Raw genomic sequence first — 72089 nt, forward strand, 5'->3', positions numbered from 1 at the left:
GGACCCCACTGTATAATCTTAAATATGCTTTAAAGCATCTCCACCAACTAGAACCCCAACAAACTTGATATAAAAAATGTAAAAAAATTAACTCATTTATAACCCCCAAAACCGAACCCCCAAAACACCGACAAAAAATTTGAAATGGGTTCTAGCAAACTTACCGTACGCTGGTGGTGGGTCGTTAGGTCCCCTACGTTTCTCCATAATGATCGTCGTCAACGTCTGCAACTCAGTTCGTCTTCCTCCTTCGTCCGAATGCTTGAAATCGTTTCTTCACTTGAAATCGTTTCCTTCTTCCTCATTCAGAAGAATGATTTTCGTCTTCAACTTAGTTTTTCCAATTTTTAGTTTTTTTTCATTCAGATGGTTAAGTTTTTTTTTTTTTTTTTTTAATTAAAGATGGTTAAGTTTTTAGTTTTATTTATTAGTTTTAATTTATTATATCAAAAACTTTTTTAAAAAAAAAAGATTTAGGTGACCTGTAATATTTAAAATTACGTGGACTAATTACAAATCGCCAGATTTACCTCTTCATGGCACTTGTCGGTCAGGTACCAACGGATGCCAAGGATTGTTTACGGAAGGTATTTTTACCGCCAAAAACAAGAGTTAGGTATTTAAGTGTTATAAAACCAACAACTTAGGTATTTTCGCCGCAAATATCCCTCAAAACAATTGTCTTTGGTACACAATTCTATCATTCCATCATAAATATACCATTTCCCCCACAAAGTAGTTTCCCTTGGATAAAGTTAGCTTGCCGGACTCAAACACCGCTTTGATGTCTGGTTCGCTCACAAGTGTCCACTCACAAGAATCCTACTCATATTTGGAATATACAACACATTGGTCAATAGAACCTTGTTTCCAGATGTAACGTAAAAATCAACATTCCCCTTGCCCAACACCTTGGATCTATGCTCATTACCCTTTTGGATCTCATGTCCATCTCTTGATTCTTCAAAGGTTTTGAAGACCTCTCTATCATAAGTTACATGAATGGTGGCACAAGTATCATACCACCATCCTTGCACTTTTTCTTGGATGGAATTCACCTCACTCAAGGTAGTACTCCTCTTTGGTTATGTTGACCTTGGATCCATGGATGTGGGACTTTCAATACTTGCACTCCCTAGCCATGTGGGCACTCTTGCCACAAACAAAGCAAGGGTCTCTCACACCCTTGAATTTCTCTTCATTCTTCTTAGGGGCTAGGTAAGTATCATTCTTCGATTGGGGTTTCTTGTGGTCTTCCCTTTGGATTGTGATGGTTTCTCTATGGTGTTAGCTTTGGATGTCCCAACATTGGACTCTTCCATATACATGTCTCTAGAACGAGACTCCTCTTCAATCCTTAGGTGCTTCAAGATCTCTTTCAAAGACATCTCTTCATTCTTATGGAGGATCTTCTTTCTATAGCTTCTCCAAGATGGAGGTAACTTAGCTATAATCCCTCTCACAATGAAGAGTTCCAACAATTTTGTCTTAAAAGTAGATAACCTATTCACAATCAGTTGAAGCTCATGTATTTGGGGGAGTAAGGGTTTAACATCAAAGAATTTAAATTCCATGTATTGAGTTATGAGGAATTTATTGGTACCTTCTTCTTCTTAAGAGCTTTCCAAATCTTCTCTGTCGATGTAGTGTTTGTGTAGAGATCATAGAGACGATCTGATAGAGCATTAAGAATGTGCTCTACATATGAGCTCATCCTCTTCCCTTTTCTTAATTTCCTTGATGACTTTTTGAGTATCATCATCCTTTGGAGACTCCAAAGCCTTTAAATATTTGTCAAGGATGTAGTGCACCTTCAAAGTTGTGAGGAGGAACTTGATCGTGTATTGCCATCTTACAAAATTTGAGCCATCGATTCTATCTAGTCTCACTAGATCTTGAGACATGAACTTGAGGACTGAGATTGAGGAGCTTTCTTCCATTGATTTGGTTAGTAGATAAACGTAAGAGATAGAAAAACTTGATACAAAACTTAGGTTTAGAGATAGAGATTTTTTATTGTTTGGGGTTAGAGGGAACAACCTTTGTTTTGTATATCACAACTCAAAACAATAAACAAGATTAATCTAAATTCAATGGAAGAAGATAACAATGTACATAAATTTTAATTCACAAAGTATAGAGTAGACCTTTGTTGATGAAGAACTTTGATACATAAGCATATGATTTTATGTGAAGCACAAAATGTAACAAGGCTTGACACAAAGGAATATTTGTTGTCCAAAAATCTCTATTCCTAGCCTCCTATTTGAGATTGTTTAAAGCTACAACAATGGAATGAGATTAGGATTCACAAGTCTTGATCCTTCATACAAGTCAAGCTTTCTTGATGAAGATCTTAGAGAATTAAACTAGTAATCTTGAAAGCTAAAGTATTGAAAAGTAGGCTCTTTTTAGAGAGAGTGAGAAAGAGAAAGAGAGAGAGAGGTGAATGATCAATTCACCAATTAACTCAAATGAACTCATTAAATTATATAGGAACCTCATTAGACTCAACTAGTGAGATTAGATCATTTTAATGTTAATTTTGGAGCCAAAAACACGTCATTGTACAACCCTGTATGGATGGCCTAAGCGACACGTCACCTAATTGCTATTTTCAAAGGCGAGCGACGTGTCGCTTCCATTGATGAATCTGACTTGGCACTCCAAATTTGTCTCAAAACATCCCCAAATATTTCCAAACGTTTTGAGTACTCTCATATACTCCAAAGAAACACTTTGGATCCAAAAAGATGATTTATAAATGTATATACTGAAAGTCACTCTCACATGTTGACTTTATTGAAATTGTTATTGTTTTTACACCTCTTCATGCCTAACCAATCTCACCATGTATTTAAAAAATCACAACAATCCAAACCCCTGCTCAAAAACTCACAACAGTAGTTTGCTTCTAAAAGATATTGTGAATGAGAAATTGATGCTCAAAGTTGAATCAGCAATACCATACACAAGGAAACTGAAATAGGGGAATAATCATACAAAAAGGCCAAAAATTCAAGTCCTCGAAGGATAGGATGAACACCACCATTATTGAAAATTAAAATCTAAGCTAGACCACTAAACAGTTAAAAACTAAAACGTAAAAAAAAAAAAAAAGCAATGCAAATATCCAAAGTCCACATCGAGTTACAACATGAAGGGGATATCGTTCACCACAAGCACTATGATCATAGCCACCAGCCCATTGGAGCATCTCTGCCCACACTGCCTACACTAGAGCAAAGGCCACAAAGCTGCATAGACTAGCGACCCCACTATAAAAGACAAGTCAGATGTCGAAAGACCAAAGTTGGCCACCAACCAAAACCAAAGGACCACCAAAGCCTACCGCCAAATCAAGAGGCCCAGGGAAAATCTGATGCCATAGACTAAGAAGAAGGTGCAACCATAAAGAACACACAAGACTTTGGTGCACAACACACCCGTTTCATTGTTGTACGATTGAAGTAAGATAATAGTAGTAAATAGTATGAGAGAGAATTGTAGGCAGAGTTATAAGCATGAGTAAGATTCATTAATAGAATGAATGAAATACCTCTTAGGGTAGGGGTGCTCATCTGATCCAATCCAACCTTTTTTCCCTAACTAATCCAATGTAATTAAAGGTTGGATGTTGGAAATCTGCATCCAATCCAATCCAATTTGGCCTTAAAATCAAAACCATTTTGTGATTGGATTTGTAATTGGATTGGATCGATTATTTTATCTTTGAACTTAAATTTTAATATTAATAAAATTAACAAGTAAAAAAAAAGCATAAAAAAACTATGCACTATGTAGTAATAATGCTAAATTCAGTCTTTACGACCTTGAAATATTAAATTAATAACATTAAGTCCATTAAATTTTTATTACTAGTGTCTCAAAATTGATAACTAAAGTTCTATAATAACATAACATGAAAACAACAACAATAACATCTTCAAAGTACTAAAAACTAAGAAAAAATATAAGAAAATTAAATATATTTATAATTAATATGATATATATAAAAAGAATATATATTTTTATTTGTAATTTGATTGGATCGATTGCTAATTATATTTTCATAGTCTCATCAGTCATCCAATCCATTCTAATTTATATCTAAATTTACAAATCTAATCCAATCCAACTATAATTGGATTGGTTCAGGGTAATTGGATATCAGTTTGGATCATGAACACCCCTACCTTAGGGACACCTTCCCATTTCTTTACATAGAGGGTAAAGAGAGCTTAACCCCTTCATATAAAGACAAGGCAAAGGGCACGTTGCATGCAATGTCCTTCAACATTGAGAGACGATCAAAGGCATGAAGACTATGTCTTTTCTTGAATAGGTAATCTCAATCGAATGAGCGTGAACTACCTTATAACTTTATCGTTAGAGTAAGTTCGACAAGAAATGTCAGATTTTGATACAATTTGGGTGAAGATCTAAGATCCATTATGGGCCTATGATCATATAGTCTGTTTGTATTAAGTCTACTTTATGGATTCTTTATTAGTCTTGTAGTGAACATGATTGAATCATATTTGGATTTGTTAAATAAGTGTAATTTTTGCAACTATAATTGTATAATTGTATTATATATTTATTCAAACTATTAGATGAATATAATATATATATATATATAAAGATGTAAATGTGGGTTGTGAATTTTAATAAAACACAAAACAAAAATTATGGATTCAGGTTAGGCTTGACATGACATGACAATCTCAAAGGCATGACACGTAAGCATGAAGATATTAGCACAGAAGCCCAATAGGGTAAAAACTCTAAATTAAGCCCAAATTTTTTTTTTTAATACTAATAAATGTTTATTTGTGAATTATATTTATTTGAAAATGATGATAAAAGTCTAATATAACTTTAACTCAACTGCCTGTCATTTTTCCTATTCCTCACACATTATTGCCTACCCCAGTGTAAGACATGACATAGTCAGCCATATCAGCAAGGAAGTCCACCTAATGATTGAGTCATCATCACAATCAGCTCATTCCAGAATATTCCTACTGTGGTCCTAGTTTTCACACAATCATTGTGTGAGCAATTTGTTAGGAATTCTGTTATATAAATTGTATACGTGTTGTGAGCTAATTAGCTTAAAGTGTATAACAGATTCTTTGTAATTATATATATTGTTGGGGTTTTATACCCTAATTAAAACTCAAATTCTTTGTAATCTCATTTTATTATCAATAAAAGAATAGAAATCATTTTTTAACTTGGTTAATCACTTTGCTCACATGTTTTATTTTCATGATTATTTGTTTAATATAAACTTCTATTAAATCCCGAGCATATAGCTAATCTTATTTATAGTGACGTAATCACAGTGGAATATAAATATGATTATATGTTCAAAATAAGTTAGTCATAAGATTAGCCAGTGCACAGGATTTACACTGACTTGCCAATCTACGATATGATCTACTTACACATTACAGTGTTATGTTCTTTCTAGAACATTAGCAAAGTAGATAAGATCGAATGTATTTGTTACATTGGACTAGACCGATATTGACAGTTGATAAGATAAGTAAACATACTGTTATTATCTATTCTAGTCATATCATATAGTTGACCATAGGTCAATTCAATCTCAATTCTGAGTGGTTAGTGTTCCAACTGATTATATTATTTGAGTTATTTGACTTGTTCGTTACCAGCTTACCCTACGGACTAGCCCATACTTACATCTTGGGAACTCGGTAGTATAATTGAGTGGGAGTGTTAATCATAGATATGAACATCTATAGCTTCTGATGAAGAAGTAAAACGATGGTTTCCTTTTAGTTTGATTCAAGGTGTTAAATGATAGAGATCTCATTTCAGTAATTAAATTAGTTTACTGAAATATCATTTACAAGGAACTAAGTGTTTTAAGGATAAAATACAATGAGAGGTAAAACGATATTTTAGTCCTATCTCATTGTAGACCGTCTATAGAGGATTGAGTGAAAATTATGGTTGTAACAATGGATAATTAATAGCGTATCTATATTTTTTATAGAGCGTTCTATGAATTCAAGAGTGCAATTTCAAGTTTATAGTGGAGTCACAAGGAATTAATAAGTTAGTAAATTTATTTGTTAGATTTATGATAACTTATTGGAGCTTGATTTCATAGGCCCATGGTCCCCATTTTACCTTGGATAAAATCATCTAGATAGTCTCAATTAATTGATTTAATTATCAATTAGAATTATCAAAGTTGACCAGGTTAATTTTGGATAGTTTCACAGAGTTGTGTAATTTTGAGAAGAAAAGAGAAATTATGGCAGATTTATTAATTAAGATAAATTGGTATCTAAATTAATAAATAAGTTTAAATCAAGGTTCAAATTATAAATAATTAATTTGATAAAGGATTTAAATAATTATTTAATTAATTAAATCAATAGAAAATAATACAGGGCTTGATTTCATGTCCAATGGGCTTATAATCAAATGGGAAATTTCACGGGCCTAAAGCCCATGATAATTTCAACCTAGGGCTTTAAAATGGCTATTATTTTATTGATTTTTTAATTAAATTAAATGGCCTAATTGAGTCTATAAAAAGAGTGCTTAGAGAGTAGTCAAAACATAAGTCACAAGTCAGATTTTCTGATAGTTTTAGATTCTCTCTAAACACAAGTCCTTTTCTAAGCCTCTTTGTTATTTTCTCTTCTTCTCTCTATATCTATCTCATGTGTTGAGAATTGCCCACACTAGTCTAGGTGGTTCTAAGGATACATTGGAAGATTGTGAAGAAAATAGAAGATCGGTTCAGTTTCTTGATAATACTCTGCAACAGAGAGGATACAAGAGTTAGAGAAACTGAAGGAATGACTGTTTCATTCCACTACGTATACTGTAAGTATTCTATTCTTGGTTTCTCTTTGAATTCAATTTTAGAAACATGTTTTAGGCTATCTCGTATTAATTTGTTTAATATTAGATATACATGAAAATAAATAAAGATCATGTATAGCTAATCCAACATATATACAATACAATTCCTTAGTAATCAATTGAGCTTAGTTTTTCAATTGTTCTCACTCCAACTATTGTTTTTCTATCTTGGTATCAGTAGCCATTTCAAGCCCTTGTCAATATGTTGACTGATCGTAGTTAGACCCAAACCCCTCCCGCCGCTCCCGCTGCTGGTGACTCTTCATCTATGCCTCCACCACCGTTGGTTCCGATGGGCTCGTCTTTCTTTGGAAACTCATCTTCCTCTGTGTTTTCTGTTTCCCCCTTTTGGAGCACTCTCAGCCAGCCCTTCGTTCTGAAGTTGGATCGTCACAACTCCACTCTATGGAAAACAATGGTTTCCACCATCATTCGAGGGCATTGTCTTGATGGGTACCTCACTGGTTATGTTGTGTGTCTGCTTGAAGTCCTCTCTTCTGCTAATTCTACTATCGACTTTGTTTCTTCCTCTAATCCAGCTTATGAGCAGTGGATTATCAATGACCAACTCCTCATGGGTTGGCTGTATGGGTCTATGACCGAGGCTATTGCCACTGATGTTATGGGTTGTACCTTTATTGTCGATCTCTGGCGTGCTCTTAAAACCCTCTACGGAGCTCACTCCATGTCCATAATGGATGAGACTCGCACCCTTCTCTAGACGACCCAGAAAGGCAGCATTCCTATGTCGGAATACCTCTGTCAAATGCGTACTTGGGTCGATGTCCTTGCCCTTGCAGGTAGTCCCTATCCTAAGTCCCAATTGATTACTAATGTTCTCAATGGCTTGGATTCAGAATATTTGTCCATTGTGGTTCAAATCGAGACATGTTCCGACATGTCATGGAAAGCTCTCCTAGACATTCTTCTCAATTTTGACAGTCGTTTGGATCACCTTAATGCTCTCTCTCCCTCCTCTAAGTTGTTGAATGAGCTCAGCCCCTCTGCTAATGTGGCCATTTCATCTCCTCCCTCTCTGTCTCGCTCTCCTTCTAGTGTTCGTGGTTCCCCTGGTGGTTGCTCTGATCATGGCAGTGGTTCTCGCTCTCGTGGTAGGGATGGTAGAGGAAATGGTTCCCAACCAACTTGCTAAGTGTGTGGCAGATATGGGAATTCTGCTATGGTATGCTATAATCAACTCGATGAGTCCTATATGGGGTCGGATCCAAACCAATCTCAGTATTCATGGAATTCAAACCCAGTTTCCTTTGTTGCATCTCTGAAAACAGTCGATCACAATGCTTGGTATGCTGATAGTGGGGCTAGCAATCACCTCACCGCTGAACTTGCCAAGCTAACCACACAGAATGAGTATGGTGGTAAAGGCATACCCATGGATAGTAATGGTAATTCCATTCCTATTTCTCATTTTGGCTCTGGTTATTTGCCTACCAACTCAAATAGTCCCCTTACTCTACAAAACATTTTACATGTTTCTAAAATCACCAAGAACCTTATCAGTGTTTCACAACTTATAGCTGATAACAATGTTCTAATGGAATTCCATTCTGATTGTTGCTTTGTGAAGGAAAAAACTACAGGGACGGTGCTGCTCCAAGGGACAACTTATACCAACTCCACACCAAAACATCCAACTATTCATCATCTGACTCTAACAACCTGACCTTACCAACTTACTTTATAGGTGTTTCTATTTTATCTTCACCTCGTGTAATCGATTCGTGACCGATGAGCCATTACTTTCCAAAATTGATGTATGGCATAGATGTCTAAGTCATCCATCTTCTAGAGTCTTAAACAAAATTTTGGCTTCCTCCAATGTAATAATTTCAAATAATGAAAAGAGTTTGTTTTGTGATGCATGTCAATATGGAAAATCCCATGCTCTTCCTTTTACTGTTTCAACACATAAGGCTAAATATGTTTTAGATCTTATTCACAATGATCTATGGGGTCCTGCCCCTGTCACCTATAACACAAACTATCATTTCTATGTCCATTTTTTAGATGATTATAGTCGCTACACCTGGATATATCCCCTTAAAGCCAAATTTGAAGCATTAGAGGTGTTTACTCATTTCATAGCCTTAGCTGAAACTCAATTTGATAGGAAGATCAAGGTTCTTAGATCTGATTGGGGAGGTGAATATGTTGCCTTTGCTAAGATTTTGCAAGAACATGGCATTGTGTTTCAACACTCTTGCCCTCACACCTTAGCTCAAAACGGTCGAGTTGAACGCAAACACCAACATATTGTCGAAATGGGATTGACTCAATTAGCCCAAGCTTCCATGCCACTTAAGTATTGGGTAGATGCTTTCCAAAATGATGTATTTCTTATTAATCGTCTTCCGACCCCCATTTTTCATCATAAGTCTCCTTTTGAAGTCTTGTTTAAAAAGAAACCTGGTTATAAGTCATTGAGAGCTTTTGGTGCAGCTTGTTTCCCATGCATACGACCCTACTAAGATCACAAGTTTGGTTTCAATTCCTTGAAATGTATCAATCTCAGCTATAGTGACTCCTTTAAGGGGTTCAAATGTTCAAATGTCTCAACTCAACTAGTCATCTATATATGTCTAGGAATGTCACTTTCAATGAGTCCAAGTTTCCATTTCAGCTTGGTTTCATAAGCACTTATGAAACCTGAACAATGTGTATCCTCTCCACCCACTGCCTGGTTTCCTTTTTGTCACCCTGCTGCAGCTTCTTTGCCCTGTCTCCTTCTGCATCTGAGCCTTCTTCTCCCACACAAGTGGTCCATGTTGCAGCATCGGCCTCTCCCTCGTTGTCTTCACAGAGCAGCCATGAGGTACGTTCTTCTGGTTCTCCTACTTTAGCTCCTGACTATAATGATCATGTTGTGATTTCCATCCCCTCTAGTGACTCCTCACGACCTCCTTTTAGTGCTCCTCGTCACCACTAGTTCCAGCTCCCATTCGGCCCTCTCATCCCATGGTCACCCGTGCCAAAGATGGAATTTATAAGCCTAAAGTGTATTTGGGACTGTCTAAATGGGATTTGTACAGTGAAGAGCCCACTACCGTTGATGTTGTACTTGCCATTGAGGGGTGGAGATCTGCAATGGAATATGAAAGCCAGGCTCTTCAAAACAACAAAACTTGGTCTTTTTCCAAAGGTTCAAAGCCCGACTAGTAGCCAAGGGCTTTAATCAGCGACCCGACATCGATTTTGGTGAGACTTTTACTCCCGTAGTCAAGGCCTCTACTGTTTGAATCATTCTTAGCATAGTTGTATCCAAAAACTGGCCTATAAGACAGCTGAACATAAACAATGCCTTCTTAAATGGAGACTTGGAAGAAGAAGTGTTTATGGCTCAACCTTCGGGGTTTGAAGACAAGGAAAAACCTGAATATGTGTGCAAGCTTCACAAGTCCTTGTTTGGTCTAAAACAAGCACCATGAGCGTGGTTCGACAAACTGAAACACACACTACTACAGTGGGGTTTTGCCAACTCCAAAGCTGATAATTCTTTGTTCTTCTACAACAAAAACAAGGTGGTGATTCTAATACTCATCTATGTAGAAGATATTATTGTTACAAGAAACAACTCTGTGAAACTAACTCAGTTCGTTGTTGCTTTGAACAAGAGTTTTACTTTGAAGGATCTTGGTTCACTGCATTTTTTCCTTGACATTGAAGTTTTTCATAATGAAATAGGACTTTATCTAACATAATCAAGTATGTCGAAGAGCTTTTAGTGAAGTACAAAATTGTAAACTTGAAGCCATGTCCCACTCCCATGGTTATGGGGAGACCAATGTCATTAACAGATGGAGATAAGCTAGATAATCCAACCATGTACAGGAGCATAATCGGTGCATTATAGTACTTGTGTCATACCATATTGGATATAGCCTTTGCCGTGAATAAGTTGAGTCAATTCCTTCAAGCACCTACCACGGTTCATTGGAGTGGACACAAACGAGTTTTGCAGTATCTTAAAGGGACAATCAGCCATGGCCTTCACATTGGTATTAGTGACAGATTGAGCATAATCGGGAACTCGAATGTAGACTGGGCTTGTTTTCTGAATGATAGAAAGTCAATAGCAGGAAATTGTATTTATTTCGGCGATACTCTTGTTGCTTGGTCATCAAAGAAGCAATCTGTAACGACCCAAATTTGCTAATAAGGCTTAAGGGCCTTGATTAATGTGCTTGGAGGGCATAATGGGAATTATGTGTGATTTTAATGAGTAAGATGCATGATTATGATTTAAAGCATGTTATATGACTACTTGAATATTTGAGATGCATGACTATGTGTATTAATATGCATGTAGGCCCTGATCGGGTTAGAAGGGCATAATTGTAATTCTGGCCATTATGGGCATAACTGTATTGATATATGTGATAATTGTTGAGACCACATTATTATGTGGATATATCTGTGATCTTTGACTCGAGACGATCCTAGTGAGCAAAGTAGCGAGAAAGTCATGGCGGAGATTTATACTTGGCTTGGGGTGAGCCTAGGGGTATAAATGGGAAACTAGTGAGTATATTGGGGTCTATCTTGACATCAAGGAATATAATTGGTGATTAGTTAGGTATCGGGAATTAAGCGGTAAATATTAGAGGCACTCGAGGAATTAGCGGGAATTGGGTAAAATGACTAAAATGCCCTTAAGTGGATTAAAGGGTTAGAAATAAAGGGGAGGGCATTAAGGTCATTTGGCTTGAAAGGGATAGATATGTTGAGGCTTTATGTTAGTGGGAATTGTAGAAAGTAATAGAAGTCTGAAAGAAAGGAAGGAAAAATGAAGAAAAAGAAAGGGAGAAAACAGAGAGAGAGTTTTCTAAGGTCGGTTTATGCTTCCTTCATCAGTTTCTTGAGGATTTTTGGAGCAGAGTTCAGAGGAGAGCTGGGTTAGGCTGAGGATCAAGGATCCTAAGCTAGGTTTGAGGAATTGGCAGAGGTTTAGCAAGAACTCACCAGCACTTGAGGTAAAATTCTGTAAGTTCCTTCAGTTCTGGTTTTGGTGTTTAGCAAAGATATCTAAGCTGTGTTGATGGGGAATTCTAGGGAAGTTGGAGCCAAGGGTTGAGGAAAAGCAAGCCAAGGAGGTCTAGAGATAACTTGAGGTCGAAGTTCCATCAAAGGATGAATTCTAAGCCTCTAACTCTGATGTTTTGACTGGTTTTGCTGAGTTTCTGAGATTAGGGACAGCTATGGTGAATTTTGGGATTAGAGATGCATGTGATTGGGTTTTGAGTTTTTGGGGTGCTTGGGATGAGTGGAGTATGTTTATAAGGTTGTTTTTTAGGTTGGCAAAGGTTTGGAGAAGTTTTGGTTGAGTTTGGTTCGAGGAAATCACAGGAAGAGAAATTTGAAGTTGGCCTGTCTGTGACTAGCGCTACAGCGCTAGCCTTTGGGCGCTGTAGCGCTAGGCCATGCATGCTGAGGGGATTTTTCTTCTGTTTGCAACGCTGTAGCACCCTCCTAAGAGCGTTGTAGCGCTACCCTGTTTTCAGAGAGGGATTTTAGGGTTGTTTACAAGGGTTTTTGACCAAGGGTTTGGGGTTTGATTCCACCACCTTGTTGGGTGGAACTAGGACTTCCCGGGGGCTCGGGATTGACCCCGAGGCTAGGTTTTGGACTTGAGGATTGATGATGACTTTGACCTATGATTGTGTTTAGGTGAGTGCTAGGGCTCGAGGGGGATCGTGCTCAAGGAGTCAAGTGGTCAAAGCTAGCAAATCGAAAGGTAAGAAAACTGCACCCGGTTATATGTTTGTGATGGGACTAAGTGCTCTCGATATTTGTATCATGTCAATGATGGTATCATGCCATGGGACATGCGAAGGTGGCCTAAGAGTGTCGTTCATAATATTTGCGCACAGGGCGCGGCTTGGCCACTGGTAGCCGAGAACAGCTTAATATTCACTAAGCTCGGTTTAAGCGGGCCGGAGTCAGTGGGATAACGGAGGGAGCGGCCTGAGGGCGCTAGCCCTAGTTATCACTTGTGAACTAATATATGATATGAGATGACATGTTAATGTGTTGAATACTTGATTATACTGAATGATTATATGGTTGAGAACTTGTGATACAATATGAGATTTTGATTTGTCTGTTGATTGCTTATGCTCTGTTGTTGTGTTTTCTTGCTGGGCCTTGGCTCACGGGTGCTACGTGGTGCAGGTAAAGGCAAAGGCAAGCTAGACCAACCCTGAGATGGGGGCCGCGGGGTGGAATGTACATAGCCAGCTGTTCGATCACCATGGTCGAGGAGTAGATCAGGACAAGGATTGCCTAACTGTCTGTTTTGCCTTAATATGGCTTGTTATTGTATCTAAACCTTATGACTTTTGTAAACGGTCTATAAACTTATCATTTTTGGGATCCTATGTAAACAGGAAATGTTTCTTAATGAAAATGTGGCTTTGAGACCAAAACATTTTAACCCTAGTTCCTCTATAGTTTCAGTAGCACGCTTTAACTAAATGACTTGATTAGCAAGTCTAGCACTTTATAAACACACAGTGTAGCGGTCTTGACTATCCAGGGCATTACACAATTAGTGGTGCCTAGATCACGTACGAAATCTGAATATAGAGCCCTTGCTCATGTAGCAGCTGAAATCACATGGATGGAGTCTTTACTCAAGGAATTGCAATTTCCTTTGCAAGCCAAGTCTATCACGTGGTGTGACAACATAAGTGCAAGTGTTCTGGCATCGAATCCTGTTTATCATGCAAGGACAAAACACATTGAGATAGATGTTCATTTTGTCAGGGACAAAGTCTTGAAGAAGGAGCTTGAAGTAAACTACATACCATCAGCTGATCAAGTGGTTGATTGCCTTACAAAGGGACTGACTTATGCAAGGCTTCAATCTATGGTTTCCAAACTTGGTGTGCAGCCATCACCCCTTTGTTTGAGGGGTGGTGTAAAGACATGACATAGTCAACCATATCAACAAGGAATTCCACCTAATGATTGAGTTGTCAGCACAATCAAATCATTCCAGAATATTCCTATTGTGGTCCTATTTTTCACACAATTAGTGTGTGAGCAATTTGTTAGGAATTCTGTTATAGAAATTGTATATGTGTTGTGAGCTAATTAACTCAAAGTGTATAGGAGATTCTTTGTAATTATATATATACAATACCTCAGTACCCAATTAAGCTGAGTTTTCCAATTATTTATTTTCACTCCAAATATTGTTTTCTATCTCCCAGTGCTTTGTCACAAAGATGAAAACAAAGAGAGAATAAGTGAATTTTTTTTTTCTTTGAGCAAAGAATAAGTGGGAGACTAAGACAAAGAAGGTGATTGAAAGAGTGAAAATGGGGCAGCTAGGGTTTGTGTCAAACATTGGGGGTTTTCTTGGGTTTTTTTCAAAAAATAAAATTATTTGACCTTATAGTGTTGGTTATTAGCTAATATTGTACGGTGAATTTATAACATCAGTCAGCTAAGAATACATGAGTTTTAAGTGTCGAAAATTCCGCATTTCTACAACTTTGGTCAACGCTTTTAATTGATGCAAATGAACAATGTGAAAATGAGGTTTTGTAATAGTGAAATTAATTACAACTGATGAATAAAGATTTGATGGTTACAGTCTCTGTATTCATTCATGGATAAATATTAACGTAAATATACTTATATATAATAATGCAAAACATATATGTGTACCTTAAAATTTGTATGTTATATATGTGTATAATGAGTCTATTTGTTGTGAATTTGAAAACTCTTGTAGAACAAAAGTTATTTTTAGAATATTTGGATAAATTCTCAGAAGTGATGATACATGTTAAAAATTTCTTTTAGAGAAAATGTCTCCAAAAAATTTCAAGAGGTACAATGAAAGTTGTTTTGAGTTTTAACAAATTTTTTATAAAATCTATTTTATCTAGTGTGCAGTAATAGACTTCATATTTTATCCTTATTTTAATTATTAAATTAAAATCATAGAGATTAAAAAAATTGTTATTTAAAAAACTTTTTTAAGTATACTATCTAAACGATAATTGAAAAAAAAAATAGAATTTATTTAGTATTAATACTAAAAGCAATATTTTGTTTTTAAGACCAAAATAATATTATTTGAAAATGGGAAAATCAATTTTTGCCCCTCTATTTTTTCCAAATACGTGATCGGCCCATATATTTTAGTAAATGACAATTCGAACTCTGTGTTTTACAAAATTGATTAAAACAGTACCCTAGACTAGACCCAATTTCAGTCAAAATATCTTCAATTATAAGATCAATTCCTGGGTCGTTAGTGATGCGATGAGTTTAGAGAAGTAGAGAAAGTAGTCGAGAATCTAAGAATGAAATAATATATTTGAAATTTGTTTGACTAAAATTGGGTATAATGTATTATTTTGATCAATTTTGTAAAACACAAGGGTCTGAATTGTCATTTAATAAAATACAAAGGCCAATCACATATTTAAAAAAAATACAGAGGTCAAAACTGATATTTTCTCTTTGAAAATAAGTAGGACTGTGTAGTATTATTTTCAAAAAAAAAAATGTTTAAAAGTAGAGTTAAAGAAAATTACAATTTTAAGTACAATAAAAAGTTATTTCTAATGTTACTAAATTTTTTTATTACATCACTTTTTTTTCAAGGACATTTCTTTATAATCATAGAACTTTCTCTCTTCTCTTCTTTCTCATACTATTTTATCTCATTTCAAAAAAAAAATTCATTACTTTCTCCTTCTTCACTTTCTCTATCTTTATTATTTCTTGATAATTATGTAAATTCCTCTCTCATTATCTTTTAAATCTTCAATTTTTCTCTTATCAATGTCTTTATTAATTTATCTCTTAACAATCTTCATCTCTTCTCTTTCCTTTTCTTTCTTATCCTTATCACTCTCTCACATCAATTTTTTTCGTGGCTCTACTCTCACTAATCTTACTTTCTATCTTCTTTTTTTTTTTTTTTTTTTTTGCATTATTTAATTTCTTCACCACCATCACTTTTTTTTCTCTCTTTCTCACATATCACTTTATTTTATAGACTGCACACATATGTGATTTAAATTATGTTTCTAACTGTATGGTTTTAATTAATGATTTCAAATTGTACTGCATCGCAATATGCAATCTTGGAGGTTTGTCTCTTTTTTTTTTACTTTACAATTTATACAAAATTTAAACGTTAAATTAATAATCTTTTCATAGTAAATATTCAACAACATTCGTAATTCTTTTAGAGGATTGCTGCAACATGAGTTTAGATAGCTTTATAGCCTTTTTCATTGGTTTAGCACAACTGTTTTTAGACAATGTGTAAGTTAAATTCTGCCAATAATTTACAGTAAAATACCACCTCAATGGGATGGGAAACATTTTTTTATAATTTTAATCATACATAAACAGCACAACCAAACTTACAACTTAAAATATAATTAAAAGTCACCACATAGTTAAAATTTATAATTTATAATACCACATGTTATATTTGCTTAGGCGAGGCATAATGTTGTTTGAACAGTACTTAAAAATTTTCAAACCACACAATGCATCATATGGTTTGGGATAAGCACAAACCACACAGTACACATCACAAAAAAAAAATTAAATCACTTCGGTGGAGACAATTTTGGTGGAATGGTGGTTTTATTTAGGGTAAATACTATTTTGTACCCTGTATTTTACAAAAGTTACTGATCAAACTCTCTGTTTTGTTAAATAGCAATTTGAACCCTACATTTTGTAAAATAGAACAAAATAATACACTGAGTTCAATTTTAGTCAAATATTTTTTAAATATGACCAAAATACCCTCATATTTTATTAAAAATTAAAATAAAATTTAAAAAATATAACATTTTAATGTGAAATTTTTTTTAAATAAACAAAACAGAATTAAAATCTTAAATAAAACTAAAATAAATCTTAACGAAAACTTAACTACAACTAAAATGAATTAAAAAAAACTAAAACGTATACTGAAAATTTTCAAAACCCTCTGATTCTTCTTCTTCTGTTCAAACTTGGTTGCCTAGGTGCTGGACGGACATGAGACGGAGACTGGGGTGACCATAGGCGTCGAATCTAAAGGGGCCGGGAGGAAGGTCAAACGACTGGGGGCGCTAGATTTAATGGGACTGGGACGAAGGATGGAGCGTCAATCTGAGTGACAGGGAAAAGGGGGACGCCGAGGACTACAAATGTTCGACAACACTTAGATCTGAAGAAAAAAAAAAGGCAATGGAGGGAGGCGAGCTTCTTCTCCAATCTGGACGTGCGATCTTCTTCTCCGATCTGTGCGGACGTACTTCTTCTCAGATCTAGGCAGACGGACTTCTCTCTGGGCTGTGATCTCAGGCATAGGCTCGATCTGGGCATTGGCATTGTCTCCAAGCAGTGGATGTGTGTCTCTGGTCTGGGTTGTTTTCTTCTTTTTTTTTTTTTGTTTGCAGATCTGGTTATGGAGCAAAGAGGAAGAAAAATATGTTTTAATAATTATTTTTAAATAAAAAGTATTTACCTAGACCAATCAGAGGTTGCCACATAGGCATCTACCTGAGACTTAATGGTCAGGTACTTACGACTCCCAATAAATGTTGATGGAAGATAGTTTAGCTCTATAAAAAATGAATTAGATATTTGAGTACTACAAAGTGTAAAACTTGGGTATTTTTCGCTGGAAATACACATTATTATTAACATTTACATGAATTTTCTCTTTCTAATAAGGATTTATATATTTTTGGACTCTATCTTTTGTACCATTACTTATTTGGACCTTATGTTTTGATAAATTCCTTTTTCGACCATGTGTTTTGTAAATTGGTTAAAATAGACCCATAAACGCAATTTTGGTGAAGAAAAAATTGAATATAAAAACCTAGTTGTTAGGCAAAATAACTTTGTTTTTGTTTTGAATTTTTAGTTTAGTGAATTATTTATAATTTTAATTAAAAAAAATTACCAAAATTGAGTTTAGAGTTCTATTTGAACTATTTTACAAAACACAGAGTTCAAAAAATCATTTGTCAAAACACATGGTCAAAACATGTATAAACTCGATCTTTTAATAAATCTATTTTTTATTCAAAGGTTTTTTAAAAATATAATTTGTTTTAGAAATTCTTTAAAAAAAATTATTTTACAAGAATTGTTTTCTATTTATATTTTTTAAAACTCAAATTAAAAAAAATACAATGTGAAGCACTCTCTCTCATAAGACTTTTACTCATTTTCTTTTATCATATGGAAAAACAAATAGCCATGCAAAAATTTATACTTTTCATCATTTAGATATTGTTCATTCGTTTTCTCGTTCATCACGTGGAACAAAATGTATGTTCATATGTGTATAGTATAGTAGGCATTGTTAACTTGTAGAGAGATGGATAGAGGAGAGTAGGTATGAATAGCGTTGACGAGATTTAATAGATGGCAGAAGATGGTGTTAAATAGTAGTCCCCGTCCCCCCCAATGAAAAGCTAAGATGCCCACTAACGCGGTAACGCCGCGGCATATTTAATGCCCTTTTTGCGACGGTCTCTCTGACCAATTCTTTAAACCCATTCATACTCCTTAAGTACAATTACCCTTATCATTAACTAATCCCTTAATGCTCTCACTAATAACTCCCAAACCTCCACAGTATTAATATTAAATATATTATGTATCTATAAAATAATATGTACAAACTCGTTGAAGTCAAGTCACAAATATATATTTGTATTTATATATATTATGATCACAAAAGAACATATTATAAGTTAATTCTTCTATTATTAGTTAATTAGTTCACATAAAAAGTTCCCAGTTCATTGTCATGTCCTTCAAATACAATGAAGCACCAACATCTTCCTCTCAATCGTTAGCGGTCTATTTCCATGGTATGTCGTTTTTTGATTTATGATTGATGACGATGATAATGATGACGAGCAAAGCGAAGCAAACCAACCAAGCTGAGTCTCTGAGTAACCCTTTCCACTCATTTATTGTTGTTACTATTTGTCATTGAAGATTATGCAACCGTACCAGTTTGGTGAACGACACTTGAAATAAAAGGACTCGACACCCTCTTGGAGTTATTACGAACAACTACTCTCAGAGGCGGATGTAGTTGCATGCCTCACCCACATGTTACAATAATTAAAGATGTTTACATGAAATTCAGATATTATTCATTTTCAAGGTATGTATGGGCACATTCATATTTAATTACAGTAAAGCGTGTCAAATAAATAAAGCTGTATACACATCAATGACGCCACGCCAAGAAGGATACACAAACACAAGTAAGGAACTCGGAAATCCTTACTATTTTGTTTAGGCCACAAGTCTTTTTGACGTACTCTATGAGAAAGAGTAAATCGGACAACACTAATTAGTTGAGTGTAATATTACTCAATTTGTGTGTTACGTTTTGGGAACTAGAATTATTTTGTAATAGAGATTGATTCTTATGGAGACAGAATTGTGGGAAGGGTATTTTTCACAAGCCCAGTAGATAGGTCTAGGATGTCAAATACGGGCTAGGCCGATTCTAAACTCGTTATGGAATGAAGAAATTACACTAAATATGATATTTGTTTTTATATTTTGAAAAATATGTCAGTATTTTTTTAAGTTTCTTGTGGCCTATTTTTTTTTTTATATTTTTATGGGAGTTTTTTCTCATATATTTGTAATATTTTATTTTTAATATCATATTTTATTTTTTATAAAGTTTTAGTAGCTAGTTTTCATATGTTTTGAGATTATTTTTATAATTTTAAATTATTTGTATTATTTTTTATCATTCATATTTTATAAAACGTTTTTTTTTACATTATTTTAAAAATAAATTAAGACCTTCATCGCCATGCTTTTAATTTCTATTTCTTCTTCTTTTCTTCAATTTTGTATCTTCTTCAATTAACATTTTCTCCACAGTAATCAGTTAACACTATCAAAACAATTTTGATTTTTTTTTTGTGGTAGTAATTGTATGTCACTGTTATATTTTTTTTAGTGATGTGAGGTAACTAGTTATAACTATAAAAAAATCAGTTTTATTTTTTAAGTGGTGTTGTAATAACTGGTTACAACTATAAAAATAATTTTGATTTTTTTTAGTAATGCACCATTATCAAAATATCAACTGAATTGTAATTGGTTACTTAGTGAAATTTGGAAAAAATAAATAAATTAAATTGATCGTGAAGATAACTGGTTACAACTAGGTCTGAAAAAAAATAGATATGAAAAAAAAAAAGAACAAGTTGTGATGGTAACCGGTTACTTAGTCAGACCTGGAAACAAATAGGTTCCAAACAAAAAAAAATCTAAACTGATCATAATCATATCTGATTACAACTAAGTATGAAAAATAAAATTCAAATCTAAAAAAAAAAAAAGAACCAATCGCCATGGTACCAGATTACGTAGTTAGGTGTGAAAATAAAATCAGATCTAAAAAAATATAAATTAATTGTTATCGTAATTGGTTACAGCTAGGTCTAAAAAAATCAGATATGAATAAAAAAATCAGGCATCATTGTACTTGGTTACTTAAACAGATCTGGGAAAAAAAAACAGAAATCAGAATAGATTATGATAGTAATTTGTTACAGTTAGATTTGGAAGAAAAAATATCAAATATGAAGTGCAAAATCATATTTGAAATGGAAAAATCATATGAGAAAAAGAAGAACAACAACAACAAAAAATAGGAATAAAACCATATTTGAAGAAGAAGAAGAAGAAGAAGAAGAAAAGGGGCAGAGGTGCATCATCGTCGAGGGCAGGGCGGAGGTGGCATCGCTGTCAGTGAGATGAGGGAAACAAATGGAAGAGGAAAGAGGAAGAAATGAGAAAAGAGATATCTTGATGGAGAGAGGAGAGAGTGATGGAGATTTTCGGTATTTATGATTATAGTAATCTATTTTTTATATTTTATGGAATTACCATAGTTTAAACTCTTTTTTTCAAAACTTACTATATTTTGTATAATTACTTTTTTTCCCATAAATATAGAAACTATATTTATTTTTTCCATATATATGTAAACTTCTCTTAAGGTTTCCATGATCTTGGGTCAAGTTTGGACCCATCTTTGTGGCCACCCTCTGAGTTGGGCTATTTCTCCCTTTAAGATGGCCCACAGCCCTTAAGTTTGCACCCTTAGACTGTTTGAGGCCCTTAGGGTTATTTCTCAGCCTCATGCCAATTATTTCTTCCCTGTAGGCACCAAGTGTCACTCCTCAAGTCATCAACCGAGTCTTGGAACTAGGTGTAACAACCCAATAAAAACAACTAACATAATTGCAGAAAACATACATCATTTGCGGAAAACATCTTACTTTTCAGTTAAATAAAAGGCCCAAAAATCCATATGAAAAAAAAACTTTAAATACTTACTTATTTTAGAAGCATGTGCATGCTTAAAATAAGATTACAGTATTTGAAACTCAAAAACATCTTAAACATAAACGACTTTTTACACAAAATAAAACTTGACAAAAGCGTAGCGACTTCCCCAGTCGGGCCACATGTACATTACGCATGACAAACTCCAGCGCTCACTGATTCGTCTTGCATTTTTGCTTACCTACAGCATAAAACAACTAGGTAAGGGAAATGCTTAGTAAGAACAACTTAACATACATAGCATAAAGAAGACAAACAGGAAGCCCTAACAGTGATCATACAGAAATTCAACCATAAATAGGGTTTCGGTAGATCGAACCCTAACATACAATTCAAGAGCATGTAAATGTCCTAGAAAACTTTTGGTCATGCCCAATAACTAGATTTCGTAACTAAGTAAACCTGCACGCAGAAAATCCCAGAGCAAGTGTAAATATATACATATGTTCTTAACTCATAACTTACTTGTCATACTTAACATGCATATCATACTTATCATCTTAACATGCATATCATACACATCGTACTTATCATACTTAACATGCGTATCATACATATCGTACTTATCATCTTATCATACTTAACTTACTTATCATACATATCGTATTTATCGTCTTATCATACTTAACTTACTCAACACAAACACGAGTGTATACTTAAAATACACTGGTTACTAAGACTACTAGGAGAATTCAACATACTCTCATAATCTTAATGGCTTGATTCCGGAATCATCTTACATATGTGTCACGGAGTTTAACCGGACTCTTGTGTTGTGGGTGTTAAACCGGACTCTTATGTTGCGGGTGTTAAACCGGACGCTTACTTACATGTCATAGAGTTTAACCAGACTCTTATGTCGCGGGTGTTAAACCATACGTCTTACTTACATGTCACGGATTTTAACCAGACTCTTATGTCAGGGGTGTTAAATTGGACGTCTTACTTATAACGGTGACCAACTGAGCTTACTTACAAAGTCGCTTGAGGCGTCCGATGCTTGCTTACTTACTTATCGGGAGCTACCCAGTTCTTACTTACTTGATACCATTAGCTAGCCGGATTTCATAATCATAACTGCTTACCTTACTTATGAATATGTGAACCTCCTTTGGACAACGGTCTTAAGTAACCTTCTAGAACTAGTTTTCAACTGTGTACTTGAGTCTTAAATTAAAAATAGTCATGTCATGTTGTAGCCAAACATTCATAAGTTGTCTTACCAAATGTCCTTAGTGGATAAGCGGGATTCCTGATCCTAAAAATGACATTTCCTGTGCAAATAACACTGTAATGGAATTCATACAGTGACTTGGATTAATTACGGCGTTTGATTAATTAAGTTTATGTCTTTAAGTTGAGCGATTAGGGAGGAACTTAACTTAACTAATTTTCCATACTTTAAAAGCATTTGTTCTTAAATCTTAAAGCTTAGACTAAACGCTTGAATTTATAGTCTTATCACATTATTCATAAACACATGCCTACAAATAATGGTGCCGGAAATTTGGAAATAAATTCTCAATTGCATAAAGAGACCACATTCTTAAGCCTAAAGAAAACTTCAATTACCACTTTCTTATTTTCCTTATAAAATAAAAGTAGTAAACATTATCTTCCAATTTATTAAAATTGTAAAGGAAAACGTACTGAAATTAGAATTACCAAGTTTTAAAAATAGATTTTTATTTTACTAATTTTTTAATTTAAAAAGCTCAATTTTCAGTAAATTAAGAAACTCATAAGTTTAATTATCCAAAAATATTTTATTTTCTCAAATAATTAAATAAACAAACTTTAGTCCTAAGTGATAATTATTTTTGTGAAAAAAAAATAAAGTCCTAACTCACACAAGAGTATTATCTTAAATTTTTTTAATAAAATATAAAACCTCATTGATTAGTGGTACAAAATGCACATTTGTTTATTTTTATTGTCAAAATAAATTAAGTTTTAATTAATATTTTCATATAATTAATGTGATATATTCTTACATTGGAAATATTTAATTTTAATTTAATTTATTTATATTTTGTATAAAATAAAGTGTATTTTGGCACTTGGAAACAAAGAAAAAAAGAAAGCAAGAAAGGAAGAATTAGAACTAAAAATATAGTAGAATTGTGGCATTTTTGAAGAAAATAGGCCCAAGAATTCGGCCCAAAAGCTCAAGCCCAGCCTCCTTTTCCCCCTCTCCCAGCATGCCATGTGGCGAGCCCCTGAAGCGCCATCTGTCCATGAGCATCCTAGCCTTCCCTCCTTCAACGTAGCTTCAGCCTCTCACGCCCAAGGATCCCAGCAGGCCCAAATCCTCCTTCAGCCCAATCCGAAGCCTAGCACTTCAGCATCTGAAGCTCCCCCAGCAGCCCAACACAAGCCCAACGCCAACCAGCCATTTTCCTTCAGCAGCCTGCCTACGTGTCCTCCTCCCATTGGTTGCGCCTCGTTAATGGCCCAACTACCACCAGCCACATTTGGCCCAACCTTTTATGCACCTTGGGCCATGCAAAATTTTCATTTTGAGCTTTAAAGCTCATCTGTTTTTGGTGTTTTTGAAAAAATGTATTTTGACCATACACCAAAATAACTAGGTTAATATTTATAATAAGATTTAATTTTTCAAAATCATATTTTATTATTAATATTTCAGATTTATTTTGTAAACCCCAAATTGTTGTTTAATTTCTTTTTAGTCCATTTCTCCCTCTATAAATAAGGACTCTTCTTTCACATTTACCATGTAATTTTTAGGTAGCAAAACTCTACCAAATTTTAGTCTCATTTCTCATATTTTCTCTCTAGAATTTCATGAGAATGTCTAGCATAATAGACTAACATTCTTAGGAAGGTTAGGATGATCATATATGCACTATGACTTTGTTTGGTATTTTTGATTTACCATGTGCTTAAAGTTTATATATTTGAGTGATTTATTTTCTTTCATCTCTATTTCTTCATCTTATTATCTTTATTTATGTTTACTAATAGTATATAGATTTTGTCAAGCACTTTCTATGTATTATCAAATTAGTAAAAATAATATAGATAATATATTTATCATTTTCTCCATCTCATTCATATATATTTACTTTTGCTAAATCTATATAGAATTAGTCATGCTCTTTCTATGTATTTTATAAATGGTAAAAGTAATATTTGTGTTAGATTTTATGCCCAATCTTTTATTGCATTATTGTCAATGGTATAATGTCATTTTTAGATTTCTCATAATATTTATCTCATCATTCCATGGTAAAGAATAATAATCGCTTGAATACATTTTTGTAAAATATATTTGTGCATCAATGTTAAATCTTCCAAATGAATAGTTGGGATATGAACTATCCATTTGTGTAATTTTTGTGAATCAAAGATCCAAATAAATAAGTATGCATATTGGTGACTCTTGATCATTCCCACTTGTTACCTATTGTTACATCACACTTTAATCTATCTTTATTTCTAATCTTTAAATCTCAAAAAATAACAAAAATATCACTTGTTCTATTTTCCTCATATTATTTATCTCTTAAACTTTATTTATTGATTAACTTTATTTCTTTGTCTCCTTGTGGAATCGACCGCTCATCTATACTACAACTACCGCTAAGTGGAAGTCACGTTTGGGCGTTAAAACACTCATTATATTTTAAGTCACTTAAATCTTAACATTTAATTCATAGAAAGTTATCTTATATTTACTTTAAGAGAAGAAAAAAAAAACATGATTTGACTAGTGAATTATGACTTAAAGTTTAAAAACCAAATCTCTCCAAAACATAACTTGATTTGACAACCTTTTTAGAAAAATCAAAACTCACAATCCATGGGGTATTTCTTAGTCAACTCTTGTAGGGCTTTCATTAATATAAAAAAGTATAAATAAATAAAACCAACTGTAAATGTTGATTTTAAACTTGCCAAAATGTTGTTCAAACATGAACTCTTCAAATTGTCATTTTTCACTCCAGCTTGCACATCAATCACAAAAAGCTTATAACTTGACCTAAACATAATGCTTTTGAGTGTTTCAAAATGCTAAAATCAAGTACTCTTCCTAAATAATGAAATTCTAAAAGTCTCATTCGAAAATTTTACCAATAACCTAAGGTTTAGCCTGGAAGTCACTATAATAAAACCATCTTGACAGCAAACAGTTTTGAGCATCTAAGTTAGAAAATTCATAACTCCCAAACTATAGTCAATTTTTACAACTGTTTCATAGATTTAATATTAAATATACCAAGAATATCCAGTTAAAATTTCAGCTACAAATAATTAGTTTAGCCTATTCAAATCGTTGCTCAAAGTCTCAGTATTAAAACTGTCGGTCAATATTTCAGATTGCACATGAAATTCCAAAATGCTCATTACTTGAGTTATACAAAACTTTTTTCAGTGGTTCAAAAGCCTAAACTTATGTAATCTTCCCATATTTAATAGTGGTGAAAACCTTTTTATGAGAACAGATTGTAAAATTAGGGTTTGACTTGTTGGAAGTCACAACAAAATCTAGCAGCAAGAAATTTTTATAAACTTCCTATGGAAACTTTGGATTTCCACTACAAATCAACATAGCACACATGCATGCATCATGTAATGCTACCAGACACCTTATTACAACATAACCAAGAGCTCAAAACCTTCCATGCATCTCAAAAACTCAGATTGGAAGATTAAACATAAAATATTACCAAAATACAAGAATTTTACCTATGAAGTTCTAGTTTTTGTTTCTCTTGGGTCCTTGAGCTTTTTTACCCACTCATCTATCCTCTTAGAACGTTAACACTCATCACAAACTCCCCATGATCATATTTAAACCAATCTTAGAAAAAAGAAGGAGATGGAGAGATTTTGAAACCCTAAAGCTTACCTTGAAATATTAGAATAAGGCTTGCAAGCATAATCTTTTAGCTCCTCTTCCTACTTGAAATGTATTCCTACTCTTTCAACATACATGATCTGAATTTGATAGAACTCCAACTAAAAAAACAAAATGAGAAAGCACCCAAGGGTGCTCAACCAAGAGAAGGGAGGAAGAGCAAGAATGTTCATGAGAAACTTACCTCTTTGATTAGCTCAAGCTTGGAGGTGCTCTAATGGAGTTCTTGTGAGGATAAAGGGAGATATCTTGTTCACATTTTCTAGTGAGATGGGAGAGCTTTCTTGCTGAAATGTTGAAGAGACAGAAGAAAAAAAATGAAAGATGAGAGAGAGAGAGAGAGAGAGAGAGAGAGAGAGAGAGAGAGAGAGAGAGAGACTAGGCGTGTAGAGAGGAAAGGAAATAGGAAGGGTGAGTGGTTAGTTTTGCTCTTAGATACTTTAGTGTAAGACTTGAAGCGACCATAGGAATATGATGACTTTCTTACCACTCACGTGCCAGCCAACCCCTTTAAATGACACTTATGCCCTCCTATTTTCTTTTATGTTTAAATAAAGCTACTTATTCCCCAAGGCTAGAATGATATTTTTTATAAAAAATGTAATTTCCTATAGTTTTCAACTAGAGGAACTTAGGATTTTTAATTTAATTGAATGTCATACCAAAATTTTTGAAGATATTAGTCTTACAAAAATAAATATCACATAATTTTACTTATGTAATTTCCTTTGGTCTTAATTCTACCTTAAGTAGGATTAAGTATTTTCTCATAGCTTGCACATATTGAATTTTCCCAGAAAATTCATTAAAATTATTTGTTTTCCATTATTCATAATTATTTTATGTAAAACTTAATTTTCCTTTCGCCATAATCATTGGAGAAAATTTTAGATTTGAGATTTCCTCCAGATTAGAGATTTTGACTCGGTCCGCGACCGCAGTCTTAGTTTGATTGCATAACCAAACTTATTATATAATAACCAATATTTAAACACATAACGTACATACAAGGCATACATTATTTCTTACAAGTATCAAAATACTTGGAAATAAAATTTTCGAGAATAAAATTTCCCGTAAACCCAAATTTTACCCGATGCTCAAAACGCGGGGCATTACACTAGGGGCATGCCACAGACTAATCAAAGGGATGTCTGTCATGCACGATATTTGGGAAAGCATGTCGCACACAATCCTGGTCTTGTCACTTCCCTAAAAGGCAGTATCTCCTCTCCGTCACATTGGTAAGGTGCAACAACTACCTTTTGTAATTGTGCTCCTATGCACAATAACATCTTAAGATGGATATTGATATAAAAGAAGTATACTATCATTAATAATGATTCTATTAAATAAGTTAAAAAAAAAATTAATAACAAAAATTGGGGTTAAGCCCAATACTCAAGCCCAACTATAGCTAGTCCTATCATCAATTGATAAAAAAAAGGTAAAATACCTATTTTGCCTCTATGTTTTACTGAATACTCGATCGGCCCTTTTGTTTTGTTAAATGAAAAAACATACTCTATGTTTTACAAAATGGAACAAAATGATACATTGAACCCGATTTTTATCAAACAATTTTTCAATAAGACTAAAATACCATTATATTTTTGAATTAATGAATTTATTAAGTAATGAAAAATAGAATTTAAAATGAAAAAAGAAAAAAAAACATATATTTAATTTTATTTTTATTTTCTCTCTCCTCTCTCTTCTCTTCCCTTTCCTTCCCATCCCATCCGAGCATCCACGACCCAGCCAAAAATCCAAAACCCCAAGCTGAGCATCCACAACCCAGCCAAAAATCTGCGACTCCTAGGCACCAGTAGCAGGAGAGAAAAATTACAGCTGCTTTCTCAAAAGATATGCAACTCAGACTGAGATAGATGGCCAGCGGGGTCGATTTTTTAGGCTTCTGGAGGACGCCTGAATTTCTCGATCGGCAGGTGTCGTTCGGGCTAAACAGAGATGGTGGTGGCGAGTTTTGGACTGTGGATGGCAGAGGCTCGCAGCTGGGCTAGGATGCCACGCGTGGGCTGGTTGAAACTCGCCTGGGTTCTTTCTGATTTTGGTGCTCAGAACCGCACGCCTGGGGTCACATGGGTCTCGCGCTCTTGGTTGCGCTCAGCTTGGAACGACGCCTAGGTTGGGGCTCTCAGATGGGTTCTGCTTTGGGGTGCTTGAAAGCGCAGAGGTGCGAGTCAGGTGGGGCGAAGCGCCTGGGTTCACTGATGGGGCTTGAGGCTGGGTCTGGTGGTTCAGGACTGGGGAGCTAGGTTTGCTGATGGGGCTTGGGGTTGGGTCTGGGTTCGTAGATGAGAAGGAAAAGAAGAACAGAAGAGAAGAAAATGAGAAGATCGGGAAGAGAAGAGAGAGGAGAGAGAAAAGAAAAATAAAATTAAATATATGTTTTTTTTCATTTTTTATTTAAAAACTATTTTTCATTATTAAATAAATTCATTAATTTAGAAATCTAAAGGTATTTTAGTTGTATTGAAAAATTATTTGACCAAAATCAAATTTAGTGTATTATTTTATTTTATTTTGTAAAATATATTTTATTTTATTTTGTAAAATACCGGGTTTGTTTTGTCATTTAACCCAACATAAGAATCAATAGAGTATTCAAGCAAAACACAGAACTCAAATTAGTATTTTCCCATAAAAAACGACCCAATTTTGACATAAGCCCAAGAGTCAATAGTCACACAATCAATCAAATTGAGCCAAGCCTAGAACCAACCACATAGCATAACCTAGTTTTATCAAACAACCCAAACTATTGTGCTTGACCCGATCCAGAGTCCAGCCTAAACCTTTGGGCCTATGCTACAATGTGGAAAGGGAACTTGGACCATATATGGACCAAGTCTCTCAACCTTCTGGGCTTAAGTCCAACAAATTGAAGACAACCACTAAATCCTTGGAAAAAATGGTTTCCCTCATGAAATAGGAGGGAAGACCGTTTCCCCAGTTAGCTTGATGGGGTTTGAATAACGACATTCCCATAAGGCTTATACAAGGTCGGGCCTGAGTAGAAGGGACTCTATACAAAACTTGTTATTTTTTTAAAAATTATATATAAAATTATATTTTTCAAAATTTTGGGGACCTTCGTATATATAAAAAAAAATTAGACCATATATGGGGGTCCTAGACACAGGCCTGGCCCACCAGTGTCTAGGGTCAGGCCTAATATCCAACCTTAAGCCATTTTAAGGTATTGATTTTAACTCTGCAACTCTCTAAATCATAAAAGTTCAATTCGCTACTGTAATCGTTCACATTTCAGCGGGCACCGCTTTACGGTAAAGATAGGTGGTAAATTATTTATTGTAGTTTCTTTTGTAATCTTCCAATTACTTATCGACTTGACCTTCAATGTCCTTTCAGCTTGTCCACCTTGGTGTCCTAAGCCACTTTACAAGTCATGTGATAGGTATTTTGCTAGGAATACTCTTTATTCACAAACAAAATATGCATACGATGAGTCATTAATATCAACCACTTAATATTTTTATAATATTTTTATGTAGGTTCCCCATATTTTACATTGGTTATATAAATTGAGTGTCCCTATCATTACTAATTTTTAATATCGTAAGCCTCATGTTAAACAAATATAATTTGTTAAACATGCTACATTATGTGTGAAATGTTCCAATGATTTTAGCCATAACTGATCCAATCTAAAAGCACTCTCAATAGAAGAAGTAAAATGTCTAATTTTTTATAATATAGATAAAAAATTATTAAATAGTTTTCCAATGAATGATGTAAAATTATATTTATTTACCTAAATGAATAGTATTTCTCTATATGTAAAAGTTTGAGGTAAATTTAAAAAAAAATATTTTGGTGGTGTATTTTATAATACACTTTCTCTATAATATTTAGCTAAAACTCACAAAAACATATTCCATCAACTTCTTTATATATATATTTGTAATTGCTATGCACAAACTCTAATTAATCCGTATCTACATTTACATAATATTTACATATCCTTTATATAATATTTTAATATTATTATTTTTCTTTATAAGCTTTCTCTCTCCTATTTAGTATATATATTTATTATTTATTATTTCTTTTTTTTCAATTATTTTATTTTACTTTAATTAATAAAATATGTTTAAAAATATAATATTTAATAATATAAAGCTTAAAGGTAAAATAGAAAAATATGTGTTTTAGGGAGATATTTTAAAAGATAGAGTAAATCATCCATTGAGATTGCTCTAATTAAGATAAACCAACCAATTCAATCCAATCAAATTATTTATTGGGTTAGATCAATCCCATCTAGAGGCGTCCAAGATCGAAAAAAAAAATAAAGTCCACACTTATACAGATTGTATGTACTTTCAGGAAATAATAATTTTAAATTTTAATATATTTGATACAAACAACAATAGAAATATAAGAACAAATCAATTATAATCCTAAGTAATAATTAATCTCAAAGGACATATTATTACTCTGAAATAGGCTGAAAGAGTATAAACCAAGACCTTTGTTAAATTATGCTTCAAATTGTATCTAACTATTAGATAGGCACACTATTTATAACAAATAAAAATTGTAACGTAAATTTTAAAAGATGAACACAATTTTGATACAAATTTAACCACACCGAAAAACCGGATTTGGACGGGTTTTATCTCCGTCTTTTGAATTTCCAGGGAAATGATTATTATTATTTTAAAAACAATTATAAATCTAGTAGTCTGTAAATAATCGTTGTGAAGTTGTGTGTGTAAAACTAATATCCCGAATAAATCGTTTAATCATTTTCTTTCAGTCTCACTTCACCAGTTGGAAAAAGGTGTTGCAAGATCGATGAGATCCCAGAAAATTAACACTGTCCACATCTTGATACCAAAAACAGTGAATTGTTTCCCTCTTTTGTGGTTAAAAGAATCACTTACTCTTCCATCCTATAAAATCAGTTGTATCAAATCCATAAGATCGAGACCCCGTATTTTTTTGTGGAGAATGTGATCTATGGACAAAAAGAATGTGCGAGCGCATTTTAGGAACCAAAGAATAATTATAAGAACATCTCTTCAGTATAGCCAACACAAAGCTTTCTTCAGCCGCAGAAGCCATAGGGCCACCTGCATTCCAAGAAGCCGAGCTTCCAACAAAATTTCATCGATCCAAACATTCAGCCAAACCAACAAGGATTTACTTTGTAACAATTTAGCCTCAATAACTGCTTCAGAAGATATCTTTCCAATTATCAAGAATGTCTCTAGAGAAGACTCCTGCAACTGTTTCAGAAATGTTTTAATGGTGTCAATGAGTGTTTGCATGCAAAATTGAGTAGAGCAAATTGAAGCTGTCCAAATAACACAGATAATTTATAAAACCTTTTGCATATTGGGTAAACTGCAACCGATACTTTAGAAGTGTAAATGAAGAAACAATGTAATGCATATACTTGAAATGCCCCATCCATGTGGACTGTTACGAAATAACTAAGGCCCAAAGATATTGCAATTCTTAGAATCCATGTTTGAATAGGAAGGAAATGTTTATAGTTACCAATGGTGAGACAGCAGGAGGGCTTCAATTAAAGGGCATACGATCAAAACAGATGAAAAGGGAAAAATGAGATCAAGATGCAATACCAGAGCATTATTAACTGATCGTAGACAATCATTTGTTTTCAGCATCAAAAGAATTACACGCGGGAGCCTCCTTAAAAGCTCTGAAATTTCGGGGAAATACTGAGAAGCATACATCTGCTTGATAGAATAGGAAAATATTGTGAAGCATGTGCTACAAATCAATCATAATAATATTCACAAAGCAACTAGGTACTGTATAATTTGAAATTATGCAGTAAGAAAAGCTCACCTGTAGTTCAGATCGGTCACCGTCACCGCCTCGTATGACTAAGTGATCAACAGCTGGATCTATAACCCTATTCCATGGCCTCATTGTAAGAATTCCGGCAAATAATGCATACAAATCCTCTCCCGCACCCAGTTTCACACTGTTTTCCTTTATGGCTTTAGCATCAGAAAATATCAATGCCTGTAGTAAACACAAAATCATAAGGAAGACGGCTAAGTGTACTGCTTCATTCCAAAGTTTGGTGCAATAATGGAATAAGAATTTTTTCAGGTAAAATAATAAGTACCTTCCAGAGTGCAGCATAATTAATTCTTGTCTGGAAGTCAAGATCTTTGTACAGTCCATGGTCTAAAAGAACCAACTGTGGGTCTCTCTTGCCTGTTCACATGAAACAAAAAGTTGGTTCATAGCACATATGAACTGCTAGTAGCCACTAGCAACAAAAACTACTAGACGAACATAAAATCTCATGGTAGATACGAGAGATGTCATTTATTTTATAAGAATAAGCTCTAGATATTAACTACATTTTACTTTATTACTATTTTTTTTATTTTATTTTGGTGGGGGAATGGGATGTGCTCTAACATGACAAACTTTCTATTACTAAAGAAAATTTAATATAGAAGTTCATGACAAGCTTCCTCTGTAATCCCCAAAATAAAGGCTACAAACACTCACTACCACTTGAAAGCACCGTTATACTTGTTCCCCTGTTCCATAAGTGTGAGCAGTTGGCACAATTACACACACAAATGTAATATAATGATAGGTTGCAACTAGGACTCCAAGACTTTGGTGGCAGAAATTGACAGGTTGGACTAGTACCAATGGTAGTCACAAGTTATGCATCAAACTAACACCAAAATTATTATAGCAACAATAAAGCAGAACTCTACCTAGAATGCTCTTTTTGCTAGAAGGCATTGGACGAATGAGTAGGTTTGCTGCATGTGGGTCACAATGAACAAACCCATGTTTGAACATCATTTCAGCAAAAGCTTGACTAACCTGCATATAGTACAATTATATGTCATTAACATTCTTGTAAATTCTAATTACATTAAAATATTTTCATTTGTGTCAACAATGACAAAGAAGCATAAAATTAAAATATAAATGTGTAGTCGAGTAAATATCTGCTGCCATTGCTGTCCACTATGAATATGATGTTGAATGTTGGATTACCAGCGTGTTTAGAGGTCCCATACAAAAAAAAGACAGTGATGAGCTTACTAATTTAGAAACTTCATGTGGTTGAATTCCAAGCTTTCGAATAGTCTTCAAATCATTTACTTGTGCTCCATCTATATATTCCATGGTTAATAATTTTGTGGTACTCAAGCTCCAATACACCATAGGTGCATATACATAAGGTGAAATATGAGGAGATAGTTTCCAGAAATTATCCAAGCATTTCTCACTGTTCTTGGCTTCAAGCAAGAAATCTAGCTCCTGGTGGTTACAATAAAACCAAAGAAGTATAAGGCTACAACAGAAATAAGTGAAGCATGCTTACAAATATCTGATCAAATTGTCTAAACAAACATGTGTTCCGATTAAAAAGAAAACTTACACTTTTACATATCAATGAGAGCTACAACTTTTTTACTAGTCACATATAATTCTCACACCTGAAAAAGCGTACTCTTTTTCCGAACTATAAAAGTAGTTCCTTGCACTTTTCAAGAGTACAGACCATCATTTGTCACAAACTTTCTATTTTAATTTCTATGATGCATTTTTTCCCCGCCTAACACATTATATATAATGCATTTGTTTCGTTGATCTAAAACTTACAAAGTTGGATACCAATTTGAGAAAGTTTACAATGAATTGAAACAAAAGTATTAGCAGCATCAGAAAGTGATCCTACTTCATATAGTTTGTTCAAAAAGCGTGAAGAGTTGCTGATAATTATACTAAAAAACACTAAGATATAAAATTCAGATGCTCTGTTACCCAATAAATACATCACATATAAAAAAAACATAACAAGAACTAGTAAAAAGAAGAGAAAGGAATAAAAAAAAGTATACTCAAAATATTAAGAAACTTACCTTTGGTAAGCTTTCACGAATTTCATCAACCAACCATCTGCACATGAGCACAAAAAAACTAGTTAAAGCCAGAAATTTAAAACACAGGATTTCCATTTAAAAGGAAAGTGCATTCCTAAATTTTAATAGCATTATTTATATGACAATTGATGCATGGTTGAGCAGCATGGTTGTGGCAGTACTAACTTAGCTTACCATACTGTGTTAGGAAAGAAATCATCCAAGAATACCTGTAATCAAAAGAAGGAAAAATCCAATGCAGGGTGTTCACAATCAATTCCACAGTGGCCTGATCTGCAGCCGCAGTATCTGTCATGTGAATGTGCTGAACCTGAATGTTGAAAAGTATTTAAAACTGGGTAGGTAATTCTCATTAAAGAAAAAAAAAACTATGTGATTCATTCTATATAAGTAAGGATAATAACTTGGTGGTGCACAGCACCTAGCACTAAAGATCCTTATTTGAGGTAAAATTGACAATTAAAACCTTCACAGCAACTTTCCGGCCATCGGGCATCCGAGCAACATGAACTTGTGCCAGTGAAGCACTTGCTATAGGAACAGGATCAAATTCGGTGAATACCTGCATTGATAATGCTTACTTCACTATACAAGTATTTTACTTCTACATAAAGTAAGTACTACAACCATGAATCTAGATGAAAACAAAATGCTTACTTTATCTGGTGTCTCTCCCAGCTCTTTCTTGAACACTTCACACACTTGATCATAGGAAGAAACAGGACATTTATTTAACATACACTCCCTCATTGTCTGAACATACTCTTGAGGTACTAAGTACTCCTGAATAAAGTATGAAAGCACAGCTATGAAAATTGACATTCCACATTTGTACCGGTAGAATATATTAGATAATTTTGATTGGGAAATTAATTATTCAAAATCAAATTACAAAACTTTGTCTAGAAGGTAACATGAAATATAGAATTTGACGGTTAAATTTCTCTTCATAATTACATAGAGAAGTAAATTGAAGCATACCAGTTGTCCAATATGTTGACCAAGCTTGATATATATGCCCCCATTCTTGAAACATAATTCTTGAAGTTTACGTGCAGATCTGAGATGAACTTCATGCTTAACACGTGACCTTTCATCACTTTCTTCAGGCAGTCCCAACAGTGAGTATTCATAATCTAATCAGCTCAAAAACCAAAAATATGTTAAAAGACACGCAATTTCCATTGACAGGTATTCATATAATCATGGGTGAAACAATAAATTTATAACTAGTTTCACCAGAATTATCAAAAGCCTCGTATGAAAATACATCACGACATAATGTAATGATCATCAAAGGCCTATCCATCATAATCAATTTCAAAATACTTCTCTAAAATCAAGTCATTCTAAAAGCCGAGAACTCGTGTGTAATCAAGAAAGAACCCCACCAAAACTCTCTCTTCATACGGCTTCAACAACAACGACAAATAACTCTGTCACGTAGGCAGTAGGTCAATACAACATTACCAGACTAAACTTAAACAATCCTAAACCCTACTTAGCAATAAGCTACGATCTGCTACTAATACGAGATTAAACATATTCAATTAAACAAATTCCTTTGTCATTATCTTAAATTGTATTGTAAGCTCAAATCAAATTCACAATTCACATAACATAGCACCAAATTCCAAGTTCCATAGCATAAAAAGACTAATTGAAGATAAAGCAAAAACATAGTTCAGATAACCTAAACACAATGGACTAAGATTACAACCTAAAACCTAAATATGGAACATAGTTCAGATAACATACCAAAGGCGATACTAGCAGCGGTGACGCAGTCGCGGAACAGGCGAACAGGAACGGCAGTGTAGAGCTTCAGAGTCCTGGAAGGATCATCGGAGGTAGCTACGTTCGCTGCCGCCACTCCGCCCAATAAGGCGGTGGTCACTGCGGCCAATTTGGCTCTGCCGCGCCACAAGGATCGCGTCGCCATTTTCTTGGGAACAACGCGCGGGCAATTTATTGAATAATAAATAAATTTATTTAAAGAACCGGTACTACCACCAACCAACCTTTTACCGCTTTGGTATTTTACACTGTTGAAAACTATTTTCTCAAGACAAAAATGATAGGCACTGAAGGCGACAACGTGTGTTTGGTATGCAACACAACGCCATTATTACAGATTTTCTTTACGTCGTTCTCGTGCCAAGACATGACATGTCGTTTTAATTTTCCTTAAGGCCTTCTTTGGAGTTAGAATTTCGGTAGGGAAAAATAAATAAAAGCTAAGGAAATAGTGAGTAAAGAAAATGTGTGGAAAATTAAAAAAAAAAAAATTCATATGTAAGGAAAGAAAAATGGTATGGAAAAAAAATGATTTTCTTTTCTTTTGTTTGGTTTTTTTTTTTATAAAAGTAGAGGGAAAGAAAAAAAAAATTTAAAGTAAAAAAAATGAAATATTTTGAAATTATAGATTTTCCTATTTGATTTTTTTTTTTCAAAAGCAACTTATTTATCGATTAGTAATTACTTTTTCCACTTAAAAAAAATCTTAAATTAAATTTTTAAAAAATAAAAAGGTGATCTCTTATAATTTTGTCAATTTTCAATATAATATTAAATTTTTAAAAAACTAACCAACTTGTTAATATCATTAAATAAAATTAAAAGATAATACATTTAATATATGTCAATAATGTTTGATATATATAAACTAACTATTGTATTAAAAAAGAAAAAACTAAACATCAAATAATTCGCTACCGAACTCCACCATCAACTAAAGACGACATCAATCTTCTGGAAGAGCAAGAAATGCATGTGCAGACTTCTCATTTTTTGTGAGAGCAGAGTAAACTTTTATATGAGACACTCAATAATATTACCAATTTTCAAGATTTCTTCATATAATTATTTTTCTGCTTCAAAGGTTTGAAATGCCTCCACTCAAAGCTGCAGCTATTGCATCCATACTAGATCTAACGTTTTTTAACTTCTTCAGCCACAATGTCACTTAGTGTTGCTTTCTTCTTTTTACCACTTTTTTTTTATGAAGTACTCGTATCCTTGTTCAGAATTATTATCGCCAACTCCATATTCACTCTATTCGAATGGAGATGTATTATCATCCAAATGTGGCTCCTCTCTACTCCAATGATGCAGCCTTTCCATTGGACCTACAGCAAGATCTCCCATAGCACGATCTCTTCCCACAAGTTTGTCAAGCTTTTCATAATTCCTAATGGGTTTGTACCGAAATTGAGACGCTTTTGGGTGTGCCTATTTTGACCAAGAAAGACAAATATAAGAACACATTATATTATTATATGAAATTTATCAATAAAATATTATTTAATAATTTTATCTTAATATAAGTTTGCTTATAGTTAAAACCAAATCCACTAGTGTTCAGTAATTCTTTGGCTACAACGAAATTCTTCTTCAAAGTCTTCATTCTTTTCTTGACATGATCAGAATGACAGGATTGCTTAAATTGTTCGCTAACCAGATGAGCAACAGTTGCTAAAGTCGTCTTTGTAAAAGCTCCTCCTATTTTTTGGCCTTTGTGCATTTGTTCAGTTAATGAATCGACCAAAAAATCATCCATATCATCAGTCTATGTATGGTTTTTTTTAGTGCCAATTGACAAGTTGATTTGTGTCTCTTCAATATTTTCCATCTACATAGGAAACATTTACAACAAGACATTTAACATATAACTTCCAATATTATTTTGAAAACAAGCTAGCAAGCAACATTGTGCACAACATTCACACTTATCAAATCACAGAATCTAACTTTGCAATCATAGGTGCTTAGATAAAAAAAATAAATAAATAAATCAGCCAAGGTAGAGATGCAAAACACGCCTTAAGATACAACTTATCATTAAAGCGAAAAAATAAGCAAGAGAAAAATCTTAACATACCGGTTGTGTAGATTGTGATTCTAATGTCTCAAATATTTCAAATCTTTCCATAGCTCCCATAGCTCTTCGTTTCAATGGTGGTCGTGATGGTGGAGGTGGTCTCATTTGCTTTGGTGGACCCAATTGAAGGTGTCTTGAATGGGTTGGCAGAGCCGACAATGGAGGAGGTGGACGTAGATGTGGTCGCGGAGGTGGAGGAGGTGGTGGTCGTGGCTATGGAGGAGGTGGTGGTTGCGATGGTGGTGGAGGTGGTGTTCTCATGGTGGATCTCAAAGATTGACACAATCGATGAAAGAGGAGGAGATTTGAATGGTTTTCTCAGTTTGTTCACCTAACAAGGGATACAAGCAAAGAATTAGGAATCATAGAGAGAAAGACCTTTGGCATCACAAAGAAAGGCATTCAAACGATCAATATCATTTTTCACTGTTATCAATTCTTGCAAAAGCATCAAAAAAATCATTTTAAATCGCAAGTATCAAGAGCAATATTCAAATGACTGGTGGTGCATTTGATTTTCGACAGAGCCACAGACAAAAAGAAATAATCACATGAACAAAGAAACATAAATGTATTCACAACAAAATGAAAAGAAGTTTAGATGATATCAATAAGTCCACACATCAATGTCAATCCTTATAAAGACTCTCATAACTTAACTAGCAAGATGTTAAAAATATTTAGAAGGAACACCTAAAAGTTCCAATACGTTCTCAAACACTGTGAAACAATTAAAAGTTTAAAAATAATTAAAATAAAAAATATACCTGAACATATATACTTAAGTGTAAAAATGTAGAGAGAAGGCTTTGTATAAGTGTGTCCATTTAAGAACTAACAAAATATCTGACTTTGTTCTAGTTTCTTGTTTTCATGTGCATCTCCCGACCCACCAACTAACAATAAAAAAAAATATCACTCAAGTTCTTACAAATGCCAAAGGTAAGATTTGAATGAAAAGCACATACCACTGCTCCAAATAGCTCATTAATAAATAAGGTCTGCTTCCAAATGGCAGAATGTCATCAACAACACCCGAAAACAATCATAGAAAGATATGGCGACTGACTTGTTGGAGGCCTGCACAAAAAAAGTTCCACAAAAATTAAAATAAACATGGTAACAGGATACACTTCAGTAGTTCAGTGCAACTTTTAACGATTGAGGGTGTAAAGGTGTTGGCAGTTTCCGAAACAAATCTGCAGTTCTTAAAATTACAATATTAACAAAACTTAGACTTATATGAAAAAAGATTCTTACTTAAAGAATACACCCCAAAAATATTAGAAAAGATTACTAATGTAGCTTTTAAATCAGAAGTTACAGGACAAGACGCCTTCTGTAACTCATCTATTCAACTTTAGAGATATTAGGTTCTTCCTAAAACATAATAAAAAGACATGATGAAGCAAAGAACACAAAACAACATGATAAATAAGAGGAAGTGAGGTTAAAATCAGTAAGAATATGTTTTCTTTAGTTAGTTGGTGTCACTTCTTAGCAATAAAAACTAATGACCAGTTTTACTAATGCACACTTCTCAGCAATAAAAATTAATGACCAGTTTTACTAATGCACACTTCTCAGCAATCTCCAATTTTAGCAATAGTTTTATCTAACTAGGTCCGAAAAACTTTCATGCATTGCAATGACCAATTGGTGTACATTTAACAAATAGTTGGTGTCCATTTAATTTGTTGTATTAGATTAGAAAATCAAAATCTAGATTTTTCTCCACATTTATTCTTCAAGTAAAATCGCACATGAATGACATAAATAAAACAAAAAAAACCCATAATGAAGCTTGTTGAATTATCAAACCCACATAAGAAAGTCATCGCATATTCAAAACTATCGAACAAAAACAAAACTGAAAGAAAAAGAAAAACAAGACTCCAGAGAAAGAAAAAAACATCAAAAAGATTGAGAATGTGAATGTATATCTCAATGAAAACTAACCTAGAGTGAGCAGAGAAGAGAAGTATTCATTCTCAAATGATGAATTAACCAAATTAGGGGTTGGTGGAGCCGGCAATGGAGAAGGTGATTGCAGTAGTGGTCTTGAAGGTGGAGGAGGTGGCGATCGCTGCAGTAGAGGAGGTGAGAGAAACAATGGAGGAAAGCTGAACGTTTTTACAATGAAGGCCTTAATTGATTTATTATATTATTAAATGATTGCAAGTAAGTTTATGTTCAGGTGAATTATATTATGATATGAGAATAAATGCATCTATATGTGTTCATTTTTAATTAAAAGGGTATTTTGGTAATTTAGCCCATTGAGAGCGTAATTGTGTATTTTCATGCATGTGGGTAAATTATGAATAATATCACATTATATGTGGATTAGTTCCAGTCATTCGGCATGAGACAATTTTTGAATGCAAGTTATCTATCTGGTCATAACGGGGTTAGTTACGGGGCTCATGGTGAGTCTCAAGGTAATTTGGTGATTAGAACATTACCATGAATTAAAGGGTAATGGGATGTGATTTATTAGTATTTGAGAATATTATGAATAATGAAAATTTGAGGACGTTAATTATGATTAGCGGGATTAGATGGGAAATGACTATTTTACCCTTGGGGGTTGTTAAGGAAAGAAGATAAGCCTAGGGGCATTTTAGTCTTTTGACCCTAAAGGATATATATCATTTGAGAAGTTGTAGAAAGCTTAAGAAAACAAGGCACTTCTTCTTCCTCTCTCTTTCATCTTCTCCCACTTCCTTCCTTTGGATTTTTGAAGCTCAAGTTGAGGGTTCAAGCTCGGGAATTGAGCCTTAAGGGTTTAGGCTTGTGTTCAGCCATTGTTAAGGATTTAATTCGAGTTTAAGATAAGGTTTTAGTTCAATTTTTTGGTTCCTTACTCTGTTTTTTGTGTTAGTTTTGAGGTTGGAGTTTTGATCATAGGAATCAGAATTTGATGAGGTTTTGATTGGTTTAAGGCTTAGGTTTTGTTGGTTATATGATGGACAAGTTGTGGTAATAGTTGGTGGCTTTGCTTTGTGATATTGGGAGTGTTTTAATAAGGTTTTGAAATGAGTTCGAATGGGAAAAATAGGGGTTTTTGGCTGGGTTTTGGGTGGGGTCGCGGCTCTGTTCTAGAGCGCCGTGGCCCAAGCTTGATGAAGAAGCAGAGTGGTGCTGAAAAGCCATAGGGTTGCGACGCTTGGGGAGGCAGGCCGCAGCGCTTGGGGCAGGTGCTTGAGGCTGGCGCCTCTGTTTTGGCTGGGGGTTGCGGCGCTTGGGGAGGCGGGTCGCGGCGCTTGAGGGCATTTGTGGCCAGAGTAGTGTTTTGATCATGGGAACTCAAACCTTAGGCCTTGGGATCGTTCCTACTACCCGGTTTAGTAGGATTCGATGTCTCGGAGGCTAGGTCTTGGTCCGAGAATTTTTTATTGATTGATTTTATTGATGGAATCTCATATTTGGTTATGACTAAGTGACCGTTAAAGAATCAAAGGATCGATCGTTCTCAAGAGTCGCTCATTTGCTATTTCTCGCTCAAACCAGAGGTAAGAAAACTGCACCCAGTATGTGATGCATGTGATGCACGAGAAACATGTGGTTAAGGCATGCCATGAATGTTGAATATGAGATTGATCGGAGCTTGGGTCTCTATGTTTGTGCATGATCCTAATTATGCTAGCAATCGTTAAGTAAGCATGTTGAATGCCCTATATTCGGATATTTGACATATGATATATGCCTGGTAACATTGTTTACTTGTGTGTGGCACTGACTTACTAGTCAGAATCGACAATGGTGTCAGAATTGGCTGTGAATCTGTGACTTACTAGTCAAGTTCAACAACAGTACTAAGCATTGGTCGTGTGTTATTGACCTACGAGTCAAGATCGGCATAAGCGTCATGAACGCAGAACCGAAAAGATTAGATCTAATTGACATCTGCATTGAATGATTCATCATGAGCATTAATGCCGGATCGGCCTCAAGTTCGATGAAAACTAAAAGCGCTTGTCTAGTCTAAAGGCTATTTACTTAGAGCCAAAGCCGGAAAGGCTAAGGTGGCCTACACGTCATATGGCTAGGAGGGTATGGGACCTCCAAGATAGACTTATTAGTCATCTGACCGAGATGGACTTATTAGTCATCTGACCGAGATAGACTTATCAGTCATCTGATCGAGATAGACTTATCAATCATCTAACTGGGATAAACTTATTAGTCATCCATATTGAGATAGACTTATCAGTCATCTAACTGGGATGGACTTATTAGTCATCCATATTGAGATAGACTTATTAGTCATCTACACAGAGATAGGCTTATCAGTCATCTAAACAGAGAATGACTTATTAGTCGTATACCTTAGAGAGACTTATTAGTCATCTACCTCAGAGCGAGAGACTTATTAGTCATCTACTCAGAGCGCGGGACTCCATAAATATTTATTTGTGCCTGCTTGCATGCATGAGTAGGGTTATTACTGCTAGGCATGCCTGTTATGACTTAGTAACATGTTATTACCTGTTCATGAGCATATTAAGTTTTCTTGCTGAGCTTCGGCTCACGGGTGCTATGTGGTGCAGGTAAAGGCAAAAGAAAGCTGGACCATCCTTGAGTTTGAGAGCTTAGGTGACGATGTGTACATATGCGGCTGCTCGACCACCACGGTCAAGGGTTTAAAGAGGAACTAGGGTTAAACCCTATTTTGCCGCTTAGCTCGGCTAGTTGTAAATCTTTTGTTGTAATTAACCTTTAAATTATATTTTGTGGATCCCAATGTATATGGTAAACGTTTTAATGAAACGTTATATCTTAAACAAAAATTTTAACCCTAAACCGCTAATCATACTTAGTTACACGATTATGCCAAAATGACTCGATTAGCGAGTTTAGCACTGTTTAAAATGCATACCGTAACGGTCCTTGGAGTTTAGGGCATTACAGTTTCTCTGGTTTTCTTCACTTTTCCTTAGCTAAAAAAGAGGAAAATGAAATATCATTTTTAAGTAAAGTTTTTCCCCTAATTTTTCCCTTATTAAATTTTTCCCCACACTTTTTAAAACTCCAAGCAGGAAAAACTATTTTCACTCAATCTTTTTTTCCTTTTCCTCAGCAAAATTCAAGGTCCAAACAGACCCTTTGAACGACATTTAGCTTTTTTGTGTACCTAATTTTTTCTTAGAAAAATAAAGTTGTATGTATATACTATTAGATGAAAGAAGTGATAGAACATGAGCAAAGAAAAGAAAACGTGAATGAAATGCTCCTCTCACAGGACAGGTTTTCACACCTTTCAGTCCTTAGTAAAAAAAATTGTATTTAAGGGACTCGAATTTTATAAATTTACATTCATTCTTAATTTTAAACAATTATTTTATTATTTTGGGGATTTGGACTTAGGACCTACACTTAGGCCTATTCCGCTTAGCCAGGCCAACTCTGCTCTCTCATTATATTATTCAAGCTCAAAATGAATATATGCAGAGTTAGACATGAGGTAGAATCATATAACAGAAATAAGAAGAAGTTAGCTAACAACCAACACAACAACAACTAACGTCCAACTATGCTCCAAAAGTAATTGCTAATTGATCTCCATACATTTCATCAAGATAAACTCTCAATCACATGTTGCCAATCAAATTCTGAAATAGGAAATATAGCTTTAGTAAGAATGTAAGCAAGTTGATGAACAGTTGAAACATAAAATATCTTAATGAGACCCTCTTAAATCTTTTCACGCACCTAGTGACAATAAATTTTAAAATGTCTACTTTTCTCATGAAAAACATAGTGCAAAGCAATTTGATAATCACAATATAACATGGCTTGTTTGGAACGATCAATCTTAAGCTCCTTTACTAATGAAAACAAACCAAGTAATTATACATGTTGTATTTGTCATAGACCTATATTCAATCTCAGTTGAAAATCTCGAAGTAATTTAGTGTTTCTTTGATTTCTAATAAATCAAAGAGTCTCCAAGGATTATGCAAAACTTGGTATAGAGTGTCTAGTGTCCGTGCAACTTTTATTATACTAAATTGATAAAGTGACCCCAAAATCAAGACAATTCAAGAACAAGTTAAACACAACACAGTAAATGCAAGAAACTAAACCAGATAAGTATGTAAAACAGATAAGTAGGTAAAACAGAGACAACTCAGCTTGACAATGATATAACTTGCAGCCTTTATTGATCGAATATAACTATCCAGAGTATATAGTTACAAGCTCCTTTCTCTAATGCAAACGAAATGAAAATTACATAATCCTCACAATGATGATTTCATGATCAGACACACATGAATCATTTAACATCCCTCCTCTCTCTCAAGAATGTTCTTCTAAAATTTTCTTCTCAGTATAAAGGGTAATCAAAGGTAGTTTTCTGTTAACTACAATGATATTTATAGAGAAAGAGATAGGGGCTGACTAGGAGGAGTTGACCGAATCCCTTTTAGCTTAGCCAATGATGAGTGTCCAGGTCATTTAATGATCTAATTCCACAACATATCCACCTGAATTAGTTCATTAAAAGGAACTGGACTTGATGTCTTTAGCATTCTTGAATGTTGAGAAGGTTCATGCAATGACAAAACTTGTCTCTACACAAACTCTTTGTAAACATATCTGCAGGGTTGTCATGAGTGCAGATTTTCTGTACTTTAACTTTCTTTGAGTGCACTATGTCTCGAATAAAGTGAAGCTTTATGTCAATGTGTTTCGATCTCTCATGAAACATGGGATTCTTCATGAGATGCAGAGCACTTTGGTTGTCACAGTAAAGAGTTATGTCTTCTGAGTTGAATCCGAGCTCATTAGTCAATCCCTTTAGCCATAATGCTTCTTTCATGGCTTCAGTAGCAGCCATGTATTCTGCTTCCGTAGATGATAGTGCAACAACCTTTTGTAGATTTGACTTCCAGCTGATGCATCCACCCAGAACAGTAAAGACATATCCTGTACAACTCCTTCTGGTATCCAGATTTGCTGCAAAATCTGAGTCTACAAAGCCTGAAACTTCTTCTTGAAACTGTCTCTCATTGCTGAAAACCAATCCTGTGTTTCGAGTTCCCTTTAGATACCTCATTATCCATTTAACTGCTTCCCAATGCTCACTTCCAGGATCTGAGATATATCTGCTTACCACACTCATGGCATGAGCTAAGTCTGGCCGAGTGCATACCATTGAGTACATGAGACTTCCTACACAGCTAGCATAGGGTATTGTATTCATCTTGGCTTTCTCATCATCTGTGGTTGGGGATTGGTATGTTGACAGTTTGAAATGTTGAGCAAGTGGAGTTGATACTCCCTTGCTGTTGTCCATACCATATTTGCATAAGAGTTTCTCCAGGTAATCCCTCTGTGAAAGAGTGATTACATTTGGTTTTGGTCTTTTAATGTCAATGCCAAGAATCCTCTTGGCTTCTCCAAGGTCCTTCATCTCGAACTCACAGCTGAGTTTGTGTTTGACTACATCTATTTTTGATCTTTCCTTCCCAAAGATCAAAATATCATCTACATACAATAAGAGGTAGATATGATTATTAAAGTAAACGCATGAATCATACCTGCTCTTGTTAAACCCGATCTTCATCATAAAGGAATCAAATTTCAGATTCCATTGTCTTGGGGCCTGCTTGAGTCCATATAGGGACTTCTTCAACAAACATACAGTATCTGGTTCTTTCTTCTCAAAACCTTCGGGTATGTGCATGTACACCTTTTCTTCTAGCTCTCCATGCAAGAAGGCTGTTCTAACATCCATTTGGTCAATGTTGAGACCAAATTTTACAGCCTTTGACATCATAATTCTTATAGAAGTCTGCTTTACCACAGGTGAGAAAATCTCATTAAAGTCTACTCCTTCTTGCTGAGTGAAACCTTTAGCCACTAACCTGGCCTTGTATTTTCTCTGCTCCATCCCTGGAATTCCATCTTTCTTCTTGAAAATCCATTTACATGTGATCAATTTCTGGCCAGGAGGTCTTCTGACCAAACTCCAAGTATCATTCTTCATCAAAGACTCCTTTTCTTCTTCAATAGCTTTCAACCATTCAGTTGCTTCTTTACATGTAACTGCTTCTTCATAGTTTGCTGGTTCCTTACTCTCAACTTCTTCAGCTGCGATGAGAGCATAGGCTATAAACTCAGCATATCCAAACCGATTTGGAGGTTTACTCTCCCTTCTTTGTCTGTCTCGAGCTAACTGGTAGTTCATCAAATCACTACTTTCTTCCTCTTCCTGATCTGCTTCCTTGCTTTCTGAATTACTTGATGAGCCTGCTGACTGATCCACCTCAATTTGTACATTATCTGTTTCTGGTTGCTTGTCTCGGGTAACAGTTTCTTTTGGTTTCAAAGCCATCTCTTCCTCCTTGAAGATCACATCCCTGCTAATTATGCATCTTTTATGTCCAGCTTCTAAGCACCAAACTTTATATCCCTTTACACCTTCTGGATACCCCAAGAACATGCACCTTAGCGCTCTAGCTTGTAACTTGTCTTGTCTGATATGTACAAATGTAGTACATCCGAATACTCTTAGGTGTTCTAAACTTGGTTGCTTCCCTGACCATTTTTCTTGAGGAGTTTTGAATTTATTTGCAACTGAAGGGCTTCTGTTTACTAGATAGCAGGCTGTCATTAGTGCTTCTCCCCAGAATTGTTTCTCCAAACCAGCTCCAAGTAATAGGCACCTCACTTTCTCAATGAGAGTTCTATTCATCCTCTCAGCCACCCCATTTTGCTGTGGATTCTTGACCACAGTTTTATGCCTTAATATTCCTTCTTTTCCACAGAACTCATCGAATTCATGTGAGCAATACTCCAAGCCATTATCGGTTCTAAGAACTTTTACCTTGTTTCCAGTTTGATTTTCAAGCAGCCTCTTCCAATTTACAAAGGTATCAAATGCTTGATCCTTGCTCCTTAGTAGATAAACCCACACCTTCCTGCTAAAATCATCAATAATGCTCATGAAATAAGTTGAACCTCCCATAGTGGCAGTTCTTGATGGCCCCCATAAATCTGAATGAATATAAGCTAGTCTCTCGGTTGTGTTATGTTCTCCTTTACCAAACTTTATCTTGCAAGCCTTCCCGAGTACACAATCATCACAGAATTCAAGCTTTTTATCCAACTTATCCTTAAACAGACCCTGCTTCTTCAATTCCTCAAGGCCTCTTTGACTGATATGCCCGAGCCTAAGATGCCAAAGCCTTGTTTTATTGGTTGTCTCATTGCTGATTGCTGGAGCAGCACTGCCAACTACTGAACTCCCTTCCAGAATGTAAAGGCCATTATTTAGGTGACCTTTAATAAGCACTTCTGATCCTCTACTTACTCTCATAGCTCCATCATCAATGTTAACTGAATAACCTGCTTTGTCAAACATTCCTATTGAAAGCAGATTCCTCTTGAGCTCAGGTACATACCTGACTTCCCTCAAAGACTTCAAGTTATCCTCATGGTTCTTTATGACTATTGAACCAATACCCTTAATGTCACATGTCTTATTATTCCCCAAAATCACAGTTCCACTGTGTTTTTCTGAAAAAGATTCGAACAGCTCCTTGTTTGGTGTCATATGAAATGAACACCCTGAATCTAAAATCCATTCATCACCTGGATCTGAGCTTGCAGCTACCAAAACATCCACAAATTCCTGTCCATCTGCTATGTCCGCCTCCCCTGAGTTCTTCTGTCTTGTATACTGACCATCCCTCTTGAGCTTTGCCTTTAATGCTAGACATTCATCCCTGAAATGTCCCTCCTTTTTGCAATAAAAGCATTGCTTTCCAGTGTTTCCTCTTGAAATTGTTCCACTGTATTGATTCTTTGAATCTGTCTTGAACTGAGTAGTTTTAAAACTATTCAACTTGTTCTGCCCACCTTTGTACTCCTTCTTCTGAAATCTTCTTGAAACAGTAAGGAGTCCCTCACCATTGTTATCTCCCTTGTCATCACCTTTCTTCTGGATCTCTTTCGAATTTAAGGCTGCTTTCACTTCTGACATTGTAAGTGTATCCTTTCCATACAATATGGTGTCCACAAAGTGTTCATAAATCTTTGGCAGCGAGCTCAACAATATTATGGCTTGATCTTCTTCATCAATCTTGACTCCAATATTATTAAGATCCAAGATAATCTTGTTGAAGTCGTCCAAATGCTTCCTCAGTTCCCTGGATTCATCCATTCGAAGTGTGTACAGTTTCTTCTTCAAATACAACTTATTGGCAAGAGACTTCTTCATGTAGATTGAGGCCAACTTGTTCCAGAGCCCAAGGGCTTTCTCCTTATCTGATACCTCTCTTAACACTTCATCTCCAAGACTGAGAAGAATGGCACTGTGTGCCTTTGCCTCAATTTCTGTCTTCTTCTTCTTGTCTTCAATGAGACTCATTTCTTCATCATCTAAAGCCTCTGATATTCCTTGATGAACAAGAAAGGCTTTCATCTTGATCCTCCATAGGCTGAAGTCGTTTGAACCATTGAATTTGTCCACCTCAAATCTGGTAGTGGCCATCTTGAACCTGTTTCTTGAAATTCAGTCGGGGTTTCTTGAAGACTTGAATGCGGAACTAGAAGCCTTCCTCCGAACCTGGCTCTGGTACCACTTGATAAAGTGACCCCAAAATCAAGACAATTCAAGAACAAGTTAAACACAACACAGTAAATGCAAGAAACTAAACCAGATAAGTATGTAAAACAGAGACAACTCAGCTTGACAATGATATAACTTGCAGCCTTTATTGATCGAATATAACTATACAGAGTATATAGTTACAAGCTCCTTTCTCTAATGCAAACGAACTGAAAATTACATAATCCTCACAATGATGATTTCATGATCAGACACACATGAATCATTTAACATCCCTCCTCTCTCTCAAGAATGTTCTTCTAAAATTTTCTTCTCAGTATAAAGGGTAATCAAAGGTAGTTTTCTGTTAACTACAATGATATTTATAGAGAAAGAGATAGGAGCTGACTAGGAGGAGTTGACCGAATCCCTTTTAGCTTAGCCAATGATGAGTGTCCAGGTCATTTAATGATCTAATTCCACAACATAAATAAAATAATGTGACAATGCCTGAAAGAGATTAATATCGTGAGATAAAATACTACAAGACATAACCCACGATAGTAGGTGCACACAACACAATTCAAATGAGCTATGGTATGCACTTAAGCCCATGGAGAATGGATTCTAAGATTTGAATCCATTATATTATTTGGTCGTCCTCTTCTTTATAAATTGTTTTCGTTGTGCTTCTTTTATATGATAGCACGGGGAAGGTTTATCGAGACTACATGGGTCCGCTTCCAATAGGGTTGGGTTGGCAACGTAAGCTACTACAAACTTCATGTTCACACAAGTCTTGGACCTCTTTTAGTTTCATTAGTTTGTTATTTAATTTTGTTATATCTAAAACCACACGACCATAACAAACAATATGAGTAAGAAGCAACCTCCCTACCAGGAGCTTAGCTCGTTAAAAGATAAAAACTTAGGCCCCGCATGAAACATCTCCTAAGACATGCTCTAGTGAAAAGAGGTAGACAAGCTAGGGAATAACATCCTGCAAGAATAATCGACTGAGAGAATGCACAAGCTGTAGCTGATAAGGCTTAAAAGGTGGTAGCTTGAAGATGGTGAATAAACAGAATCAATATATTGAATGTCCTAATTAATGTTGATTGGTCAACCATCAAAATAGAATATTCTTATTAAAGATATTTAAATTTTTGTAATATGGTTACCCGAATTGGAATGTTTTTTGTAATAAATCAAGCAACAACAATCTTTGATTTGAGGGAAATGAATTGCTTCGATCACTTTATAAATAGGAGGGTTGCGAGAGAAAATGTAAATCGAATTTCACATGAAAAAATGTTGAGCTACTGTAATTGTTTTTTTTCGGGAATATATTTTATTATTATTCAGATTACAATAGAAAAATAGTACAAATTGGAAAGGGATTTCCTCCGACCAACAAAACTCATGATCTAGTCAAAGGGCATGCTTAGTTAATCCAAGAGCCGCAATAATAAACTTACAACATGAGCTATTTATAAATTTTGGTCACTTGGTGGTTTTGATAAATCAAGGTTTTTTTATAATGTTCTTTGGGATTTTGTGTGTAAGCCAAAGATATGTGCTAGCCTTGGCTTCACGAGAACATACAACTTCAATTTTGCCCTTGTTTGTAAATCAGGTACGCCCATGAATTTTGGTAGTGATTCTTTTGAGTAAGGTGTTGCATGGTAAATATTGCAAAGGTTCATACTTTTTGTCACCTTCCCTTCCTAAGAATGCTTCTTTGATTAATAAGAGTGTATTTTTAGAATTTTTTATCTGGACTAATATAATTAAATACAGTTCAGGCAGTGTCTTTATTAGCATACAAGGATAACTATATATTTGTATGCATGGTATAGTGTCTATTGTTTAATCAAGACCATAATGGGATGATCTAGTTAACTAACTATACTTGAGGCACATGAATGCACCCAACTTGATTACTAATCAGCCCATTGGGTTAGGATCAACACTTAGACCAAAATGCCTTTTTGGTGCTCATTAATGAGAGCATATGAGGCCTATATATTTAGGTGGTTGGATACAAGGGTAATTAGTATAAATGGGTGAGAGTGTATAGTGAGTTAGAATCCATGTATTCCTCTTGCTCTTCCTTTGTTGTTTTGCAGGTTATAGAGACTCCATATCACCCCTATATTCATGATTTAAGAGGTATGTTTCTAGTACAAAGTTCCATTGATATACTCCAATATTCTATGAGAATTATTTACTTTGTGTTTGATGTTGATGAGCATGTTTTTATATGATTTTGTACTTACCATCACATTATAAATCTAACATGTATGATAGACTAAGGAACTAATCAAGAAAGATAGCTACTTGTGGGAATGGGGAAGATGCAGATATTTGAAATTCCCTATAGGTTTCGTGGCTATCTTGGGGAGACTACATTTACGGTTTTAGTTATTTGTCCAAAACCCCAAACACCACTTTGTCCATGATGGTAGCTTTACCTAATGGAACCTGGTCAAAATTTGCTTTGAGTTTGTGATTTAGACCTACCATAGTTCAAGAGGTGTAGACTCTCTCCCCAATATTTTTCATTCTATTATGGAAACATGCTAGGTGTAGGGGAATGATTTTTCCCAATAAACTAGGAGATATAAATTAAGAAAAATTCATCGTTTCATTGAATAGCTTGAGAAAAGTTGGATTGAAAGAAGAAGAGCTCCGAGTGAGCTCACTACAAAGTAGAGCTCCAAATAAACCCATCAAAGAAAAGAGCTAGTATGAGCTTATTCATGGAGTAGAGTTCATGGAGATTGTTTAGATTGATGAGCTCTGAGCTCAATGTGATTGCATAGATTGGTGAGCTCTGAGCTCAATGTGATTGCATAGATTTAGGAGCTATGAGCACAATGTGATTGAACATATTGATGAGCTCTGAGCTCAATGTGATTGAACAGATTGATGAGCTCTAAGCTCAATATGATTGAACAGATTGATGAGTTCTGAGCTCAATGTGATTGATGAGCTCTGAGCTCAATATGATTGAACAGATTGATGAGCTCTGAGCTTAATATGATTGAACAGATCGATGAACTCTAAGCTCAATGTGATTGAATAGAATGATGAGCTCTGAGCTCAATGTGATTGAAGAAATTGATGAGCTATGAGCTCAATGTGATTGAATAGATTGATGAGCTCTGAGCTCAAAGTGAATGGATCGCACAAAGAGTTTAAGTATGAAGTTGAGCGAAAAGATCGATGAGCAGCTAAGCACATGATGTGAAGAAGAGAAAAGGTCAGGAAGAAAGTTAGTAAAGCCAGAGACGTGGATCAATCATGATAAGCTTCTCTAACCTTATTCTTTGTCATTTCTCTATAAATGGTAGAAGAGGGAAAAATTTTTGGGGACCTTGGACTTTAGTTCAATAGAAGTTTGAATAGATTGATGATTGAGTGAGAGAGCTTTGTGCTGACTTAAGCATCATAGTGTCTTTTGCATGTACACCCATTTTGTTCTCTCCACTCATTCAAACGAAGAACACATTCATGTTGTTGTCCATGCCAACAGAATGTGTATGATTCAGGCGATCTTCATCAACAAAGTAAAATGCATTGACTTTATAATTAAACAAAATCAGAGAAAATATTTGGGGGGAGGATTTAGACCCAAACAATTGGCGTCATCTGTGGGGGAAAAACAAAAAGTGATATTCAGTGATGTTTGAAGTAATCAAAAAACCTTTTTATAACTGTTGATCTTTGTGTCTTTTGCAGAGATTGAGTTGATGGTTACCAGTAAAGAAAAAAGAATGGCATGATAAAAAAACGCAGCAAGATGAGGATGCAAGTCAGTCGCCTCAAGTTGATTACATGCAAAACTGCACAAAATGATGCAATTTACGCAGCAAATGAAAGAACAGGACGATGCCAGGTTTCGACAGGTTGAGGAGTGACAGGAACAAGCAGAGGATCCGCACAAAAAATAAATAGAAGAGATGCTCGTGCAATAGGCCGAGTTAATGGCGAAATTAACCATGATGAGAATGGAGAAAGACATCCACCAAGGGCGAGCAAATGCCACTATAGTAGGAGTTAGTGATGAAACTCGACCGGAAGTAAACCCGGAGCCACTAGAGTGGAGGAGTATACCCCCGAGATTTACGAAGAGGAAAGACAGAAGTCATCCCAAAGGGAAAAAGAACAAAGTAGGATGCATATGCAAAGAAGATAGAAACGTCGATTTCTCTGAAACAATCACAAGCTCGCCAATCGCTATTAACACCAATAATGCCACCTGACTGGAAGGAGTAGATGATGAAAGAGGTTCTCGACAGAATGAATAACGCAGGTGTTCGAAGCTCTTTGGACATGGCCAACGAAGACATCAAAGGTATCTTCAAGTCGCCGTTCACTGACTGGATTGTCAGTGAACCAAAACCGAAATATTTCGTAATGCCAAACTTTACTCAGTTTGATTGGAGTTCGGATCCGTCAAACCATATCCTATAATTCCAGCAAAAAATGGCAATGGAAACTGAAAAATGAAGCTATGAAGTGCAAAGCCTTTGCAACCACTTTGGTAGAACCATCATTGCGATGTTTCAAGCAGTTGAAACTGAAATCAGTGAATTCATTCATGGAGTTAGGAGAATTGTTCCTGCCACAATATGGAGGAAACACTAAGACGTCGAGAACAATGGGCGACTTGTACTGAGTGCAACAAGGAGTAAATGAGCATCCGTGAGCATACTTGAAGTTGGGGCATCAGATTAGGCAACGAATCTGTTCAGAGAAAGCTTGCAGAATGGATTATTGTTGAGTGAAAAACTCTACCTGAATCCACCAAGGGATCTTGCGGTCATACATATGAGATATAAGTGAGTATTCAATATACTAGAAATTAGAGAAGAAGGGGCTAGGTGCACCACACTCATCATTAAACCTGCAGAAGGGAACCCTCTTTTAAGCGATAAAAGAGATAAAAGGAGAGCAAAAAAATCCCTCGCAAGTAGCAGAAATGGCCCAAAGCACTCAAGGGAAGAAAATGACATTAAATACCCCCACATCGAGATCATGGTACTAGTATATCAGATTTACAATGAAAATAAAGATAAACCAATATGGAAAGATTCGTTCAAAATAACCTCACCATGGAGAGGATGGATCAAGCCAAGTACTATCCATTTCATAAAGATGTGGCCCATACCCTTACAGAGTGAAGGTCACTCTATAATCATGTGCATCTCATTTTGAGGACGGGAGGGTTGTCACGGTACCTCAAGATTGCACAAAATATAGCGCAACATCACAGGGCATCACTGAATTCGCCTGCGTAGGCAGTAGTAGAGCCAGCTGTGGAGCCGCAAGTAGCAGTGGAAGAACAACCTCAACAGTCATTGAACCAAATCCCAATGAGATTCGGGTATGCAGAACCCTCAATAGAAACAAAAAGAAAGATGAAGTTTGAGAAAAGAACAGAAGAAAGGGTAAAAGGAATGCACTATTTGCATCATACAGTCAATTACGTAGCCTCAATAGATCGTTATTTCCCAGTCCATCTTATCATATTCACCAAGGATAACTTAAAATAAGTGAATCTACCGCTTGATGACGCATTGATGATTAAGCTACAGGTGGAGAATTGTCAACTGAGAAGAGTGCTAGTGGCTGGAGGAAGCAGCATAGAACTTATTTTTTATGATGCGTTTCAAGCGATGGAGATTTTAGAAGAAATATTAAGAACATCCGAATTCCCCATCCTATCTTTTAACAGCATGAAATTAGTACCGAAAGACGTAGTCGAGCTAAGAGTTACGGATGTTGAGCGTACCTTGGTTGTAGATGTCATAGTTATTGATGCTTACTCTGGATATAACGCGATTATGGGTAGGCCATGGGTACATAGAATGCAAGGAGTGGCCTCGACTTTGCACCATGTGTTAATGTGTCAATCGCCATGTGGGACCTACGCTATAGATATAAAAGGACGCCAAAAGCAAGCTAAGAAGTGTTGTGGGTTACTAAAAGAAGTGAGTCAAGTGGAGACTGGAGAAGAGAAACAGGAAAAAGAAGCATAGCAATCAAAGGGCAAGGTATCAACTTACTTAAAGGCAATTGAAGAAAAGTAATAGTGCATCGATCCACAATCAACTATTGATGAATTAGAGGAAGTACGGCTGGATGTAGAACACCCAGGAAAAACAGTGCTGGTAAATGCTTGAATGAGTAATGAGCAGAAGCGCATGTTAATAGAGTTCCTAACACAGAACTTCTCCACATTCGCATGGACAACAAAAGATATGGCAGGCATAGACCCATCGATCATGACACATCAGTTGAACATAGACAAACTTTTCCTAGCTGTGAAGCAAAACAGAGACGATTTGCCCCAGAAATAAACCAGGTGATTAACGAAGAAGTGGAATGATTGTTACAAATTGGGGCTTTTGAAGAATGCTTGTACCTGTCTTGGATATCAAACCCAGTAGTCATACCAAAGAAGAATGGAAAGAAGCGAGATTATATCGATTTCACTAATCTGAACAAAGCTTGCCCAATGGATAGCTTTCCACAACCCATAATTGACCAAATGGTAGATGCAACAATAGGATATGAACAGATGAAATTTTTAGACGCTTATTCTGGTTACAATCAAATCCCAATGGCGGAAGAGGATAGAATAAATACGGTCTTTAAGACTGAACGAGGACTGTACTGTTATATAGTAAAGTCGTTTTGGCTGCGCAATGCCGGGGCGACATATCAGCTACTGGTGAACAAAATCTTTGCTGAACAGCTGGGATGGATTATGGAAGTGTCCATTGATGATATGGTTGTAAAATTTGAAAGAGAAGCCGACCACTTGACACATTTGGCAAAATGCTTCAAGGCGTTTAATAGATATAATATGAAATTGAATCCAGCGAAGTGCGCGCTTGGGGTAACCTCAGATCAGTTCTTGGGCCACATTGTAGGCAAAAAGGGAATTGAAGCAAACCCAACACAAATAACAACTTTATCCAAAATTACTGAGCCGCGCACTATACGAGAAGTGCACAAAATCACAGGCAAGATTGTTGCACTAGGTCATTTCATCTCATGAAAGTTAGATCATTGCGAGCCTTTCTTTTAGTGCTTCAAAAAGAGTTCACAGACCTTATGGGGAGACGAACAACGCAAGGCATTTGAAGAATTAAAAAGTTATCTGAGTTCCCCGCCAGTGTTGAGCGCGCTAGTGTTGAGCGCCCCAGAGCAAGATGAAGAGTTGTACATGTACCTGGTAGTGACATCAGTAGTGGTAAGCGCAACGCTATTCAAAGAAGTCGAAGGGAAACAAAAGCCAATCTTTTACGTGAGTAAAACACTGCTAGACGCCGAGACGCGCTACAGTATGCTGGAAAAGCTGGTGCTTGCTCTCATGACAACTAAGAAAAGATTAAGGCAATACTTTGAAACTCATGTGGTAGTTGTGTTGACTAAATTCTCGCTCAAACAGATACTGGCGAAGCCAGATTTGTCTGGAAGCATGTCCAAGTGGGCAATCGATCACTCTGCATATGACGTCAGGTTCGCCCCATGGAAATCGAAGAAGGGGCAGGTATTGGCAGATTTTTTTTAGTAGAAATTAACTCATTTCAAAGTGAACCCGAACATGACGTACAATTCACAGCAGAAGACTGATATGGGTGATGAGTATGGATGGCTCAGTAAATTCCAGTTTAGCTGGCATAGGTGTGGTGTTAGAGGCTCCATTCGGATTAAGGATTGAAGATGCCCTGAAATTACAAGATAAGGTTATCAATATTGAGGCATTGATATATAGGTTGGAGTTGGCGAGTAGCCTGGGCATAAAGCAGTTGCAAATTAGAACAGATTCCAAACTAGTAAGTGAGCAGGTTAGTGGAAATTTTGACGCTAAAGAGCCCAGAATGGTTAAATACCTATGTACCGTGAAAGACCTGTGAGCCAAGTTCATGCAATTTGAACTCACACAGGTGCCTCGAGAAATGAATCGTCGCATAGAAAAATTGGCTATGAAGGCCTCATCAGGCAAATGCACCCGCAAGTCTTTAGTTATCCTCAGCACGACAAAAGTCGATGGATGTCCGGCATGCTTTGAAATATGGCAGCCTAATGAATGTTGGATGGATCCAATCATACAGTATCTAAAAGAAAGAACAGAGCCAGACATCATGGATCAATCCAGGAGTTTAAAAGCCAAAGTTGCACGATATACATTGATCAATGAGCAGTTCTACCGAATGTCCTTCAACTGCCCATGTTTGAGATGTTTAAATCCAAACGAGGCCAAAAGTTTGATTGAGGAAATCCACGAAGGGATATGCGGAAATCATTCCGGAGGATGGAGTTTAGCTCATAAAGCTCTAACTGCCGGATATTATTGGTCGTACATGATGACTGAAGCTGGATGGTACGCAAAAATGTGCGATAGGTGCCAGCGACATGCACCACTGATGCACCAACCTGCTCAACCTTTGCATTCAATTGTTGCACCATAGCCATTTAATAAATGGGGGATATATGTTGTAGGGGAACTACCCAGAGCTGTTGGAGGGAAGCGCTACTTGTTGCTCGCCACAGACTATTACACAAAGAGGGTAGTTCGTGAAGCCTACAACAAAGTAGGCAGGGTAGATACAGAAAATTTTGTGTGGAACACATCATTTTCCAATTTGGAATCCCCAAAGAAATTATAGTAGACAACGGAATGCCATTCAATAATGCAAAAATAAAGGAATTGTTCCAACAACTCAAGATTTATTTGGGCAATAAAGTGATTTTAAACAACATCAAGAAGGACTTAGAGGACAAAAAAGGGGCATGGTTGGAGGATTTAATAAAAATCCTGTGGGCATACAAAAAAACGCACAAAACCTCTACTGGTGAATCCCCATATGCAATGGTGTACGGGATAGAGGCAGTAATCCCAACAGAAATTGGTTTGCTGACCTTGTGCACAAACATATCAACCTCCTCAACCCTCAATGTTATGCAGCTTTCCCACAATCTAGATTTGCATGAAGAATTCAGAGAGGTAGCTCATATTCACAATACAAAGTACAAGATATTGGTTGAGCAGCAATATCAAAAGCGAATTAAACCCAGGGAGTTCAAGGCATGAGAATGGGCGCTTAGGCGGTTCATTGGAAATCAGAGGAAATTGGAACCCAATTGGGAAGGACCGTTCCAGATTGCAAAAGTGATGGGCAAAGGCTCTTATATGTTGCAAGAGATTCATGGAGGGAAGTGCTTACCAGAATTTGGAACTCCATGTCCTTGAAAAAGTATTACTTTTAGTATGTAATCTGCGTAGAAAGAACCAGGTGTTTAGAATCTAGTGCCTAGTGATTTCGTAATTTCATTATGCACAATTGTAAGTGTGATGGGCAGTTATCTGTTGTTATCAATAAAGAAGAACACTTGTGTATTATGTGTTACTGTATTGGATTAACAACTGAGACATTTTTATTTTTCTGCTCGAACAACAAACTCGAACACGTTTGCTGAAACCATAACTTTGTTTTGTAGGAAAAAAGAGTCGAGCTCAACACTAATTACTGTGTGGAGGGAAATGGTAATCACGTGATACCATGTCGAATGAGCATCAAAAAGAAAGTACACCTTACCAGCGTACGAACGATTCCCATCATTAAAGTCAAAGCACGCAACTGAAATAATTCAAAATTTGGGAAAATCACGAAGTATCATTAACAGTTACAACAATAGTAATACCTTTGACCGAGTAATTCGAGGGCCATTGTGGCAATTAAAGACAGATATGTTGGAATGAAAGACTTATTCTGCCTATAAAGAGCAACATTGGATCAGAGGCAAGCTATCAACCACAACACACATCCACAAACACCAAAAAATTGCTATTTTTATTTCCTATGCCTTAGCATTATTTTCAATTTTGAAACAAATCTAGAGCCATGAACAACTTGGATCAATGGATTGAGTTACCCTTTAGAATCACCTAATGCTTGGTTCATCAACGAGTTTGGTCGACAACGATCGTGGTTGAAATACAGAAGAGGGGTCATTGATGGAGAAGGCGATGGCAACTGTAGCAACGATCCCATTTGAGAAGAACAATCGAATTTGAGCACACACGAGGTGGCGTTAGTCCGGTGCATGCGAAGACCAATTAGGTCTGAGCATGCACATTAAGAACGCACCAATTCTGGTGTTAGGATTAATACCCTAAGAGCATGTAAAAATATTTTATTGAATTAAATAAAAAGAACAATTTTATTATATTTGAATATTACAATTATTGTTTGGATTAATTATATGATAATATCAAGAAAATTCCTTATTCATTCATAAGAATATGATCTTGTATTAGTACGAGAGAATTAAGATCATATATAATGAATAAAATTTTCTGTAACATATTAAAGCAAGGAATCTTTAATGAATGGTTACTAATGTGGTTTACTAAGCATACATGATGCAAGTGATCTAGATTCAGATTACTGATGTGTATAGACATCTTAGTAAATGTGTTGTATATAATAGAGATTATATATGACAGAACTCATAAGAATTAATTATCTTTATAAACTTGGTGATTGACATAAAGATTTTATTCTTATCATAATAGATGATCATTTGTAGATCAGTCTAAATCATGAGTATTCATGAACTCTTGTTTGTGTTTATTGAATCTTTTGATTCACTCGTTAAGATTTCTTAGTATAATGAGGCTAATGAATTTTGTTTTGGAGATTCAATATCATGAATGACTGAGAATATGAATTACAATAATGGAATCTATACTTTCCTAACAGATTGAATATTGGTTCCCTTAAGGGTTAATTATGAAACTGAATAGTTATTGAGCTCAAATCTATAATTTAATTATAGATTAATTATTCGCTAGTGAATTAATGGTACTTAAGGATTAAGAGGTAATTAGAAGGGTAAAACAGTAATATTGACCAGCTCTAATTAACGAACCAATAAATGGAGGACAAAACTACATTTATTGATTATATCAATGGACTACAAGAGAAAACTCTGTAAATATAATTCTATAAATACTTAGAGTGCAATTCTATATTTATAGTGGAGTAATCATGGGATTAATAAATAAGATTATTAGATTAAAGAGTTTGATTAATAATCTGGTTTATTGGAGCTTCGTATTATAGGTCCATGGTCCCCAGATCACCTCTGTCCTACACTGTCAAGGGTAAGGATGTCAAAATAAAGATTTGTAGAGAGAATGACTTAATTGCAAATGAATTAATTTTCTAGGGCAATGAAATAATTATGTGATAATTATGGGCAATTGATTAATTATTTAACTATATAGTTTTTATTTTGAAAAACTATATGTTAAAATAAATATTAATCTTGTTTGGATTAATATATAAAGAGTGATTAATAAGATATTTATTTATTTAAAACTGATATTTTAAGATAAAGTTAATTTTGAATTAATTGATATTTATTTTGGGATAAATATATTGTCTTAAATATTAATTAAATAAACAAATGAGAAAATTAGGGAAAACCCTAATGTGGCTCATGCCACTCACTGTATTGTACAGTGAGTGGCGCCACATGGGGATATTTCCTATCCTTGGAATTTGAATTTTGAATTTAAAATAATTTATTTAATTATATATGTTTAATTAATCTATTTTAAATATGATTTAAATTAAATAATTAAATAGGTTATAACATATCAGTTTTATTTTAATAAAAATAAAGATGAATTAAATTAGTTAATTATATTTAAAAACCATAAAAGAAATCATTGTTAGATACAGACTATCTCTCAACAACAGAAGTGATGGTTTTTCCTAAACCTGAAAACTATTCAATTCCTCTTCTCTTTATCAAACCTTTCTGGATCTCATGTGTTGAGTACATCTAGAGAGTCATAAATCAACATTTTGAATCCTACGTGCCCACACACATCCTTGTGTGTTTGAGGATTGGTCTAGAAGATCAAGGTGTGACTTTTCAGAACTTGGATAGGAAGATCGTTGATTTTATACAAAAAGATTCGATGACACTTGATAGGCTACAAGAGGTAATCTCTAATCTGATTGCATGTGATTTAATATATATATGTGTGTGTGTGTATGATCTTGGTTGACATTAATAATTATTAAAAATGGTTCATTCCCTGCTGCATATGTAACGCCCTGGCTACCCCAGAACAGTTACGGTGAACCGGAAATTTGACCCGCTACCCGAGTCCTTTGGTTAAAAACGTGATCTAAGTATCATTAACAGGTTAAGGTGTAATACCAGTAAAAAGGAAAGGGCACTTTTCATTAAGTAAATAAACTGCTCATGAGCCTTTTTAAAATGTTTACAAGTAGTTCATGTTACAAAAGAGTTGCTACAGTTCCAAATATACAATCCCCGCCGGCCTAAGCGGCAAAAATAGGGTAAACCCCTAGTCCCTCTGAGAACTCCTTGACCGTGGCGGTCAAGCGACCCTGTATGTACACCACATCGCCCAAGCTCTCCACTCAAGGCTGGCCAAGTTTTTCCTTCCCTTTACCTGCACCACACAGCACCCATGAGCCGAGGCCCAGCAAGAAAACATAACAAAACATGATATAATATCATCAACGATCATAATAACCATTTAGGACTATCAGTCCAACAAATAGGTGACAATAGCTAAAAGTCACAGTAATGAGCATCGCTCCCTCTTGCCATGTGACGATAGGGTCACCAGGGCTTAACTGAATAGTGATTCATTTATAAGTTCGTTTAGGACAGGTGCATGGTGATTAGTCACCAACATAACCTTCCTCACGACTCTGGAGTCGAAACTATGGACAATGTCCCTTAGCCATGTGACAAACAGTCACCGGGGTCTCATACCTTGGCTATATTCATCTGGTTGTAAGCCAGGCAAGCGCTTATAAGTTCCTCGACCCTAGGGTCGGTCTGGCATTAATGCTATAGGGCCATTCAATGCATGATTCTCGACTTTAGAGTCGGTCCCTGACTAGTCAGTGTCTCAACAGGTAAACAACGTTCAACAGCATTTAATATGCAATCCATGTCCACATATATCAACCAACATGCCTTAATATCAAACCATGCATGTCATATACCTATACAGGGTGCAACTGCATTCATACACTGTTTTCTTACCTCTGGTTCGAGTGAGAATAATTATATGAACGACCCCTGAGAACGATCAACCTTTAAATTCCTCGACGGTCACCTGGTCATAACCAAAATATAGGATTCATCAATAAAAATGATAACTGAGGGTTTCTCAAACCAAAACCCAGCCCCCGAGACCTCAAATACTACCCAACCGGGTACTAGGTCCAACCCCGAGGCCTATGGTTTGAATCCTTAAGCTAAAAACCACTTTTTAGCAAAATTGGCCTCATGGGCCGCGGCCCCCAAAAGCTGTGCCGCGTCACGCCCCAAACAAAGAGGCCCCCCCACCTTCCAGACGCGCATGGGCCGCGGCACGCAAAAGCCGTGCCGCGGCACCCATCCCAGAAAAGCTAGAACGGCCACACACGAACCAGATTTTCTCCCTGTTCGTTTTCCTCTCAAACCAGTCTCTCAAACCATCATAGAACCTTCTCCAAACATGTAATTGAACCCCCAAACAACATCCTTATCTCACTCACACCAAACCCCAATCAAACTAACATTAAAACCCTCTTTGATTCACACTTTCCACACCAAAACTCATGATTCAAAAGCTAGAACAAAAACAGAGCTTAACTTGAATTCAATGGTCAAAGCTTACCTTAGAACCTGTTTTGAACTTCCCACACAAGCAGAACCAAGTCTCCAACCCAGCCCTAAGTTCCTTTAGCTTGAATCCATAACTAGAGCTCAAAACACCAAAGAAGGAAATGGAGGAATTTGTACGGGAAGAGAAAAGAAACTAACCCCTGTTTTACTCTGTTTTAATCTACAGCCTTCAGCCACTTAAGTTCATATATATCCACCCCTAAAAAGACCAAAATGCCCCTTATGTCATCTTAAGTCTCCAAAGCCACCCCAAGGGCAAAATTGGTACATTCCGCTAAACCCGTTAATTATAATTAACGCTTCCCAATTCCCGCTAATCTCAATATCCTCAAGCACCAATATTTCATAACCCGTTACCCTAAAATCCCCGGTAACGCGATAACCTTTAATATCACCCCGAGACTCACCCCAAGCCCCGAGCTCAAACCTGTTATGACCAAACCGATATTCACGTTAAACGATCGTCTCATGTCGGAATACTTGAACCAATCCACATTATAATGTGGTCTCACAATATATCATTAACATACAACAAATATTCAATTATACCCTCAACGGGCCAAATTACCATAATACCCCTGTAAACAAATGTGGACTCACAAGCATCCATTTAACATCATATGATAATATAATTCTCATAAACGTGCATAAACACATTTAATGGCATAATTAAACAGTTATGGCCCTCCCGGCCTACTAATCCAGCCATTAACCATAATAGAGAATCCGGGGCATTACAGCATATCTCTTATTTGCTTTTTTAATACTAACACCTGGCAGCCCACGCTCTCCCACCTTCCAATTTGAGTTGCGCCTCTTGAGCTAGAGGTGTTGCTTAGATGGAAGCATGTGTTCCAAGAACGAATGCCCTCTTGCTCACCCATTGCTACCAGCAAGGGGAGCCGCAATCGAGCGGGGGGAGATCTACACAACAGGAGAGTTGGCACGGCTGCCAAACGAGGCATGACGAGAATGGAAAGCTAAGGATGTACAAAGTGATCTTTCTGTTGACTCTGTCATTAGAAAAACAACTTTTGTGGGGTGTCAGAATGAAAATGAGGAATCTCTAGCTGCTCGACTTAGCCTCATGGTTATTCCATTTGGTAATAGCTGTCAGTTCGTACACCACTAATGACTGGCTTTTGGATGTTGAAGTGAAAATACTGAAATCTCCAACAACTTAATTCGGCCCCAAATTCTAGTCAGTCATGCCCTAAGGCCCATCCTCTTTTTTTTTTAGAATAAAGAACAAGAGGATAAGTCTATATTACCTAAACGAAGAAAAGTTTGGGTAACAGATACAAGCCAAGCAAGAAAAATTTGGGTAGCAGAAATCATCACCATTGCGCATAACTGATAAATTGAGCACATTTATGTATTAGAGTATTTGTTGCACAGAATTATACAATGAGATGCAATAGTTTGATAGTTCTTAATTCAATGAATAGTAGAATTTCAAAATTTGTCTTGTTTACCGAGTTTTTCGGCAACTAAAATTATAAAAGATAAGAGAGCTTAAAAAGAAAGAATTTAGAGAATGCAAGCAAGGTTTTTACGTGGTTGGGGCATTAATGAGCCTTAGTCCACGAGTCAGTTGTATTAGAGCTTAGAGAGCTTTTGACAATGGAGTTTTCTACAAGTTTTAGCAGAGTAATTGCTTACAAGAGAAAATTTCGATCCCCTTCCCCAGTGCACCATTGTTCATATTTATAGGCAAATGAGTGCACTAGGCTTGGGCCGAACTAATATAGGCCCAATAAGGGTATAAATAGTATTTTCTCTCTAATGGAGGCTTACTACAAAGGATTGTAATATATAAAGTACATTAACCAAGGCCCATTGGGCCAGCCCAAGCGTATTGTAACAACCCAACTTATTCTAGACTTTGGACCATTAATAACTACTATACACAGACACTAATCTTAAGAAAAACATACATATGAAATAACCATAACTTTATTATAAACTGTAAAGAAAATGTTAAATACATGAAAATTTCATTTAGGATATGGGATCCCATTGTTTTGAAAATATTGAAATAATCATAAATTTAAATCTTAAAATTCATTACAAAACAAAGTGCGGACAATACATGTAAAACATAATTTTAAATGACTAGAAACAACTTCATCCTCGAATCGTTCACGCAGTCCATCGATTCCATTCTCCCTCAATACACATTTCCAAGCTGTCAGGAACCTTCCCGCCGCCATAACTATTTTCCTGCACATATAAAACATAAAGGAATGAGCCTAATGCCCAGCAAGTAAAATCTACTACAAGCATGAAACATAATCATACACATAAACTATGAACATATATCATATACTATAACACATATATCATAATTCTAACCCATGTACATGGTAACTATTGAGGTTTGCTAACTAAGCAACTATAAGCCTCAAACTACAATGAGGTTTGCTAGTTAAGCAACTATAAGCCCCAAAACATAATAATGTTGGGGTTTGCTATATAACAACTATAAGCCCAAAACATAAAAATGTTAGGGTTTGTTATATAACAACTATAAGCCCCAAAACATGCATATATCATAACACATAAAATCATACTATAGCATAACCATAACACTTTTATATAAACATAGCACATATCACATAAGAACTACCCTATTTTCCTTACCAAAATACTAGAATGATGAGAACAAGGCCGAGATTTTGGAACACTCCTAAAAAAAATTAATAGAGAGGTGAGTATTCTAAAAGAAAAAAGATGAAAAGAATGTACTAAACCATCGAGAAGATACTTACCAGCAAGAACCTCAAGTTCAAAGAACTTAGATGCCTAACCAAGAATAAAGAATACTGAGTTAGGAATTGAGTAGAGAAAAACTATAAGAACTAATGAAACAATATAGAAAGGAACTAAGAATAGGAATACCTTTGAAATTGCTATGACCGAACTACACCTCAAAACTGAAATACACTATAAATCTTACTTCCCAAGTGTCTGATAAGCTTATAATGATAAAGCTTATAACCCCAACCCAAGTGTTTAGCACTCCAAAGTAAACCTAGCAGCTTGTAGACTCAGAACTCAGCTTGATGAATGAATAAATGGCTGGGTACTAGGTCCTATTTATAGAGTTCAAGAATGAGAAGATCTTCATTTAACTTGAATAAAATAATGGCTTTTTAATTGAAAAACATTTGAATAATCGTTCAATAGAGGTTGAAGACTCAGTTAAAAAGATTCTGGACTTATCAAGAGGTTAAGGATTAAAATGAGCTCGGTTTCAAAATCATTTGAAAATGCAGCCCTAGAGGCGATATATCGCCTACCATAGGCGATATATCGCCTGGGCTCATATTCCCAAGGCTCGTCGAAGTGGTCGTGCGAAGTTACGTGTTTTTCGTATCCCCGTGTGGCGATATATCGCCCCCTAGAGCTGCGATATATCGGCATACGCTGAAATATTATACACATAATTACACTTTTTCAGCCTTATTTGAATTGAGTAAACAACCTTGACTAAGTCCTTCAACGATTTCAAAGCTGTTGACAGACTCTAGGATTTTCAAATATTACTCTTAATAAACTTATTCCTCAAAAATACTTAATTTCTCATTAAACATGCACATGACAAGTGTTAATATCTTATTGGGTCTATCTAAACCTTATAGTATAATAAATATTATCTCCATAATCAGTCATATTAATCAAACCTTAGGTTATAATTAATATTCTTAAACTATAGGTTAAACGTATAAGATCTACAAGTGTTGCTACGAGTGTCCAACTAAGTCCCAACTTGAACCAAAATCCACAGTAATGAACATACTACAACAACTACTAGCTATTAATATTACTACTACTATCTAACTAGCTAAGTAAAGTTCTTGGACTCTACACATATCCACACTTTAAGACTCCCAACAAAATGCTGCTCCAGTCTCGGTGTCGTGGGCCTCGAGGGAAATTCGGGGGGACAGGATCTGTCAGAGCAGTGGCAGCACTGTTTCCTAGGAACGGTGTACGTTCCATGTGTAACTTCTTGTTCATAGTTGAGGAGACCAACTTTTGTGTTTCTCGGGGACCAGTCAGCTTCAGGGAAGACCAAACTTTCCCTATCCGAACATCTGGTCCGGGTTTATTTACCAATGTCCCGGTTCATTCTCGACAAGGTCTATTCCTAGACTAGTGAGCTTGCCACCTCTATTGGCATCCCAGAGGATATGGGTAGATCCGAACAGGGATGTCTGGTCCGGGTTCATTTACTAATTTCCCGGTTCATTGACAATTGGGCCATCAAGACTTTCTTCTTCCCTGTTCATTGGGTTCAGAATGGGCCTGGATCTCTTTGAGGAAGCCCATCGAGTCATGCCAGGGTCCCTGGGGAAAACAGGGATAACATTTACCCCCCAAGTCTTCATCCGTGTTTGCATGGTGGAGACTTGCCTTACTCTCCTGGATCAAATCCAAATATCCCGGGTAGGGATTTGGGTATTCGAGACCACATTAGGTCTGGAGCAAATTTTAGGTGTTGGGTTTTAGACCTCCCGGACCATTCATGTTCGGGATGGGACTGGCTTTGTGCCTTGCATCCCATTTAGGTTTGTACCCCTCCCGGACCATTTATATCCGAGACGGGACTAGGCTTTGTGCCTTGCGTCCCATTTAGTTTTAAACCCCCTGAACCAAGCATGTTCGAGATGGAACTAGGCATTGGGCCTTGCATCCCATTTGGTTTTTGAACCTCCCGGACCAAGCATGTCGGGGATGAGACTGGGCTTTGTGCCTTGCGTCCCATTTGGGTTTGTACCCTCCCGGACCATTTTATGTCTGGAATGGGACTGGGCTTTGTGCCTTGCATCCCATTTGGGTTTAAACCTCCGGGACCATGTTATGTCCGGGATGGAACTGGGCTTTGTGCCTTGCATCCCATTTGGGTTTGTACCCTCCCGGACCATTTTGTGTCTGGGATGGGACTGGGCTTTGTGCCTTGCGTCCCATTTGGGTTTAAACCTCCCAGACCATGTTATGTCCGGGATGGGACTGGGCTTTGTGCCTTGCATCCCATTTGGGTTTGTACCCTCCCGGACCATTTTGTGTCAGGGATGGGACTGGGCTTTGTGCCTTGCATCCCATTTGGGTTTAAACCTCCCGGACCATGTTATGTCCGGGATGGGACTGGGCTTTGTGCCTTGCGTCCCATTTGGGTTTGTACCCTCCCTGACCATTTTGTGTCTGGGATGGGACTAGGCTTTGTGCCTTGCGTCCCATTTGGGTTTGTACCCTCTCAGACCATTTTGTGTCCGGGATAGGACTGGGCTTTGTGCCTTGCGTCCCATTTGGGTTTAAATCTCCCGGACCATGTTATGTCTGGGATGGGACTGGGCTTTGTGCCTTGCGTCCCATTTGGATTTGTACCCTCCCGGACCATTTTTTGTATGGGATGGGACTGGGCATTGTGCCTTGCGTCCCATTTGGGTTTAAACCTCCCGGATTGTGTTCTGTCCGGGATGGGACTGGCTTTGTGCCTTGCGTCCCATTTGGGTTTGTACCCTCCCGGACCATTTTGTGTCCGGGATGGGATTGGGCTTTGTGCCTTGCGTCCCATTTGGGTTTAAACCTCCTAGACCATGTTATGTCCGGGATGGGACTCGGCTTTGTGCCTTGCATCCCATTTGCGTTTGTACCCTCCCGAACCATTTTGTGTCTGGGATGGGACTGGGCTTTCTGCCTTGTGTCCCATTTAGGTTTAAACCTCCCGGGCCATATTATGCCCGGGATGGGACTGGGCTTTGTGCCTTGTGTCCCATTTAGGTTTGTACCCTCCCAGATCATTTTGTGTCTGGGATGGGACTAGGCTTTGTGCCTTGCGTCCCATTTTGGTTTAAACCTCCCGGACCATTCTTGTCCAGATGGGACTGGGCTTTGTGCCTTGTGTCCCATTTGGGTTTAAACCTCCTGGACCATTCTGTGTCCGAGATGGGACTAGGCTTTGTGCCTTGCGTCCCATTTGGGTTTGTACCCTCCCGGACCATTCTGTGTCCGAGATGGGACTAGGCTTTGTGCCTTGCGTCCCATTTTGGTTTAAACCTCCCGAACCATTCATGTCCAGGATGGGGCTGGGCTTTGTGCCTTGCGTCCCATTTGGGTTTGTACCCTCCCGGTCCGTTATGTCCGGGATAGGACTAGGCTTTGTGCCTTGCGTCCCATTTGGGTTTGTACCCTCCCAGACCATTTTATGTCTAGGATGGGACTAGGCTTTGTGCCTTGCGTCCCATTTTGGTTTTAAACCTCCCAGACCATTCATGTCCGGGATGGGACTGGGCTTTGTGCCTTGCGTCCCATTTGGGTTTAAACCTCTCAGACCATGCTATGTCCGGGATGGGACTGGGCTTTGTGCCTTGTGTCCCATTTGGGTTTAAACCTCCCAGACCGTTCATGTCCGGGATGGGACTGGGCTTTGTGCCTTGCGTCCCATTTGGGTTTAAACCTCCCAGACCATGTTATGTCCGGGATGGGACTATGCTTTGTGCCTATCATCCCATTTGGGTTTAAACCTCCCGGACCATTCATGTCCGGGATTTGGGTTTGTACCCTCCCGGACCATTATGTCCGGGATAAGACTAGGCTTTGTGCCTTGCGTCCCATTTGGGTTTGTACCCTCCCGGACCATTTTATGTCCGGGATGGGACTGGGCTTTGTGTCTTGCGTCACATTTTGGTTTAAACCTCCCGGGCCATTCATGTCCGGGATGGGACTGGGCTTTGTGCCTTGCGTCCCATTTGGGTTTAAACCTCCCAACCATTCATGTCTGAGATGGGACTGGGCTTTGTGCCTTGCGTCCCATTTGGGTTTAAACCTCCCGGACCATTTATGTCCGGGATGGGACTAGGCTTTGTGCCTTGTGTCCCATTTCTGAAGTAATGGGAATCGTTACGCAGAGGGCCCTAATAAAAGGTGTATCCTCAGGTTGGTCTTGAAGGAATGGTTGATTGAGCAATGGTTCTTCATTGCCTTGCTGTTGTTGGTGAGCAGGATCAAATACAGCAATGCCTTGTGTTCACCATTGTTGCAGATGTTCAAGATCAACTCAAGCTTTCTTCAGCTCTCAATGAAAGCACCAAAATGTTTACTGAGTTTTTCGGCAACTAGAATTATAAAAGATAAGAGAGCTTAAAAAGAAAGGATTTAGAGAATGCAAGCAAGGTTTTTACATGGTTGGGGCGTTAATGAGCCTTAGTTCACGAGTCAGTTGTATTAGAGCTTAGAGAGCTTTTGACAATGGAGTTTTTTGCAAGTTTTAGCAGAGTAATTGCTTACAAGAGAAAATTTTGATCCCCTTCCCAGTGCACCATTGTTCATATTTATAGGCAAATGAGTGCATTGGGCTTGGGCCGAACTAATCCAGGCCCAATAAGGGTATAAATAGTATTTGCTCTCTAATGGAGGCTTACTACAAAGGATTGTAATATATAAAGTACATTAACCAAGGCCCATTGGGCCAGCCCAAGCGTATCCATACTTTAAGACTCCTGACAAAATGCTGCTCCAGTCTGGGTGTCGTGGGCCTCGAGGGAGATTCGGGGGGACATGATCTGCCAGAACAGTGGCAGCACTGTTTCCTAGGAACGGTGTGTGTTCCATGCGTAACTTCTTGTTCATAGTTGAGGAGACTAACTTTTATGTTCCTCGGGGACCAGTTAACTTCAGGGAAGACCAAACTTTCCCTATCCGGACATCTGGTCCGGGTTCATTTACCAATGTCCTGGTTCATTCTCGACAAGGTCTATTCCCAGACTAGTGAGCTTGCCACCTCTATTGGCATCCCGGAGGATATGGGTAGATCCGGACAAGGATGTCTGGTCCGGGTTCATTTACTAATTTCCTGGTTCGTTGATGATTGGGCCATCAGGACTTTCTTCTTCCCTGTTCATTGGGCTCAAAATGGGCCTAGATCTCTTTGAGGAAGCCCATGTACCCATCGGGTCATGCTACGTGTCCCGAGGGAAAACAGGGATAACATGTCTTTTAATGATTTGAGCATGCATAAATGAGCAAACGGACAAACATAGCGGATTTATCAAAGCAATTGAACACTAGAATTTTCACTTGGTTAATTCACTGATATTAGTTTACTTTAATAATCACATACTCAACTGCTAAATACATTCTGTTGCACGACCATCAACGCACAGAAAAGCTTATGAGTAACTGTTGCTGCGCAGATATTGGTAGCAGGAAAAACGACAAGTTGTGCGTACTCTATGGCTCTGCACAGCAAAGCCCACGATTGAGCAAGCACGGTAATTTTGCAGAAACATTTATTGAATAAAAGATTGACACTTCGGATTTAAAATTAACATCGACTTCGCACCACATTAAAGGAACCTACAACATCTATTGTACTCAAGTGCAAATAAAGTGGCGCAACGTAAAAGAATATGTCAAATTTTCATGGGCGGTTAAAACACTTTGTGATTTTTATGACTATCTATTTTGATTTCTTTGCAGAAAAAACTGTTTTGGTCATTTGACAACATGAACAACTATGGACAATACAAAAATTTTACAAGTACAAGTTGGCAAAGATGGTTCTATTCAATTAGTTAGTTACGTCTACGGTGATGCACAAGTCGAGAGAGTCGAGGAGCAGTTCTGCACGTGTACTCAGATAGGCACGTCGTAGAGCTTCAGACCCCAGCTAGAAGCGCAGACTGGTTATACAGTATGGAAGGCAATTTCTCAACATGCGTTGTAGAGTTTGCAAGGCTGTGAGCCAATGTCCTCTATAGAAGATTTTGGTTAGCCAACGAGAAGAATACTAGGATCGACGCGCCTCACATGACATCGTATCGTTGTGGTTTAGTTTGTTAAAATTACTATGAAGGGGGAATGCACATAGAAAATGGAAAAAAAATAATTACACGACAGTGATTTGCATCAGTGGTATCGCTCATGAGTATTGCCCGGGGAAAATGGCCTGAATGGCCATGAAAATTCCTATCGTAGCAAGAGTATGTATCAAAAATGACAAAACACAGACAGTAAAAAGAAAACTAAGTTGAGATTGTGCAGAAATAGATAGTTAATAAGATTGCTAAGTTAATATGATGATCATAAAAACCCGTCTTAGACAAATTTAAAAAAAACCAAGCCAACATTGTTTTGTTTAAGATAGAAGGAAAGACGAGCACATCAAAGTTGCAAATAAAAAAATTTCAAATTCTATCTACCATCATCCCCTTGAGGTGTTGATGTTTATGGGGGAGGGACATTGGAATAATCCGCATGTGCATCATTGGTCGATGGGAGTTGGTTCAATTCAACTTTCGTTGTAAGACCTCTACGGCTCATACCTACGTCTTCGGTTGCGTCTACCAATGTTGGAGTGTCAATATTTCTTTGAGCAGAGGATTGTGGTGCTTCCATAACATCACTTTGATAGGGTGCACCATTTACATCGTACATGAATCCAAGTGCGTCTCCAGCTTCCCTCATCGTTTGAATGTGCTCGGTTGGGAAATTAATCTCGAGGTCACCCAATTTTTCTATATAAGTGTCGGCGCTGTACTGTCCAACAATCAATCCATGTTCATCGCAGTAGGTATTAAGCAGGTCTTGTTTGTCTTTCAAACTCTGATTATTGCATTGAATCAAGCAATCCAAGTAGTACGCTATGTTAGTCCTGCCCAGAATGCTCATTTTTTACTTGGTGCGATATCTATTTGAAATTCGAGCTTTCGTACAGACCAGACAACTCATCTCAAGCCCCTGTGTAGATTAATT

The 72089-nt window shown here is 36.3% G+C and overlaps 2 protein-coding genes and 1 long non-coding RNA gene across 4 annotated transcripts; 1 reads left to right on the forward strand and 2 right to left on the reverse strand.

Moving 5' to 3' along the window:
• Positions 1-30644: 30644 nt before the first annotated feature.
• Positions 30645-36214, reverse strand: LOC133798277 (putative ABC1 protein At2g40090). The gene is made up of 12 exons (XM_062236518.1): positions 35899-36214; positions 35122-35276; positions 34798-34923; positions 34607-34702; positions 34350-34450; positions 34120-34156; positions 33296-33514; positions 32959-33070; positions 32346-32437; positions 32060-32239; positions 31831-31944; positions 30645-31470 (listed from the first exon to the last, which is right to left on the reverse strand). Exons 1-12 carry the CDS (start codon positions 36080-36082, stop codon positions 31264-31266), a joined length of 1623 nt encoding a protein of 540 aa, XP_062092502.1. The 5' UTR covers positions 36083-36214; the 3' UTR covers positions 30645-31263.
• Positions 36215-36750: 536 nt separating this feature from the next.
• LOC133798278 (uncharacterized) lies at positions 36751-40181 on the reverse strand. 2 transcript variants are annotated; one of them, XR_009875808.1, is made up of 5 exons: positions 39980-40181; positions 38989-39100; positions 38021-38351; positions 37598-37771; positions 36751-37371 (listed from the first exon to the last, which is right to left on the reverse strand). It is a non-coding gene; the product is annotated as an uncharacterized LOC133798278 (long non-coding RNA). The 2 variants fall into 2 exon arrangements; XR_009875809.1 differs by lacking the exon at positions 37598-37771.
• A 14959-nt stretch (positions 40182-55140) lies between these two features.
• On the forward strand, positions 55141-57070 carry LOC133795918 (uncharacterized). Its single transcript, XM_062233387.1, has 4 exons — positions 55141-55491; positions 55684-56117; positions 56221-56446; positions 56546-57070. Exons 1-4 carry the CDS (start codon positions 55141-55143, stop codon positions 57068-57070), a joined length of 1536 nt encoding a protein of 511 aa, XP_062089371.1.
• The last annotated feature ends 15019 nt before the right edge of the window (positions 57071-72089 follow it).

The sequence above is a fragment of the Humulus lupulus genome, chromosome 8, assembly GCF_963169125.1.
Source record: "Humulus lupulus chromosome 8, drHumLupu1.1, whole genome shotgun sequence".
NCBI classification, from domain to species: domain Eukaryota; kingdom Viridiplantae; phylum Streptophyta; class Magnoliopsida; order Rosales; family Cannabaceae; genus Humulus; species Humulus lupulus.

Coding starts and splice junctions, on each gene's coding strand:
- LOC133798277 (XM_062236518.1), bottom strand. CDS start 36,082: ATGGCGACGCGATCCTTGTGGCGCGGCAGAGCCAAATTGGCCGCAGTG. Junction 33,071..33,295: donor CACATGAAGTTTCTAAATTA/GTAAGCTCATCA, acceptor TACTATATGCAG/GTTAGTCAAGCTTTTGCTGA. Junction 31,945..32,059: donor GTGACCGATCTGAACTACAG/GTGAGCTTTTCT, acceptor TCTATCAAGCAG/ATGTATGCTTCTCAGTATTT.
- LOC133795918 (XM_062233387.1), top strand. CDS start 55,141: ATGGTAGATGCAACAATAGGATATGAACAGATGAAATTTTTAGACGCT. Junction 55,492..55,683: donor CAGCGAAGTGCGCGCTTGGG/GTAACCTCAGAT, acceptor CCTTTCTTTTAG/TGCTTCAAAAAGAGTTCACA. Junction 56,118..56,220: donor CACTCTGCATATGACGTCAG/GTTCGCCCCATG, acceptor TACAATTCACAG/CAGAAGACTGATATGGGTGA.